Genomic DNA, 68,170 nt, shown 5'->3' with positions numbered 1-68,170 from the left:
AGCCTGAAATAGCAGCTATGTACAGCAGGTGAAACAGAGAGAATAAAATTTGAAGAATTTTCTTGCTTGTCTGTTTTTGTTTATTATTATTATTATGGAAATAATGAAAATGCTCTAGTAACGATTGAAGTGATGAATGCACAACAATGAGATTATACCAAGTACCACTGAAAGTACACTTTGGACGAATTATATGCCTTATAATATGTATCAATAAAATTGATTTGTTTTTAAATATCATAAAAACAACAAAAAGAAGACATAGCATATGAAAACTTGTGGTAGGGAGCAGATGTGGCTCAATCAGTTGAGCATCCTTCTCCCACATGGGAGGTCCTGGGTTCGGTTCCTGATGCCTCCTAAAGAAAACAAGCAACGAGAAAAACAATGAGCAAACAATAAGCAAAAATTCCACTAGTAAAACAGTGAGTGCAAAAACAAGCAGCAAACGGACAAGGGAGCCAACACAGGGGAGCCGATGTGGCCAGTGGTTGAGCGCTGGCCTGCCACATGAGGTCCTGGTTCGATCCCCAATCCTGGTGCCTCAAAAAACAAAACCAAACCTTGTGATGTGTATTGAGGTCATGCTCAGAGAAAAAGTTATAGTTCCAAATCCATATATTAGGAAAAAGAAAAAGAAAAAAGAATGAGGGCAGTGGATGTGGCTCAAGTGATTGGGCTCCTGTCTACCATATAGGAGGCACAGGGTTCGATACCCGGGGCCTCCTGGTGAAGGGGAGCTGGCCCGCATGGCGTGCTGGCCTGAGCAGACAGCTGGCCCGCACAGACAGCTGTCCCATGCGGGAGTGCTGTCCTGCACAGGAGTGCCGGCCCATTTGGAGAGCTGGTGCAGCAAAATGACACAACAAAAGGAGACACAGAGGAGAGACAATAAGAGACACAGCAGACCAGGGAACTGAGGTAGCACAAGAGGATGAGCTCCTCTCCCCAACTCCAGAAGGTCCCAGGCTCAGTTCCCAGACTGGCTAATGAGAATAAAAGCAGACACCAAAGAACACACAGAGAACGGACACAGAGAGCAGACAATGGGATGGGGGTGGAGTAGGGAGAAATAAATTAAAAAAAAGAAAAAAACTAACAACAAAAAAAGAATAAGGCTTTAAATTGATGATCTAAACTTACACATGTAGGGAAACGGACTTTGGCCCAGTGGTTAGGGCGTCCGTCTACCATATGGGAGGTCCGCGGTTCAAACCCTGGGCCTCCCTGACCCATGTGGAGCTGGCCATGTGCAGCGCTGATGCGCGCAAGGAGTGCCGTGCCACACAAGGGTGTCCCCCGCGTGGGGGAGCCCCACGCACAAGGAGTGAGCCCGTGAGGAAAGCCGCCCAGCGTGAAAAGAAAGAGCAGCCTGCCCAGGAATGGCGCCGCCCACACTTCCCGTGCCGCTGACGACAACAGAAGTGGACAAAGAAACAAGATGCAGCAAATAGACACCAAGAACAGACAACGGGGGGGGGGGGGTGTGTGTGTGAATTAAATAAATAAATAAATAAATAAAAAATAAACTTAAACATGTAGAAGAGCAAAACTGCTGGTTGAATCCAAAAAAACAGAAAAAACAAAAAACCAGAGCAGATAGCAGTTAAGTAGAGAAAATCAGGACGTATAAGAGGATTCTTTGAAAGATTAATAAAATTGATTATTAATAAAATCGATAACCCTCTAGCAAGACTGATCAATGAAAAAAGAAAATGCAAATTATCAACATGAAGAACCAAAAAAAGGGACATCAGTACAGAGCCCTCAGTCGTGAAAATGATAATAAGAAGGCATTAGGAATAACTTTCAATGCAGTGACTTTGTTTTTTGTTTTTGTTTTTTTAAATTGATTTTGTAAAAATGTTACATTAAAAAAAATATATATATATATGAGGTCCCATTGAGCCCCACCACCCCCACCCCCACCACTCCCCCCCCCCAGCAACACTCACTCCCCTCATCATGACACATCCATTGCATCCAGCAAGTACATCTATGGGCATCTCTGCACCTCATGGTCAATGGTCCACATCATGGCCCATACTCTCCCACATTCCATCCAGTGAGCCCTGGGAGGATTTACAATATCCGGTGATTGCCCCTGAAGCACCATCCAGGGCAACTCCAAGTCCCAAAGGCGCCTCCACATCTCATCTCTTCCTGCCACTCCCCATATCCATCAGCCACCATGTCCACTTTTCCCACACCAATGCCACCTTTTCTCTGTGGGCCTTGGATTGGTTGTGTCCATTGCACCTCTATGTCAGGAGGAGGCTCAGATTCCACATGGATACTGGAGGCAATCCTCCTGCTTTCAGTTGTAGGCACTCTAGGCTCCATGGTATGGGGGTTGTCCTTCTTGAACTCCATCTTAGCTGAATGAGGTGAGTCCAATAAATCAGATTGTAGGAGCTGGAGTCTGTTGATGCTCAGGGCCTGGCTATCCTATTGTCAGTCCAGAGATTCAAATCCCCTAAATATATCTTAAACCCCAACACCAACTACAATTCCAGTAAAGTAGGATGAAAGTCTTATGAAAAGAGGTCCCATCTGAGTCCAGTTCCATCACGCAGAAACACCAGCTCCAAAGAAGGGCCATCTGACATGGCAGTGAACCCCGTCTGCCATGACCATAGAACCCGTGGGTCTCTTTAGCCCTCAAAGGTACCAATACCTGGGGATTGTATCTGCTTTATCTGTCTCTTAGACTCTGCTCAGTTGTGCATAAGGGCAATCCTTCTGACAGCCTCCAGACTCTTTTTTAGAGACTCGTAGCCATATAAACTCATTTCTGCTTTCCATTTCCCCCTTACATTAGGTCAAACAGCATTTTAAAGTCATGTTATTATATGTAGACAGGGATATTCTGCTGATCCACATTGAACCTTTAATTCAAGGTCATTTTCTAGTTCCATCTTCAGCTGGTATTTGGTAGTGATCCCTTGGTGCCAGGGAGGCTTATCCCCGGGTGTCATGTCCCACGCTGGGGGGAATGCACTAATGCAGTGACTTTGAACAAGTCGAGGACTTAAGTGACATCCGCAAATCCCCTCACGGCGCTTCCCAGATTGGGCTCAATGGACTCACCAGGGACAGGTTTCCAGGGCCCTTAGAAGTTGCCTTCCACGCACTCAGAGCCCTCTTGCTTGGATCTCAGCTTTCCAGTTCCTCTTTTTAAAACAGTGGCATGTTGAGGTGGATTTAATACGAGGATGCTCTCCAACTTCAAAGGCACAATGTGATGGGTTTGGGCAAATGTGCACCGTGGAGCCACTCCACAATCACGACATGAGCGATTTCCATTGCCCCCAACCCCCTCCCCTCTTGGGGGTGGATGGGGGGATCTGACATGAGGAGGGTCCCCCGACAGGGTTCACCCGGCTCCCTCTGCCACACAGACGGCTGGTCCAGGGACCCCGGGCACCTCCGCCCCTGACACACCCTGTGTCCTGGCCATCTGCGCTGACCCTCTTCTCGCTCACTCATGGACACACCTTGGGCTGCAGGGGAGGTGGCCCCTGACTCCTGCCCGTAACGGCTCTTCCCAGCGTGAGTCACGAAGCCCCCACTGCTTCCCACTGCCAGGGTCTCAGTGTTTGAGCCTCCACCCTGAACCCCACCCCCGGGACCCTGGCCCCAACTCTGTCCCAGTCTCCTCGCCTGGAGCCTCTTTAGCCTTGAGCCCGTCTTAGAGCCCCCTCCATGCTCCCCACCAAGGAGCCCCCCCTGGCCCTTGACGGCCCCTAGGGAAGGTTTTTTGGCATAAAGAACCGACCTGACACTCCCCTCCAAGAAGAGATCAAGTCATTCGAATTCTCCCCAGAACTGTCTGCGCTGGCCCAGCCAGTCTTTTATTTTTATTTTTTTAAATTTTTAAATTATTTTTTTAATATTACATTAAAAAAATGTGAGGTTCCCATATACCCCCCACCCCCCTCACCCCACTCCTCCCCCCATAACAACAACCTCCTCCATCATCATGAGACATTCATTGCATTTGGTGAGTACATCTCTGGGCACTGCTGCACCTCATGGTCAATGGTCCACACCATAGCCCACACTCTCCCACAGTCCACCCAGTGGACCATGGGAGGACATACAATGTCTGGTAACTGTCTCTGCAGCACCACCCAGGACAACTCCAACCCCTGAAAATGCCCCCACATCACATCTCTTCCTCCCACTCCCTACCCTCAGCAGCCACCATGGCCACTTTCTCCACACCAATGCCACATTTTCTTCAATTACTAATCACAATAGTTCATGAATAGAATATCAGTAAGTCCACTCTAATCTATACTCTATTCCTCCATCCTGTGGACCTTAGAATGGTTGTGTCCATTCCACATCTATGTCAAGAGGGGGCTTAGATTCCACATGGATGCTGGATGCAATTCTCCTGCTTTCAGTTGCAGGCAGTCTTGGCTCCCTGGTGTGGTGGTTGACCTTCTTTACCTCCATGTTAGATGAGTGGGGTAAATTCAATAAACCAGAATGTAGGAGTTGCAAGTCTGTTGAGGCTCCAGAGATTCAGGTCCCCTGGGTATACATTAAACCCCAGCACCAACTACAGTTCCAGTAAAAGTAAAAGGAGAGACTTATGGACAAAGATCACATCTAAGTCCAGCTCCATCGCACAGAAACACAAACTCCAAAGTAGGGCCAACTGAGATGGCACTGAACTCCATCTGCCATGACCATAGAACTTGTGGGTCTCTGTAGCTCTCAGGAGTACCAATACCTGGGGTTGTATCTACTTTATCTGTCTCTGGGACTCTGCTCAGGTGTGCACAAGGGCAACCCCTCTGATAACCTCCTGGCTCTTTTTGGAGACTCATAGCCATGTAAACTCATTTGTCCTTTCCATTTCCCCCTTTTCTTCAGGTCAAAAAGCATTTTTAACTCCTGGTATTATATGTAGACTGAGATATTCTGCTGGTCCGAGTTGAACCTTTTATTCAAGGTCATTTTCTAGTTACATCATCAGCTGGTACTTGTAGTAATCCCTTGGCACCAGGGAGGCTTATCCCCGGGAGTCACGTCCCATGCTAGGGGGAAGGCAACACATTTACATGCTGAGTTTGGTTTTGAGACTGGCCACATTTGAGCTACATGGACAACCAGTCTTTTAGACTCTCTTTTCTCCTTTCTCTCTCCCTCCCTCCCTCCCCACCTCTCCTGATCTAATCTAGGGTAACAAACTCCAGCTTCCATGTACATTTCCTTGCTCTATAGTGCTCTATAGGATAGGGCACCAGGTGGTAAAAGCAAATTAGAGTTCCACTGAGATGCCATTATCCAGCCAGTGGATTGGCCACACTCTATGCCGGGCACGCACAGAGCAGCAGGGTTTGTTCCATGGGGCTCCCGTGGGCCGCCGGCAGGTGCGATGCTGGAGGAAATGCTCCGGGCAAACCTGGCGATGTGTGTCCAGATGTCCCCACAGCCTACTGGGTGGGGACCTGGGGTCAGGGCGCCCAGGAGACCCTCTGGAATGCTGTGGCCACTGACGGCTGTTAGCGAAAGCAACCCCGGAGTTGCCCCGCAGTCACCCCGATGCGTGGACGTGGAGCCCGAGTAGGCGTCGGGGCTCAAGGGACAAGAATGGGCCACGGCCAGCCCCCTATGTCCCGGGGCCTCACCAGCCTCAGCCCAACCCGTGGAGCAGGTGCCGGAGCCACCTCCGGACGCCCGGGGACGCGCTGGCCGGCGGCAAAGCTGGAGAGAGAAGCAGCAAACGACGGCCGCAAGGGCCGGGCCTGGGGCCGCCTCGCCCTGACTTTATATTTTATTTTCATTTTTATTTGTTTTCTGTGAAAGAGAACTTCGTGAAAATCACCGAGAAAGAGGAGAGACTGCTCTTCCTTCGGCCGAAACGCTGTGCACAGCAGCCAATGACCAGGGCTGGTAGAGAACGACTTCGAGGAGCCGCAGCGCTGGTGCGATCGTTTCTCCAGGTCGCAGCCGCCCTCTGCAGGGACGAGGTCTCTTTGGACCTGCTGCTCAGCGCCTGGCTCTGACACGCGCTCCCTTCAGCCCTCAGGGTCTGCTCAAGGCACCTGTGGATGACGAGGTCCTCAGCCCTTACGTGTTGGCGGAAACAGAGAATGGACTCCCGAGGGAGCATTCCTGGGGTGCTCCAAAATGGGTCTGGATTCCCACAATGATATTTTCAGGGCCTGTTTGTCACCACTTGATGCCGCTCAAGTCACTTTAGGCCCGTCGGCGTCACCCAGAGGTCAGCGTGTCTCCCCTGGAGGAGTTAACCTCCACCTGAGCCCAGTGCCCAGCGCTGCCCTCGGGGCTTTCCTCTAACAGGTCACCCCGACTTTAGGGGGAGCATTCCGGCTTCAGCTGTCCTCCCTCAGGGCTCACGTCCCCCGTGGGGGCCTCGTAGCCCCCTTAGCCTCTGCTGGGCGGTGCGCGCAGGAAGGATCCGGCGACGGCTCTTCGCGTCTTTGAAAGGGCCACGGGATTTCTCGTCCGTGCACATGAGCAGCTGCACGTGTGGCCAGGGGGCGGCAGACGTGGCGCAGAACTTCTTGCAAAACGTGGGGCTCCTCCCTGGGGCTCCCCGCGGTCAGCCACGGCGACCTGTCCTCCTCGCCTTGCCCCTCCACGCAGGGAGCGCGGCGTCTCCAGGTGCCGCCTCTGCCACAGGCAGCCCGCCTGGCTCTGAGTAGAGCTTAAAGAAAGCGGACAGAGCAGGACCGAGTCCTCCAGAGGGGTGGTCAGGGCACTGGGCAGGGAGGGGGACGTGGCCCAGCTGGGCCTCCAGGGGCATCCGTCCCTCCCTCCTGGGGGCCACCTGTGCCACCTGATTTCCGTGGACTCGAGGGAGCTGGTCCAGACTCCCCGTCCTACCCGGGCCCCCGGGTTCTCGGGGTTGGGGCCTCTGACACGTGCAGAGATGGGGGTCCCGGGCAGCCTGCGGCCCCCGCTGGAACCAGCGTCCTGGAGCTGCACGACACCGTCTGGGCGCAGGCGGGTCCCCAAGCAGGGGCAGGGGCGCCCGGACTCCCCTTGGTGGGCGCGTGCCAGGCTCTGTACCCCAAGGTTGGGGACGCCCGGGGCCTGCCCGGGGTCCAGCCCCACCTGCTGCCCTGGTCCCCAGGAGCCCGTCCTGGGCGGAGGCGAGAGGCCTCCACGCGACGCTGAGCGCAGCGCTCGGCTCCCGGGGCGGCCCCACTGCCCCCCTTGTCCTGCTGGTGAGTCTGCCGCCCCCGGGCCGGGGTCTCCCCTCCTCGCTCCCCTTGCAGGGTGGGCTCAGGACCAGCACCCAGGGGCGGCTGGGGTGGAGGGAGCGTTGGACAGCCTGTCCTTGGAGGGCGATGCCCCCTGGCAGCCCTGACTGCAGAGCGGGTCCTGGGGGACCCCTGGCCCCCCCGAAGAGCCCCCTGTTCCAGGACGGCGTCCCCTGGCAGGAGCCCCGTCTGACCAGGGGTGTCTGAGCAGCAGGGCTGGAGGCCCCGCCCCTCCTGGGGTCCACTGCCTCGGGGGCCCCAGGGCCGCCATGTGCCTTGATTTGAGGCCTCGGGAGGAAATGGGGGTCACCCCCTCCCCTGCCCCAGCTGGGGGGGCTGGAGCTCAGGCCCCTCTCCAAGGATGGAGACCCCGAGGCGCATCTACAGCGGCCCCCAGGCTGCCCCGGCGGGTCTGGGCTCCAGGCGCCCCCAGAGGCTCCCGGCAGCCCCCAGTGCCCCTCCCTCCCGCCACACCCCTCCTCCTCCCAGCGCGTCCTGCCCCCTCAGTGTCCCTGCCCAGGTCGGCTCCAGGAGGAACCAGCCCAGGGGCTGCACCCAGGCGCCTCCAGCCCCCCGCTGCTTGGAGCAGGGACAGGAAAGCAGTTCAGGGCAGGGCCCCAGGGATGGGGCTTCCCGGGGCTTCATGTCCAGCCGAGGGCGTGGCTCGAGGACCTGTGGTGACCGTCGTCCTAGGGCCCATGGGGCCACACTGGGGCCACACTGGGGACACTGAGGCACACACGTCCCACGGGCACAGGGTCACTCATAGAAATGCCAAAACCCTTAGCCCCTCCCCATCCCAAAGAGCAGCTGCGCTGCCGCGGTGGCCGTTTGTCCAATTGGTTTTCAGGGAAACCCAGGAGCGCCCCCGCCCCCCAACTCTCAGTGGCGACTCGAGGCCCTACGCGCCCCCGTGCGGTCCCAGACGGAACTGCGGCCGCGGTGGTGCGAGGGGTGGCTCAGCCCGAGCCCGGGGTGGGAAGCGGCGCGCGGGCGGAGGGACACGCGGGGCGCTCTGGGCAGGGGGTTTGGGCCTCGAAGCGCCCAGGCTAGGACTCAGGCGCAGCCGGCGAGGCGGAAGGAGACTCAGCAGCGCCCTTGGGAGACCCGGGGAGGTAAGGACCCTGCCCCTCCCGACCCCCCAGCCGGGGCTCCCTGACCCCCCACCCACCCCCGCCTCCCCTGCAGATGCCGCGGCTGCTCTTCCTGGCCCTGCCCTGCCTGGGGGGCTCCGTCCTCGCCTTCCTGAGTCCCGTCCCCGGCCCTGGCCCTGCCCAGCTGCCCTGTCCCCTCAGCACCAGCCCGGGGAGGGGGACAAGAGTGGCGCCTCCTGGGGGGCTGAGAGGCCAGCTGGGCTGCGGGGGGGCCGCCTGGTCCCTGCTCACTCCTCGCTCTGCTCACCCAGCCCGGGGCCCACGGTTCGAGCTGGTGGGCATCATGGGGGGTCGGGATTCCCCCCCTGGCAAGTGGCCCTGGCAGGTCAGCCTGGGAAATTCAATAAAGACTACGGCCAATGGACGCACCGGTGCGGGGGCTCCCTCATCTACCCCAAATGGGTGCTGACCGCAGCCCACTGTGTTCTGCTGTGAGTGACCCCCCAGCCCTGATGCAATGTAGGAGGTGGAAAGTGGGGGCTCGGGGTCCTGGGATGCGGTGGGCCGGGGTTTGGGGCACCCTCTTTCCAGGGCCTGGGCTGTCCCTGGCTCTGAGCCCCTGGGAGGTCCCTGCTCTGCGCTGAGCCCAGGCCCCTGGCTTCTCCCCAACCCCCCACCCCCACCCCCCACCCAGCTCCCTCTGAGAAAACTCCGTCCCCACCCCCCCCCAGGGAAGATTGGGAAGCTTATGCCCTTAGGATCCAGGTGAGCAGCTGAGGCTCTACAAGCGTGACCGGCTTACGAAGGTGACTCAGATCATGCGGCACCCCAAGTTCAATGCCAGCCTGTTGAGGGGGGCAAGGACTTGTGTTGCTGAGAGTGGGAAAAATTGGAAAACTGAGGCCTTTAGGAAAAGTGAGTCAGCAGCGTGTGCAGGGGCCAGGGGCTGGGGGTTCCAAGCTTGTCCCCATGTTGGGGTGACAGGAGGGACGAGGCCTTGGCCAGGTCCACGGGAAGTGGCGTCTTCCACTGGAAACAAGATCCCAGGATCCGAGGGTCTGAGCCAACTCCAGGAATAGGGAGATGGATAAACTGAGCGACGGAGAGAAAGGAGGAAAGAGGGAAGGGGGATGAGAGGAGAGGGGGTGGGAGGGCGGAGGGAGGGCGAAGGGGAGACCTGAGGGCAGGGGCTGCTGAGTCTGGGGGACCAGCCGCCCCACCCCCACCCCATGGAGGCCAGTGCAGGAGGAGGCAGCGAGGTGCAAACGCCCAGGCTGGCCCCGCCCCCCCGGCCCCCAGAGCCCCCCAGGCCCCCGGTCACAGCCACAGACAAGGACGCGGAGCGCCAGCTGCTTTCCACCGAGTTTAATATGCACATACGGTGGGGGGGCAGTGGTCCTGGGCCATCTCCACCCCCCTATGGGACACAGAGCCTGGGAGCCTGTCCCCTGCCTCTGCTCCCCGCTGTCCGGGAAGGCCAGCACGCTGGAGCCAGGGGCAGAGGGTGGGAGCAGGGGCGGGAGGGGGCAGCGCCGTGGGGAGCAGAAGGCTGAGCCCCGGGGAGAAGCGCAGGGGGCCGCGCCTGGACGCGCCTCGGTCAGGGCTGCAGGGGGACGTGCTGGCGGATCCAGGACACGTAGGACGACACTCGGGTGTAGATCCCGGGGTAGTTGGGAAGTCCACAGCCCTGCCCAAAGCTCACCACACCCACCTGGAGCCAGGTGCTCTTCATATAACAGACCAGGGGGCCCCCCGAGTCGCCCTGTGGGGAGAGGAGCAGGTCAGCCCCAGTGCCCGCGTCCCCCCTGCCCTGAGGCTCTGGCCCCTCCTCAGGGCACCTGGCGGAGGTCGGGGCGCCTCACCTGGCAGGAGTCCCGGAGCGTGGCGCCTGCACACAGCATGTCCTCTGTGATGGTGTAGTTCACCTGCCGGTACTCCTTCCTGCAGCGCTCATTGCTCACGATGGGGACTTCCACCTGCTGCAGTTTCCAGGGGGGAGGCAGGTGATCTGTGGGGAAAGGGCCAGTGAGGCGCCCACCCCTCCCACCACCTGCTCAGACCTCGGCTCCTGGCTGGAGGGGGCAGGGCAGGATGCGCCTCCACGGTGGAGGGGGAACCTGCAACCACTTGCCCTGCGGATCCTGAAAGGGTCCTTTTCGCTCCCGGAGCTGCAGGTTCCCCTCTGTGGCCCATCTTGGGGAGGGGTGACGAGAGGTTCCCAAGTGTGTCTGCAGCTCCCACACACACAGGGTGCAGGTGCCCCAGCCCGGAAGCCACACCCGTGGGAACCCCGAGGGCAGCTGCAGGGACCATCCCCCAGGCCACGTGCTCCCTGGAGCAGGAGAGCCTCAGGGGTGGGGACAGGGATGCGGGAGGACCCAGGGGAGGCGAGCTGAGCACACAGCCCCGGGGTGGGCCACTTCGAGAAAGGGAGCAGCAGCCTCCTCTTGGGGTGTCAGTGGTGAGTGTGGCATCGGGTCCCCCAGAGCCGGCCCAGCAGGGCCCCGGGTCCTGGCAGCTGCGTGAACCTGCCTACCCGCTCCCCGGGTCCAAAAGGCAGGGACCGAGGTCTTCTCAAGAAAGACCCCCTGCCCCTCCCAGTTGCTGGCCCTGGGCAGCCCACCCACGGCCCTCCACGGCGATCCTGGCACTTACCATTGGAGTTGATGTCCCCCCAGCCGGTTACCCAGCAGGACATCTCGGGGACGCTCAGAGAGGCAGGCGGGAGGGTGACGGGTAGGACGTACTTGGAGAGCGCCATGGGGGCCTCCAGTTTCAGCAGGGCGATGTCCGCGCCCCCCTTGGCAGACAGCTGGGCATTGTACTTGGGGTGCCGGATGATCTGAGTCACCTTCGTCAGCTCCTTGTGGTCGTAGAGCCTCACGTGCCCGACTTGAACCCTAACGGCCCAAGCTTCCAATGTTGTCCTGGGGCGGGGGTGCAGGGAGACCAGAAGCTTCTCAGAGGGAGCCTGGGGGGTGGCCCAGGGGCCTGGGCTCAGCCCAGAGCAGGGAGCTCCAAGGGACTTAGAGCCAGGGACAGCCCAGACCCTGGAGAGAGGGTGCCCTGAACCTGATCCACCCGACCCCAGGACCCCGAGCCCCACTTCCCAACCCCTTCATCACATCAGGGCTGGGAGGTCACTCACGGCATAACACAGTGGGCTGCGGTCAGCACCCACTGGGGGTGGATGAGGGAGCCCCCGCACCGGTGCATCCATTGGCCGTAGTTTTCATTGAACTTCCTCAGGCTGACCTGCCAGGGCCACTGTCCGGCGGGGGCATCCTGACCCCCCACGATGCCCACAGGCTCGGCCCCTGGGCCCTGGGCTGGGTGAGCAGAGCAAGGAGTGAGCAGGGACTAGGCGGCCCCCCCGCAGCCCAGCTGGCCTCTCAGCCCCCCAGGAGGCGCCACCCTTGTCCCCCTCCCCGGGCTGGTGCTGACGGGACAGGGCAGCTGGGCAGGGTCAGGGCCGGGGTCAGGACTCACCCGGGAAGGCGAGGACGGAGCCCCCCAGGCAGGGCAGGGCCAGGAGCAGCAGCCGCAGCATCTGCAGGGGAGGCAGGGGTGGGTGGGGAGGCCAGGGCGCCCCAGCTGGGGGGGTGGGAGGGGCAGGGCCCTTACCTTCCCAGGTCTCTGCCGCCTGTGGCTCTGGGGCGCGGGCGCCCCTTTATCCCCCAGCACAGGAAGGGGGGGCTGAGGTTCCTTCTGGGCGGGGCCTGCGGCGTCGGGGCCTCCTGCGGCTGCCCCCGTGGAAATGGGGGGCTCCTCTGGCCACGCGTGTGACTTGTGGCCAGTCGGGGCGGGCAGGGACCCTGTGCTGAGCAACAGGAGAGAAGCAGCCCTGCCCCCGAGGTGGGAGCTGGAGGGTGGTCTGGGACCCCAAACGCAGGGAACAACAGGGCAGGGTCATGGGGACCCTGGGACGGGCCGGGAGCCGCACGCGCCCCTGGAGGGAACCGCCCCCCCCCCCCCCCCCCCGCTGCACATGGGGACCCGACTCTGGCCCCTCGCGGGCTCCCTTGGGCGCTGCTGAGCCTCCTTCCATCTCTACAGTTGCACCTGAGCCCTGGTCCTGGGCACTTGTAGGCCCGGGTCCCCCCTTCCCTGAGCACCCCGCGTGTCCCTCTGCCCGCGTCGCCTCCCACCTCGAGCTGGAGGCTGAGCGGCCCCAAGGGCCTCCGCGGCCGCAGTTCCGCCTGTGACCACACGGGGGCGCGCGGGGGCTCGCCACCCTGACCCGGACCACCAGGAAGTCGGGGTGTGTGGAGAGCCCCGCGTGCCAGTGAGCGTCAGGACTGGGTCTCCCCGGGGTCCCCCAAAGCCAGGTGGACAAATGGCCACTGCTGCAGCGCAGCTTTTCTTGGGAGACACTGAGGGGTTCAGGGTTAAGAGCATTTCTGGGAGTGCCATGTGCATTGTCCATGTGCACTTGCAACGTGTGTGCCTCAGTGTCCCCAGTGTGGCCCCGTGGGCCCTAGGACGAGGGTCACCGCAGGTCCTCGAGCCACGCCCTCGGCTGGACATGAAGCCCCGGGAAGCCCCATCCCTGGGCCCCGCTTTCCTGTCCCTGCTCCAAGCAGCGGGGGGCTGGGGGCGCCTGGGTGCAGCCCCTGGGCCGGTTCCTCCTGGAGCTGACCTGGGCAGGGACCCTGGGGGGGCAGGACGCGCTGGGAGGAGGAGGGGTGTGGCGGGAGGGAGGGGCACTGGGGGGCTGCCGGGAGCCTCTGGGGGCGCCTGGAGCCCAGACCCGCCGGGGCAGCCTGGGGGCCGCTGTAGATGCGCCTCGGGGTCTCCATCCTTGGGGAGGGGCCTGAGCCCAACCCCCGCCAGCTGGGGCAGGGGAGGGGGTGACCCCATTTCCTCCCGAGGCCTCAGATCAAGGCACATGGCGGCCCTGGAGCCCCCGAGGCAGTGCGGACCCCGGGAGGGGCGGGGCCTCCAGCCCTGCTGCTCAGACACCCCCGGTCAGAGGGGGCTCCTGCCAGGGGACGCCGTCCTGGAACAGGGGGCTCTTCAGGGGGGCCAGGGGGGCCCCCAGGACCCGCTCTGCAGTCAGGGCTGCCAGGGGACCTCGCCCTCCAAGGACGGACTGCCCAAAGTTCCCTCCACCCCAGCCGGCCCTGGGTGCTGGTCCTGAGCCCACCCTGCAAGGGGAGCGAGGAGGGGAGACCCCGGCCTGGGAGGGGCAGACTCGCCAGCAGGACACGGGGGTGGGGGGGTGGGGAGGAGGGCAGTGGGGCCGCCCCGGGAGCCGAGCGCTGCGCTCAGCATCGCATGGAGGCCTCTCGCCTCCGCCCAGGACTGGCTCCTGGGGACCAGGGCAGCGGGTGAGGCTGGGCCCCGGGCAGGCCCTGGGCGTCCTTGACCTCGGGGGACAGAGCCCGGCACGCGCCCACCAAGGGGAGCCCGGGCGCCCCTGCCCCTGCTCGGGGACCCGCCTGCACCCAGACAGCTTTGTGCAGCTCTAGGACGCTGGTTCTAGGGGGGGGGGCCGCAGGCTGCCCGGGACCCCCCGTCTCTGCACGTGTCAGAGGCCCCAACGTAGGATGGGGAGTCTGGACCAGGTCCCTCGAATCCATGGAAATCGGGTGGCACATGTGGCCCCCAGGAGGGAGGGACGGATGCCCCTGGAGGCCCAGCTGGGCCACGTCCCCCTCCCCTCCCAGGGGCCCTGACCTGGCAGGGAGGCTTCACCTGCTCTAGACCTGGGGCCTCAGGCCCTGGGGTGGAGGCGGGGCGGGGGACAAGAGGGACTGGAGTGGGTGCCGTGCATGCGACCAGGCTCTGGCTTCCGGCCTCCAGCTTGGGGTGGCTCCTGGCCTGGCCCTGTGGAGACGTGAAATGACCAGTAGACCACAAGTCGCGCCTCGGCTTCCCCTCCACTATTGATGTCTGGGTGGTGACCGTGGCAAGAGCCGAGAAAACGTTTTCCCTGTCAGCTGATGTGAGAGAGACAGAAATGAGAACCTCACTGTTTCCAAGTGAGCTTTGGTTATTATATTATCAGGAGATCGCAACCCTCGGTAAAAGTAGGAGACAATGGAATGGGTTAAAATTAGAGTCCAGGGGGGCAGGGGAAGGAGCAGGAGAAGGTGGGGATTTGCGGATCTGGGGTTAAAACTACGAGGCTGGGAATGTTCATCTGGGAAACATGTCGGGGGAGGTTACACGTGTCGGGTGTTGGGGAGGGGGCGACAGGACAGGGCGCGCCGGGGCGGGCTTCTGTGGAACAGGTCAGCGTTCACCTCGTCAGAGTGTGCTGTGTCAGGGGGCAGCCCCACACCACAAGCAGGAAACGAGGAAACGCCGTCCTGGGGAGTCCTGCTGTGTTCTCAAGTAGAGCCAAGAGTCCTCAAGAACGCAGCAGAGCCTAATAAAGTAAACCAGAGCAGTATGTCAAGCCGTCATAATTATTGCAAGTAACTGTGAATCTTATTCTTCCAAAAGTGAAGCTTAGCTGTTACCGCAGGTCCTGAGGGGAGAGGGAGGCAAGAGTAGACTAGATCTAGGGCATTTTCAGGGCATCAGAATTGTTCTGCCTGATCTCACAGTAATGGATACAGGCCATTTTAAATTTTGTCAATATTTATAACAGAGTTAAGTCTAAAATTGACACCATAAGGTAAATCATTGACCATGGTACTTAGCAATGCTTCAATATTCGTCCATCAATGGTATCAACTGTACCATCCTCATGTAAATGTTATTATGGGGGGAAGGGAAAAGGGGGAGGATGTTGGGTATATGGGAATCCCCTGTAATCTGTAAGTGACTTTTATGTAATCCAAAGCTTCTTTGAAGATAACATGAGAAAAATAAGACACTGGGGAGATACTTAGAAGAAAATGTCACTGTATATACCAGACAGCAGAACTTACAGTGATGAAAGATAGTGTCAAAATTTTTTAAGTATTTCAAATTTTTTCATTTTTTTATTTTTATAAAACTCATTATTATTTCATCTTCTTATTAATTTAATTTAATTTAATTTTTTAAAAGATTTTTTATTTTTCTCCCCTCCCTCCCCCCAGTTGTCTGCTCTCTGTGTCCATTCCCTATATATGTTCTGTGTCTGCTTGTATTCTTGTCATTGGCATCTGGAATCTGTCTCGTTTTTGTGGCGTCATCTTGCTGCATCAACTCTCTGTGTGTGCAGCACCATTCCTGGGCAGGTGCCCGTTTTTCTCGCTGGGGCTCTCCTTATGGGGCGTACTCCTTGAGCGTGGGGCTCCCCTACGCAGTGCCACCCCTGTGTGGCCCCCCTACGCAGTGCCACCCCTGTGTGGCCTGGCACTCCTTGTGTGCATCAGCACTGTGCGTGGGCCAGCTCATCACAGGGGTCAGGAGGCCCTGGGTTTGAACCTTGACCCTCCTATGTGGTAGGCTGATGCCCTATCTGTTGGGGCAAATCCACTTCCCTTCTCATTAATTTTAGTTGGTTATTTTGTTGGTGTCATCTTTGAAGAAGTTTTGGATTACAGGATGGTCACACTGTGGCAGGGGAAGGTCATTGGTGCAGGTGTCAGTGTGGGCGTCCACGGGAAGGGATTTATCTGAGGCACACCTATAAGGCATGTGAGTGTTCAAGTGTTCATGTTGCATGGTCGTGGTGTGTGGAGAGCCACAGGATAAGTGAAAGAAGAGTGAATTCCCATCGTGGGAGCTCTGTCCCTTCTTTAATGGGACAGGAACAGGCCCTCAAGTACAGGGGCAGTGCCTAGTGAAGGAAGACGGACCATTGCAGCAGGCCCTTGATATTGATGATGGCACTTAGGGACCTTTTCTTGTGAAACTGAAACTAAGCTAGTATTATAGGGTGCCTAAGAGTTACCTCCTGAGAGCCTCCTTGTTGCTTAAATATGGTCCCTCTCTAAGCCAAACCCAGCATATAAATGCATTACCTTCCCACCCACCCCCACCCAGAATGGGACATGACTCCAGGGGATGAGCCTCCCTGGCACCAAGGGATTATTACCAAGCACCAACTACCAGTGCACCTGGACCAAAAGGGTGGAAGGTTAAATACAAATGAGTTTTTATGGACGAGAGATATCAAAGTGGATTGGGAGGTCACTCGAGGGGTTATGCTTATGTACATCTCAGCAGGATCTCATTGACTGCCACAGTAACTATTGCCTCAAATAGCAGGGCTCCTGAGGGCTCTAGAGACATCCAGACAGCATATGCAGGGCAGACAGTTCAGGAGTTTGGCACCCTTCCAGTGGGCATTACTTTGGAATATATGCTCCTCAGTGTGACAGAGCTGGACTCAGTTGTGTTTTCCCTAACCATGGCTCTTCTGCCCTTTGTATTTGAAGCTATAGTTAGTACTAGAGTGGAGAGGTGTATGTCCAAGAGTCTTAAATATTTGGGCTGTTCATGAGCTAGTTGGGCCCTGAATCTCAACAGTGTCACAGCACCTACTCTCCAGTTCATTGGCTTCACCCAGGACAAGTAACAAGGAGATGGTGATGGACAACGACCATCCCAAGGAACAGATAGAGCCTGGAGATGCAAGCAAGTTAGTCTCATCCATCAGCCCTCTGGGACCTAGGCCCCCTCTCAATTAGAGTTGGAGTGGGCATCACGACCCCAACATCTTCAGGAATGGGCATGAACAGTGGACTAGAGTACGCTTACAGTTATTCTACTATAGACCTATTGTCATTCCAGCAGTGGAAGAACTTTTAGCATTGATGTGGAGGCAGTGGCCACTGGAGGTTCTGAGGAGAGAGAGAGGGAAAAACAAGTGTAATATTGGGGCATTTTGGGGACATTTAATTGTCTTGAATAATGTTGCAATGATGGATACAACCGTTATATATTTTGTCATTACTTACAAAATTGTGTGGGACAGAGTGTAAAGTATAATGTAAATTATACCCCATGCTTAATGGCAATGCTGAATGTGTTCACCGATCACAGCGAATGTGCCACACTGATGAAGGATGCTGTTACTGTGGGCAAGTGTGGGAGATGGATGAAGTGGGGCATATGGGGATCCCCTCTGTTTTGATGTAATATTTATGTGATCTAAAGTATTTTAAAAAAGTAAAACAACAACAACAACAACAACAACTAGAGTCCAGTAAGGGAATGAGGCAAAGTATAGAATTTAAAAAGTAAAGCCAGAGGAGCTGGGAGAGGGACCAGCCTTGAGCTGAAGTGACATTCTGGGAAATGCAGAAGTATAGAGACAGTAATGCCTCAGTGCTTGCCAGGGGTTTGGGGGTCAGGGGAAGGAGGAATAGGTGAGCGTGGGGGCTTTGCAGGGCAGTGAAGCTGCGCTGACTCCCCAGTGGAGGATACGTGCCACCAGGCATTTGTCAAAGTCCAGAGACCTGCGGGGCACCGAGGGAACCCCAGAGCAAAGTGTGGGCTTTAGTTACTGCTAACACAGTGTTGACTCAGCATTGCGCCATCGTGCCAGGAAAACACAAGCTACTGGGGAGCGAGTGTGCTCAGCGGTTGAGCACCTGCTTGGCATGGAGAGGTCCCGGGTCAATCCCTGGCACCTGCTGAAGGAAATGAGAAATGCAGGACACTGACGACCAGGCCACTCCTGGGGCAGGGGGCGGGGACCCTTTAACCCGACAGCCGCTCTGAAAAATAGTCTGTTAACACAGAGAGAAAAGGGGACTAATGGAAAGAGGGAAATTGGGCAAATCCAGGGGGTCTGTGGATGCCTGGGCCCGGGGCTGGGACCGTGGGGGTCCCCCTCAGGCCCGCAGAACCGCCCCCCACCGCCCCGAGCATGGCTCTTTGCCCCCGCCCGCCCCCCGCGCCCAGGCAGCCATGCCGTGCGGACAGCGGCGCCCTCAGGTCACGACCCTTTTCCTTGAGTGACCCGGGGAAGCTGCGGGGCGACTGTGGTTTCCTCGTCGGGTCACTCAGGGGCCACGAGGCCCCGTCCCCAGCTGGTGGGCAGGACGCCAGGCCCCGGCCGCGCCCTCGCAGCTCCTGCTGCCTGCGCTCTGGTTCCTCTCTCACCTGTCCCTGCCTCCCCCGCTGACCCTGAGCCCCTCCTGCCCCACGGCTTGCACGGGTGTGCGCGTCGCACTCTCCCTGCCCCTGCCGCCACCATCTGACTGCCATGCTCCTCTGCCTCCACCATCTGTCTGGGCTTGCTGTGCCTCCTCCAGGCTGCCACCAGTATCTGCCTGGCTGTGGCTTGGTGCCCCTTTGCAGGCGCTGGGCCGAGTCTGGCCTTAGGAGCTTTTGGGGTTCCCACCTGCACATGGGCTGCCTGTGGGCTGAACCCCCCATCCCCTTGGGTCCCCTCCGTGTGGGCTCCTGTAGGTCAGCCGGGAAGGCGGTGCCGTGGCCGAGCGACCCTCCAACGCTGTCTCGGGCCAGCACTCGGGGGGTTGGCATGTGGGGACCCCAGCGTGCCCTCACCTCCCGATCTGCTCAGAAGGTCCCCTGGTGTGGCAGATGCCACGTGCGATCTAGGCCCTTGGGCCGCCGTGCTGGCTGGGAGGGGGTCGCTCGCTCACTGGAGAGAAGCTGGCACCCCTGCCCGTGCGGCCCTCGGGGCAGACGCTGTCCCGCAGTGCCAGCGCCTCCTGCTTCACTGCAGACGGTGCCAGGCCCCCTGCACCTCAGCCCCAGGCCCCGCTTCCCCAGGCCCCGCCTCCTCAGGCTCCGCCCCGGCCCGGCCCCGCCTCCCAGGCTCCGCCCCCGGCCCCGCCTCCTCGGGTCCGCCCCGCCCCGGCCCCGCCTCCCAGGCTCCGCCCCCGGCCCCGCCTCCTCGGGTCCGCCCCGCCCCGGCCCCGCCTCCTCAGGCTCCGCCCCTGGCCCCGCCTCCTCAGGCTCCGCCCCCGGCCCCGCCTCCCGGCGCTGGCCCGCTCCAGACCCAGCCGCGTGTCCGCAGGGCGGGGGCTCACCTGTCTCCCCACAAGACCGAGGCTGCCCCCGACCTGAGGGTGCGGCGGGTCGAGGGGCTCGCGCTGCCCCCCCAGGGCCTCCGTCCTGCTGGCGCCGCCGCGGGCAGAGGAGCGCGGGCGCCCGGAGGGAGGGGAGGCGCGCGGGCGAGGACGCGGGCAGCGGCCGGGGCTGCGGGCCGCGGGGGCACGAGGAGCCGGAGCCCGCGCAGCCCGCGCCCCGACGGCGGCGACCGACGCGGAGCCTCGGCTGGAGGCCAGCCCCCCCGTGCAGGCCCCGCCCTCTCGGAGCCCCCTCGGCCTCGCGCAGGGGGGCGGCCCCTTCGCGCCCCGGGGCAGGAGGCGGGGCCCGGCCAGCGCCCGGCGGCCACAGGTGTCGGGGCGGCCGGGGGACCCCAGACCACGGCAGGCCCCGGCCCGCCCCCCGGCGCTGCGCCCCCCGCCTGCAGCCCCGGCTCCCCCCGGAAGCTGCGCCTGCAGCGCCCGCGCCCCCGCCCCGGCCCGGCCTGTGCGCGGCGGAGCTGCCCCGGCCCGCGCCCTGCGCCGCCCCTCGCCCCCGCCAGGGCTGCTGGGCTCCCGGCGCCTCGTGTGGCCCCCCTTGCCCGCCCCGGGAGCCCCCAGGAGCCTGCGCCGTCGGGGGGTGGGGGGGTCTCCGGCAGGGCCACACCCACGCCTGGGGGTCCCTCCTCCTCCCGGCTGGGTTAGGCCGCGTGGGGGGCAAGGTCCCCCGGTCTCGAGGTGGCAGAGCCGCGGTTGGGGGCGGGTATTTGTCAGGGATCACCGTCCAGGGAGGGGCAGGTCGTGGTCTGCAGCGGGTGGTCCAGCTGGCCGGGGTCTGCCAAGCCTGGTCACGACCCCGGGGTCCAGGGTCCATTTGAGTCACCCGGATTGGGTAGGCGCCTCTGTACCCGGGATCGGTCTCCAGGCTCTCCCTGGGCCCCACAGGGCGGTAGACCCCCCAGGGCGAACCCCGCCAATCCCCAGGTGCAGGGCCGTGCGCCCCGGGCCGGGAGGCTGGGTGTGACCTGGGGCGCGGCATCACCGCCGTCCCTGCATCCTCTACCTGCGCCCGATGCGGCGTTGCTGCCCTGCGCCCCCTCCACGGGCCCTCCCGCCCCGCACCAGCCCGGGGTGAGCCCAGGGCTTGCCTCGCCCCGCAAGGGGCCCGAGAACTTCTCAGGACTTTTGGGGCCTCCCTGGTGGGGGTTCCCCCCCCAGCTCGTGCCACGGGAGCGGCCAGCACAGGCAGGGACGATCGTAGTTGACAGATGACCCTGGGGCCCCCAAACCTTTGTGGGCCCCCCTTGGGGCTCCAGATGGGGACCCCGGGGGCAGGACACGGGAATGGAGAAGCACAGCGCGAGGCCGCCCGCCCTGCCCCTCCCTGGCTCCAGAGCCACTTGTAAGTGAGCAGCTCCCGGGGTCCCGCGAAGCGGGGCGCGTGGTCCCTAACAGAGGAGGGGGCGCGGAGGAAGGCGTCCTGGAGGCAGCTCGTCTTCAGGGCGGCCAGTAACCCCAGAACCCCTAAAGCACCTGTCCGGGGGCCCAGGAGGCCAGAAGAGCACCTGCGCCTCCTTGAGGCTGAGGAAGGGGAGCCTCTCCCGCAGAGGATCCCCGCGCAGGGGCCTCCACGCGCGGAGGCGTTCGTGGGCAAGCTGCCTCGTGCTCCAGGCTGGAGCTGGAGGCTCATCTCCCGTGAACGGTGGAGGAAGAGACAGCTGTCCACCAGCTCAGCTACTGACCAGTGGGCTCGGCTGGCTAAAGCCTCATCCTCGCAGCAGCCAGGGTCCCAGCCTGTACCCGCGGAAAGGGTCTGCTGGACGCCAGGGAACTCCGCCCCCGCCGGAGGGGAAGCGGGGCTGACTGAGGTCAGTGGCCCTGGGACCCGCTTCCTTCCACAGGATGGCGCAGCCCTCGCCTGGCTCCAGCCCCGCCTCCGGCAGGGGGAAGCGGGGCCTGCGCCAGGTGCTCCAGGCAGCCGCAGGTGCTCTGCACTGGCACTGAGTAGTGGGTCACGGGGGGCTGCATCCCCGCACCCCAGCAGGAGAGGAGAGGAGCTGGGCGTCCTCGGCCTCTCTCGGCCATGGCAGGAGCTTTCAGCCCATGGGAACTGGTTCACCGAGTGCCTTCGAGTCCATCTCCACCTCTGTCCCCCATAGGACAGGAGGGGGCTGGGGCCCCTCGGCCCTCAGGGCAGCTGCAGGTGGATACAACGCACACAGGTCAGGTTGTAGGGCGCTCCCGAGGGTCCACTCCCGCCCCCCGCAGGGAGGGAGGCTGGAGCCTCGTCAGTTTACCTGCAGCACTGTGGTCATTTTGGACCCACACGGCAGGGATTGCTGCCACAGCTGAGCTCAGCCCCGCCCACGGGAGGGGAGGAGGGCTGTGAAGCTTCATTGGTGTCTCTGGGCAACTACAGCCAGTCTGGACCTGCCCGACGTGGATTTTTATACACGGCTGCAGCTCTGTCCCTCCCCTGACAGAGGAGAAAGTGCAAGAAGCTCCATCAATTCCTGGGGCAACGTGGGCAGCTTCAGCCTCCACATCTTACAGCACCAACCATATCCTCCACCCCTACTACACAGCCAGCAAGGGAGAGAAGACAAGAAGCCTCAGCTAAAGGGAGAAGCTAAAGGGAGAAGCTGCACCCAGAATAAATACATGTAGCGAGCAGAAACACCAACAAAAAATTACAATCCATACGAAGATCCAGGGAGGTATGGCCTAATTTAAGGAACAAGATAAGCCTGCAGATGACATAAAGGAGTTGAGACAAATAGTCATAGATGTTCAAACAAATCTAAGTGATGGACTCTAGTTAACGGTGCAATTATAAAAATGTTCTTTCATGAGTTTTAACAAATGTAGCATATTATAACAGGATAGTTATAAGGGAGCTCTGTACTTTAGGCATGATTTTTCTGTAACTTCTCTAATTAAAAAAATCACACGTGGAGTTTTGCTTTCTGGAGTAATGAAATAATTCTAAATTTTTGTGATGATGAATGCACAACATTGTGATTATACTAAAACCCATTGATTATTCACTTCAGATAAATCATCGAGTATGAGAATGTATCTCAGTGAAACTGCTTAATAAATATACAAATAAACGACTGTGCAACAATAGCCAGAGATAGCACCTATGTACAGCAGGGGAAACAGAGAGATTGAGAGGTGCAGAATTTCCCTGTTTGTGTTTTGTTTATTATTATTATTATTATGGAAATAATGAAATGCTCTAATAATGACTGAAGTGATGAATGAACAACTATGTGATTATACCAAGTACTATTGGTTGTACACTTTGAATAACTGGATGCTTTATAATATGATTAAATAAAATTAATTTGTTAAAAATCACAAACACAAAAACAAAAAGACACAACATATCAAAACTTGTGGTAAGGAGCACATGTGGCTCAAGCAGTTGAGCTCCCTCCTCCCATATGGGAGGTCTGGGTTCAATTTCTGATGCCTCCTAAAGAAAACAAACAATGAGCAGAAAAGCAAGAAGTAAAACAACAAGCAAAAAATTCACAATCAAACAGACAAGGGAGTGAACACAGGAGATTCAATGTGGCTCAGTGTTTGAGCGCTGGCCTCCCACACATGAGGTTCCAGGTTCAACCCCCAGTCCTGGTATCTCACAAAACAAAACAAAACCTTGTGGTATGTATTAACGTCATGCTCAGAAAAAAAGTCGTAGGTCCAAATCCATATATTAGAAAAAAGAAAGATTTTAAATTAATGATGTAAACTTCCACATGTAGAAGCAAGAGCAAAACTACTGACTGAATCCAAAGAAACAGGAAAAAAACCCCACCAAAAACCAAGAAACAAACAAAAAAACCAGAGCAGGGAGTAATCAAGTATAGAAAATTGCGAGAGGGAAACGGACTTTGGCCCAGTGGTTAGGGCATCCGTCTACCACATGGGAGGCCCGCGGTTCAAGCCCCGGGCCTCCTTGATCCGTGTGGAGCTGGCCATGCGCAGTGCTGATGCGCGCAAGGAGTGCCGCCCCACGCGCAAGGAGTGCACCCCGTAAGGAGAGCCGCCCAGCGCGAAGGAGGGAGCAGCCTGCCCAGGAATGGTGCCGCCCACACTTCCCGTGCCGCTGACGACAACAGAAGCGGACAAAGAAACAAGAAACAAGACGCAGCAAAAAGACACAGAAAACAGACAACCTGGGGAGGGGAGGGGAATTAAATAAATAAAAATAAATCTTTAAAAAAAAAAAAAAAAAGGAAAATTGCGAGAGACTAGTGGATTCCCCCTGCAGCCCCAGGCCCACCCCCTGCCCCCCATGCATGTATGCACGTGCGTGCACGCGGGCTGTTGCTGACACGTGTCCCGATCCACCTGCTCATTGTCGTTGCTGCACTGTGCTCGGTCTCCATGGCTGGCAGCCAATGGCCACAGGAGAAGGGCTTCAGAGAACAGACACGTGGCAGCCCATGATCGCAAGCCCACTCATCCAGGTGGGCTTGGCCGCCCGCTCCCTCAGTGCCGCAGGGCTGAGCTGCAGGTGTGGGTGGGTGGGGCTCTTACCTGGCCAGGGAAGAATCCTGTGTTGCAGCAAAGCCAGGAGTTCTGAGTGGCAGAAAAACCCAAACGGCGCTTGGAGAGGTGGAGGAACAGATTTATTATGCGCAGGCCCAGAGGAGAGTCGATCTCCAGATTCTGAGCCCCATTTCTCAGTTTTCATAGGTTTATATAGCATTTTATGTGGGACTAGCATGGCTCTCACTCACTGTCTAATGTGTTGCTAGGCAAAATTTTGCAAGTGGGTTTATAGAAGCAGAAGGCAGGTGCAAGGTCAAGTTCTCTCAGACTGATTTACAGAAGTGAGGGGCAGGAATGGTTCATTGGATTATAGAAGTGGGGGGCAGGTGTGGCTCATTAGATAGTCCCTTGCAAGGCCATGCTTTTTACTTCTCAACAGTTCCCCTCCTTTGATGCCCTTATAATTTTTATAGGGCGTCACTGCTGCTAAGTGGGAAAAGCACTTAAGGTAGCAAAGCATTTTATAAGACATAAGTACATTATTTTTTTTTATGATTTATTTCTTTATTTATTTTTCTCCTCTTCCCACCCCCCCCCAACCCCGGTTGTCTGTTCTCTGTGTCTATTTGCTGTGTCTTCTTTGTCTGCTTCTGTTGTTGTCAGCAGCATGGGAATCTGTGTTTCTTTTTGTTGCGTCATCTTGTTGTGTCAGCTCTCCATGTGTGCGGCGCCATTCCTGGGTAGGCTGCACTTTCTTTCACTCCGGGTGGCTCTCCTTACGGGGTGCACTCCTTGCGCGTGGGGCTCCCCTGCGCGGGGGACACCCCTGTGTGGCACGGCACTCCTTGCGCGCATCAGCACTGCACATGGGCCAGCTCCACACGGGTCAAGGAGGCCCAGGATTTGAACCTTGGACCTCCCATGTGGTAGGCGGATGCCCTAACCACCGGGCCAAGTCCACCGCCCGTAAGTACATTATTAAGATTAGTACTTTTAAAGTACACGCCAGTTTCTGGGAGCTGTGGTTGTTAGTTTAGTCTCCAACAGTAAGTTGAGCAGTTTGAAGAGGAGCAGGAAACACAGGGAACAGAAGTCCAACTCGTCATGTGATGGCAATTCCCAGAGGCACTGGGCAATTCCGATTTTCAAGAGACAGTCAGTACAGGGTGAGGTATCCAGGCATCTTGTTTTTCACTGGAGTGTGCCTTTCTAATTCTAGTATGATGAATCCAAGGGGCAATACGTGAAAGTCTGAGAGCAGTGGGGGTTATAAGGATAACAGTATGTGGGCACATCCAGGTGGGCTGGAGAGGTTCCTTTTTCCAGGTCTTTACCCAAACCAGATCTCTGGTTAAGTGTGGGTGTACTGGGTGGCCTAATGGGATGGGATCCCAAGACAGGATAGCTTTGTGTATTTGAGCTAGGGTTTTTTAACTGCTGGAGGGTGGAACTTTGGCCAGTTGCTCCTAGGTGTCCAAGATTTTCCTCGAGGTTGGAATAATTGGGGATGGTCATTCAAAATGAATTTCAAAAGGTGACTCTCCTGAGGGTCTGGGGGTGCATCTGACTTTAAGGCGGGCGAATGGGAGCAGATTTACTCATGGCAGGCCAGTTTTTTTTGTTTTTGTTTTTGTTTTTTACAAAACTTGGCTAGGGTGCTTTTGAGGGTTCGATTCATGTGTTTTCCTTTCCCCGAGCTCTGGGGCCTATATGCTGGGTGGTGTTTCCACTTAATTTCTAACATTTTTCTAGCTTTTGGACGATGGCTGCTATGAAAGCCGGGCCCCTGATCTGTGTGAAGTCGCAGGCTGGTTGAGCGTCCAGTGCCGCCTCTCGGGCCCACTCCTCTGGCTGCAAGACACCTGGGGCGTGTTTCTGTAGCCACTTTCTGGCCTCCGCGGGTCCCGCGTCTCCTCCGTGGTGACCAGGGTTACGAGGAGTGGGGGCATCAGCCCTAGTGGGGCGGGGGGCTTGGAAATGGGCTCCACGAGGCCGCTAAGCGCCTGAGGCTTTTCTGAACGGGGAGGGCTGTGGGGCTTCCTGTGTGAGACCTGCAGGTGTGAAGGGCGGGTAAGCAGGCTTGGCCTCCCGGGGGGACAGCCCCGTCTGCACCCATCTGGGCTGGACCCTGCGATTCGCGGAGGGCACCTGAAGCACAGGCTGTGCTGACCGATGTCTCCTCCCAGGGGGTCAGGACCCCCCCCAGGGGGCTGAGGGGTCCGGGGTGGCTGAAGGTGGAGGGGTCTCTGGGAGATCTGCCTGTGGAGGCTCCAGGCAGGGAGACGCCTGAATGGCCGGGACCCGCGGCAGGACAACGGGGTTTGCTTCGGGGATTGTTGCAGAGCGACAGGCCTTCCAGGTCTGCCATTGAGTCACCAGGGCCCTGTTCCGTCCCTTCCTCCCAACACAGGATCCAACCCAAGGGGGCGGGGTTTGGGCCACTTCTAACTAGACATTTACGTAGGGAAACTGCTCAGGGTGGCCGGGGGTCCCAGTGGCTGCCCGCCAAACTGCACAAACCTTGGCCACCTCCAGGGTTCCCTCTGAGGGCCAGTTAACACCACACTTAGGCCACTCCAATTCGCAGAGTCCGGAGACTTCTGGGGACACATGGACACCACAATCCCCGGAAAAACCTCCCTTGAAGTCTTTTTTTAACATACAATCTAAGACTGTGAGTTCGGACTGTGATGACCCCATCCCTGAGCTGGTGTCGCAGGACAAACCAAGGAGGGAACCTCTCATGGGGCCACTCAGAGGCCCGCCTGTCCACGTCTCTCGTGAGGGCTTGGGCTCGTCTTAGCTGAGGCGTCCGTGTAGACTCGGGATTGGCCGTTATGCCGTATGGCGTAGCCGCGGGGTGCAGGTCGGGGCCCACTCGGACTCCACAGCGCAGGCCGTGGGGCCACAGACTGGATCAGCAGAGGCCTCTGCCGTCCCCAGTCACTCCCTCAGTCACTCAGAGGCTCCACGGTCCCACCCAAGGGACTGCCCTGTCCTGGAACCTCGAATCTCGAGATTTTGGGAGGTGATCAGTCTTTCCTTCTGTCCGGACACGGGCCTGACTGGGGCTCAGGACCCCGGGGCTTTACCTTTCCGACGTCTCCTGATGTTCCATCCACCTCTCACCGAGTCAGGCTGGGGGGACGCGGCCCGCAGGGGTCCTTTCCCCAAAGGAGGCCCCGTCAAGGGGACAGGTGGCGCCGCCTTGCTGGCGTGGAGATCTCCGCCGGCTGCGCCCACCCATCGCACATCAGAAACTCAAAGGGCCTGCTGGGCTGGGTTTCCGGTCAGGGAACGAAATGTTGCAGCAAAGCCAGGAGTGCTGACTGGACGCTTGGCCCTTTAGGTCCAGGTGGGCAGCTCAGGCTCCACGAGCACGATTAGCTGATGGGGGTGACTCAGATCATCCGGCACCCCAAGTTCAATGCCGGCCTGTCTGCCAAGGGGGGCTCAGATATGTCTTGTTGATACCAGGAAAAAATAGAAAACTGAGACCTTGAGAAAAAGTGACTCAGCGGGGGGTGCTGGGGCCAGGGGCTGGGGGTTCCAGGCTTGTGTCCATGTTGGGGTGACGGGGGGACGAGGCCTCGGCCAGGAACACATAAAGTGGCGTCTTTCTTTGCAAACAAGATCCCAGGATCCACGGGTCTGACCCCAACTCCAGGAATAGAAAGATGGAAAAACAGTGATGGAGAGAAAGGAGGAAAGAGGGAAGGGGGATGAGAGAAGAGGGGGTGGGAGGGTGGGGGGACGGCAAAGGGGAGACCTGAGAGCAGGGGCTGCTGAGTCTGGGGGACCAGCCACCCCACCCCCGCATGGCCAGGGCACAACGAGGCCGCGAGGTGCAAACGCCCAGGCTGGCCCCGCCCTTCTGGCCCCCAGGGCCCCCCAGGCCCCTGGTCACAGCCACAGACAAGGACGCCGAGCGCCAGCTCTTTCTGCTGACTTTAATAGGCACAGAGAGTGGGGGAGGTGTTGGTGGTCCTGGGCCATCTTCACCCCCCCTGTGGGACACAGAGCCTGGGAGCCTGTCCCCTGACTCTGCTCCCTGCTGTCCGGGAAGGCCAGCACGCTGGAGCCAGGGGCAGAGGGCGGGGAGCAGGGGCCGGGGGCAGCGCCGTGGGGAGCAGAAGGCTGAGCCCCGGGGAGAAGCGCAGGGGGCCGCGCCCGGACGCGCCTCGGTCAGGGCTGCAGGGGGACGTGCTGGCGGATCCAGGGCACGTAGGACGACACTCGGATGTAGACTGTAGGGAAGTCAGGAAGTGCACAGAGCACAGCAAAGCTCACCACGCCCACCTGGAGCCAGGTGCTCTTCATATAACAGACCAGGGGGCCCCCCGAGTCTTCCTGTGGGGAGAGGAGCGGGTCAGCCCCAGTGCCCGCGTCCCCCCTGCCCTGAGGCTCTGGCCCCTCCTCAGGGGCACCTGGCGGAGGTCGGGGCGCCTCACCTGGCAGGAGTCCCGGAGCCTGGCGCCTGCACACAGCATGTCCTCTGTGATGGGGATGTTCACCTGCTGGTACTGCCTCCTGCAGCGCTCATTGCTCACGATGGGGACTTCCACCTGCTGCAGGTTCCAGGGGGAAGGCAGGGGACCTGTGGGGAGAGGGCGAGTGAGGCGCCCCCCCCTCCCACCACCTGCTCAGACCTCAGCACCTGGCTGGAGGGGGCAGGGCAGGATGCGCCTCCACGGTGGAGGGGGAACCTGCAACCACTTGCCCTGTGGATCCTGAAAGAATCTGTTTGTTTCCGGATCCTCAGTTTCCCCTCCGTTCCCCATCTTGGGGAGGGGTGACGAGAGAATCCCAAGTGTGTCTGCAGCTCCCACACACACAGGGTGCAGGGCAGGTGCCCCAGCCTGGGAGCCACACCCATGGGAACCCCTAGGACAGCTGCAGGGACCTTCCCCCAGGCTACGTGTTCCCTGGAGCAGGGCAGCCTCAGGGGCGGAGGCAGGGACGTGGAGGACCCAGGCAGCTGCGTGAACCTGCCCACCTGCTCCCCCACATCCAAAAAGCAGGCACCGAGGTCTTCTCAAGAAAGACCCCCTGCCCCTCCCATCTGCTGGCCCTGGGCAGCCCACCCACGGTCTTTCCCCAGCAATGCTGACACTTACATTTTGACTCGATGTCCCCCCGGCTGGTCACCAAGCAGGACATCTCAGGGACATTCAGACAGGCGGGCGGGAGGGTGACAGGTCTGATGTACTTTGAGATTGTAACGGGGGCCTCCAGTTTCAGCAGGGCGATGTCCGCGCCCCCCATGGCAGACAGGCTGACGTTGTACTTGGGGTGCCGGACGATCTGAGTCACCTTCGTCAGCTGGTCATGGTCGTAGAGCCTCACGTGCCCGACTTGGACCCTAACGGCCCAAGCTTCCAATGTTGTCCTGGGGCGGGGGTGCAGGGAGACCAGAAGCTTCTCAGAGGGAGCCTGGGGGGTGGCCCAGGGATCTGGGCTCAGCGCAGAGCAGGGACCTCTCAGGGGCTCAGAGCCAGGGACAGCCCAGACCCTGGAGAGAGGGTGCCCGAACCCTGACCCACCCCACCCCAGGACCCTGAGCCTCCACTTCCCCCCCCATTACTGCAAGGGGTTGGGGGTCACTCACGGCTCAACACAATGGGCCGCAGTCAGCACCCACTGGGGGTAGATGAGGGAGCCCCCGCAAACATGCATCCACCGCTTGTGAACTACCATAAAGATCCTCAGGCTGACCTGCCAGGGCCACTGTCCAGCGGGGGCATCCCGACCCCCCACGATGCCCACCAGCTCAGACCCTGGGCCCTGGGCTGGGTGAGCAGAGCGAGCAGTGAGCAGGGACCAGGCGGACCCCCACAGCCCAGCTGGCCTCTCAGCCCCCCAGGAGGCGCCACCCTTGTCCCCCTCCCCCGGCTGGTGCTGACGGGACAGGGCAGCTGGGCAGGGGCAGGGCCGGGGTCGGGACTCACCCGGGGAAGGCGAGGACGGAACCCCCCAGGCAGGGCAGGGCCAGGAGCAGCAGCCGCAGCATCTGCAGGGGAGGCGGGGGTGGGTGGGGAGGCCAGGGGCCCAGGCTGGGGGGCGGGAGGGGCAAGGCCCTTACCTTCCCAGGTCTGTGCCTCCTGAGGATCTGGGGCGCGGGCTCCCCTTTATCCCCCAGGCCGGGAAGTGGTGGAGGGGAGTGACCGAAGTTCCTGCAGGGCGGAGCCTCCTGCGGCTGCCTCCGTGGAGATGGGGGGCTCCTCGGACCAAGCGTGTGACCCGCGCCCTCGGGGTGGCAGGGACCCTGCACTGGGCCTTAGGTAAGAAGCAGCCCTGCCCCCCAGGACTGAGGCGGACGGTGGCCTGCGGACCCCAAACGCAGGGAACGACAGGGCAGGGTCATGGGGACCCCGGGGCGGGCCTGGAGCCGCACGCGCCCCTGGAGGGAGGCGCCGCCGGGGGCTGGAGGCTGAGCGGCTCCAAGGGCCACTGGGGTCGCAGTTCCGCCTGTGACCACACGGGGGCGCGCGGGGACTCGCCACCCGGACCCCAACCACCAGGAAGTCGGGTTCGTGGAGAGCCCCGCGTGCCAGTGAGCGTCAGGGCGGGACTCCTGGGGGTCCCCCAAAGCCAGCTGGACAAACGGCTGCTCCTCAGAGATGGGGAGGGGCTCAGGGTAAAGGGCATTTCTGGGAGTGACCATGTGCATTGTCCGTGTGCCCGTGGGACGTGTGTGCCTCAGTGTCCCCAGTGTGGCCCCCGTGGGCCCTAGGACGAGAGTCACCGCAGGTCCTCGAGCCACGCCCTCAGCTGGACATGAAGCCCCGGGAAGCCCCATCCCTGGGCCCCGCCCTGAACTGCTTTCCTGTCCCTGCTCCAAGCAGCTGGGGGCTGGGGGCGCCTGGGTGCAGCCCCTGGGCTGGTTCCTCCTGGAGCTGACCTGGGCAGGGACCCTGAGGGGGCAGGACGTGCTGGGAGGAGGAGGGGTGTGGCGGGAGGGAGGGGCACTGGGGGCTGCCGGGAGCCTCTGGGGGCGCCTGGAGCCCAGACCTGCCGGGGCAGCCTGGGGGCCGATGTAGATGCGCCTCGGGGTCTCCATCCTCGGGGAGGGGCCTGAGCTCCAGCCCCCGCCAGCTGGGGCAGGGGAGGGGGTGACCCCCATTTCCTGCCTGGGCCTCAGATCAAGGCACACGGCGGCCCTGGAGCCCCCGAGGCAGTGCGGACCCCGGGAGGGGCGGGGCCTCCAGCCGTGCTGCTCAGACACCCCCGGTCAGAGGGGGCTCCTGCTAGGGGACGCCGTCCTGGAACAGGGGGCTCTTCGGGGGGGGCCAGGGGGACCCCAGGACCCGCTCTGCAGTCAGGGCTGCCAGGGGGCCTCGCCCTCCAAGGCTCCCTCCACCTGCCCAAAGCTCCCTCCACCCCAGCCGCCCCTGGGTGCTGGTCCTGAGCCCACCCTGCAAGGGGAGCGAGGAGGGGAGACCCTGGCCCGGGGGCGGCAGACTCGCCAGCAGGACACGAGGGGGCAGTGGGGCCGCCCCGGGAGCCGAGCGCTGCGCTCAGCGTTGGGTGGAGGCCTCTCACCTCCGCCCAGGACGGGCTCCTGGGGACCAGGGCAGCAGGTGGGGCTGGACCCCGGGCAGGCCCCGGGCGTCCCCAACCTTGGGGTACAGAGCCTGGCACGCGCCCACCAAGGGAGCCCGGGCGCCCCTGCCCCTGCTCGGGGACCCGCCTGTGCCCAGACGGCGCCGTGCAGCTCCAGGACGCTGGTTCCAGCGGGGGCCGCAGGCTGCCCGGGACCCCCATCTCTGTACGTGTCAGAGGCCCCAACCCCGAGAGCCTGGGGGCCCGGGTAGGACGGGGAGTCTGGACCAGCTCCCTCGAGTCCACGGAAATCAGGTGGCACAGGTGGCCTCCAGGAGGTAGGGACGGATGCCCCTGGAGGCCCAGCTGGGCCACGTCCCCCTCCCCGCCCTGACCTGGCAGGGAGGCTTGACCTGCTCTGGACCTGGGGCATCGGGAATCGGGGGCTGGGGGGTCTAGGGTACCAGGGCCAGGGGAGCAGAGGGACCAGAGAGGGTGGACGTGCCGTGCGTGCAACCAGGCTGTGGTGTCCGGCCTCCAGCTCAGGGCGGCTCCTGGCCTGGCCCCGTGGAGGTGTGCAGTGACCAGGAGACCACAGTCGCGCCTCGGCTTCCGCTGCTCTTTCAGTGTCTCCTTGGTCACTGGGAAGAGATGAAAAAGCATTTTTCATGTCAGCTGATCGCAGAAAGACAGAAACTAGAACCTCACTGTGTACAAGTGAACTTTGGTTATTATGTATCATGAGTTCATGGCCGCCTGGTAAAAGTAGGAGACAATGAAATGGGTTAAAATTAGAGTCCAGGAGGGCGGGCGAAGAAGCAGGTGAACGGGGTGTGATTTGCGTGTCTCGGGTTCAAACTACGAGGCTGGGAATGTTCTTTTGGGACACATGGCGGGGGAGGTTACTCGTGTCGGGTGTTGGGGAGGGGGCGACAGGACAGGCGCGCCGGGGCGGGCTTCTGTGGAACAGGTCAGCGTTCACCTCGTCAGAGTGTGCTGTGTCAGGGGGCAGCCCCACACCACAAGCAGGAAACGAGGAAACGCCATCCTGGGGAGTCCTGCTGTGTTCTCAAGTAGAGCCAAGAGTCCTCGAGAACGCAGCAGAGCCTAATAAAGTAAACCAGAGCAATATGTCAAGCCGTCACAATTATTGCAAGTAACTGTGAAACTTAGCGGTTACCGCAGGTCCTGAGGGGAGGGGGAGGAAAAGTAGACTAGATACAGGGCATTTTTAGGGCATCAGAATTGTTCTGCATGATCTCACAATAATGGATACAGGCCATTTTAAATTTTGTCAAAATTTGTAACAGTCTAAAATATGAACCATAAGGTAAATCATTGACCATGGTAAGTAGCAATGCTTCAATATTCATATATTAATTGTACCAAATGTACGATCTGCATGTACAATGTTATTATAGGGGAGAGGGGTAAGGGGGGAGGATGTTGGGTATATGGGAATCCCATGTATTTTGTACTTGACTTTTCTGTAACTTAGAACTTCTTTGAAGAGAAAATGAAAAAAATAAGACTCTGGGGGAATATTTAGAAGAAAATATCACTGTACATACCAGACAGCAGATCTCATAGTGATGAAAGACACAATGTCAAAAATTTTAAAAAAATATTTCAAATTTTTAAATTTTTTGTATTTTTTAAAAACTGTCATTATTTCATCTTCCCATTTATTTTATTTTAATTTTGTTTTTTGTTTTTCTGACATTCCCCGGCTGCCCCATTCACCTCCCAGTTGTCTGCTCTGTGTGTCCATTCTCTGTGTATTCTTCTGCGTCCGATTGTATTCTTGTCAGCAGTGCCCAGAATCTATGTCTCATTTTTGTTGCGTCATCTTGCTGCATCAGCTCCCCATGTGTGTGGCACCACTCCTGAGCGGGCTACACATTTTTCATACAGGGGGGCTCTCCTTGCAGGGTGCACTCCTTTTCATGGGGCTCACCTATGTGGGTGACACCCCTGTGTGGCAAGGCACTCGAGCACATCAGCACTGCGCATGGGCCAGCTCATTACATGGGTCAGGAGGCCCTGGCTTTGAACCTTGGACCTCCCATGTGGTAGGCAGACGCCCTATCTGTTGGGGCAAATCCACTCCCCTTCTCATTAATTTTAGTTGGTTATTTTGTTGGTGTCATCTTTGAAGAAGTTTTGGATCACAGAAGGGTCACAGCTGTGGCAGGGGAGGGTCACTGGTGCAGGTGTCAGTGTGGGGGTCCATGGGAGGGGGCTCACCTGAGGCACACCTATAAGGCTTGTGAGTGTTCAAGTGTTCATGGCGCATGGTCATGGCGTGTGGAGAGCCACACGATAACTGAAAGAATAGTGAATTCCCATCCTGGGAGCTCTGCTCTGTTGTCTAATGGGACAGCCACAGGCCCTCGAGTACAGGGGCAGTGCCTAGTGAAGGAGGATGGACCATTGCAGCAGGCCCTTGATATTGATGATTGTACTTATGGACCTTTTTTGTGAAATTGAAAATTAGCCTAGTATTATAGGGTGCCTAAGAATTACCTCCTGTGAGCCTCCTTTTTGCTCAAATATGGTCCCTCTCTAAGCCAAACCCAGCGCATAAATGCATTACCTTCCCACCCACACCCACCTGGCATGGGACATGACTCCAGGGGATGAGCCTCCCTGGCACTCAGGGATTATTACCAAGCACCAACTACCAGTGCACCTGGTAAAAGACCTGGACCAAAAGGGTGGGTGGAAGGTTAAATACGAATGAGATTTTATGGCTAAGAGATTTCAAAGTGGGTTGGGAGGTCACTCAAAAGGTTATGCTCATGCACATCTCATCAAGATCTCATTAACTGCCACAGTAACTATTGCCTCAAATAGTAGGGCTCCTGAGGGCTCTAGAGACATCCAGACAGCATAGGTAGTGCAGACAGTTCAGGAGTTTGGCACTCTGCCAGTGGGCCCTACTTTTGAATATATGCTCCTCAGTGTGACAGAGCTGGACTCAATTATGTTTTCCCTACACATGGCTCTTCTGCCCTTTGTGTTTGAAGCTATAGTTAGTACTAGAGTTGAGAGGCGTATGTCCAACAGACTTAAATCTTTGGGTTGTTCATGAGCTGTTGGGCCCTGAATCTCAACAGTGTCACAACACGTACCCTGCAGTTCATTAGCATCACCCAGGACAACTAATAAGGAGATGGTGATGGACAACGACCATCCCAAGGAACAGATAGAGCCTGAGATGCAAGCAAGTTAGTCTCATCCATCAGCCCTATGGACCTAAGCCCCCTCTCAATTAGAGTTGGAGTGGGCATCACCATCCCAACATCTTCAGGAATGTGGATGAACGGTGGACTAGAGTAGACTTACAGTTATTCTACTATAGACCTATTGTCATTCCAGCAGTGGAAGAACTTCTATCATTGATGTGGAGGCAGTGGCCACGGGAGGTTCTGACGGGAGAGAGAGAGGGAAAAACAAGTGTAATATGAGGGCATTTTGGGGACATTTAATTGTCCTGAATAATGTTGCAATGATGGATACACCATTATATATTTTGTCTTTACTTACAAAATTGTGCGGGACAGAGTGTAAACTATAAAGTAAATTATATCCCATGCTTAATGGCAATGCTGAATGTGTTCACCAATCATAACGAATGTGCCACACTGATGAAGGATGTTGTTAATGTGGGCAAGTGTGGGAGATGGATGGAGTGGGGCATATGGGGATCCCCTCTGTTTTGATGTAATATTTATGTAATCTAAAGTATTTTAAAAAAGTAAAATAATAAAAAAAAGAAAAACTAGAGTCCAGTAAGGGAATGAGGCAAAGTATAGAATTTAAAAAGTAAAGCCAGAGGAGCTGGGAGAGGGACCAGCCTTGAGCTGAAGTGACATTCTGGGAAATGCAAAAGTATAGAGACAGTAATGCCTCAGTGCTTGCCAGGGATTTGGGGGTCAGGGGAAGGAGGAATAGGTGAGCGTGGGGGCTTTGCAGGGCAGTGAAGCTGCTCTGACTCCCCAGTGGAGGATACGTGCCACCAGGCATTTGTCAAAGTCCAGAGACCTGCGCGGCACCGAGGGAACCCCAGAGCAAAGTGTGGGCTTTAGTTACTGCTGACACAGTGTCGATTCAGCATTGCACCATCGTGCCAGGAAAACGCAAGCTACTGGGGAGCGGGTGTGCTCAGCGGTTGAGCACCTGCTTGGCATGGAGAGGTCCCGGGTCAATCCCTGGCACCTGCTGAAGAAAATGAAAAATGCAGGACACTGACGACCAGGCCACTCCTGGGGCAGGGGGCGGGGACCCTTTAACCCGACAGCCGCCCTGACAAGAAAGTCTTAACACAGAGAGAAAACGGGACTAACGGAAAGGGGGAAATGGCGCAACCAGGGGGTCTGCAGACGCCTGGGCCCGGGGCTGGGGCCGTGCGGGTCCCCCTCAGGCCAGCGGAACCGCCCCCCACCGCCCTGCGCATGGCTCTCTACCGCCCCCAGGCGGCCACGCCGTGCGGGCAGCGGCGCCCTCAGGCCGCGGCGTTTTCCCGGAGTGACCCGGGGAAGCTGCGGGGCGACTGTGGTTTCCTCGTCGCGTCACGCAGGAGGCCACGAGGCCCCGTCCCCAGCTGGTGGGCAGGACGCCAGGCCCCGGCCGCGCCCTCGCAGCTCCTGCTGCCTGCGCTCTGGTTCCTCTCTCACCTGTCCCTGCCTCCCCCGCTGACCCTGAGCCCCTCCTGCCCCACGGCTTGCACGGGTGTGCGCGTCGCACTCTCCCTGCCCCTGCCGCCACCATCTGACTGCCGTGCTCCTCTGCCTCCACCGTCTGTCTGGGCTTGCTGTGCCTCCTCCATGGCTGCCACCGCCATCTGCCTGGCCGTGGCTCGGTGTCCCTTTGCAGGCACTGGGCCGAGTGTAGCCTCAGGAGCTTTTGGGGTTCACACCTGCGGCCGGCAGGGAGCACGTGGGCTGCCTGAGGGCTGAACCCCATCCCCCTGGGTCCCCTCCGTGTGAGCTCCTGCAGGCCAGCCAGGAAGGCGGTCCCGTGGCCGAGCGACCCTCCAACGCTGTCTCGGTTGGCATGTGTGTACCCCGGTACCCCGGCGTGCCCGCACCTCCCGATCTGCTCAGAGGTCACTGGTCTAGCTGATGCCACGTGCGATCTGGGCCCTTGGGCCGCGGTGCTGGCTGGGAGGGGGTCGCTCCATCCCCAGAGAGCAGAGGCTGGACCCCTGCCCAAGCAGCTCTCGTGGGCAGAGGCTGTCCCGCAGTGCCACCCCTACTGCTTCCCGGCCCCTCCTGTGCCTCTTCCGCACATCTGGGCCCCAGACTCCGCCTCCCCAGCCCTGCCCCCAGGCCTTTTCCCCAGCCGGGCCCCCAGGCCGCGCCTCCCGGTTCTGCCTTCCCCCACCACCTTCTCCGCCTCAAGCCCCGCCTCCCCGCATTACCGCAGGGCGGGGGGCTCACCTGTCTCCCGCACAAGACCGAGGCTGCCCCCCGACCTGAGGGTGCGGCGGGTCGAGGGTCTCGCGCTGCCCCTCAGGGCCTCCGTCCTGCTGGCGCCGCCGCGGGCAGAGGAGCGCGGGCGCCCAGAGGGAGGCGAAGCGCGCGGGCGAGGACGCGGGCAGCGGCCGGGGCTGCGGGCCGCGGGGGCACGAGGAGCCGGAGCCCGCGCAGCCCGCGCCCCGACGGCGGCGACCGACGCCGAGCCTCGGCTGGAGGCCAGCCCCCCCGTGCAGGCCCCGCCCTCTCGGAGCCCCCTCGGCCTCGCGCAGGGGGGCGGCCCCTTCGCGCCCCAGGCAGGAGGCGGGGCCCGGCCAGCGCCCGGCGGCCACAGGTCTCGAGGCGGCCGGGGGACCCCAGACCACGGCAGGCCCCGGCCCGCCCCCCGGCGCCGCGCCCCCCCGCCTGCAGCCCCGGCTCCCCCCGGACGCTGCGCCTGCAGCGCCCGCGCCCCCGCCCCGGCCCGGCCCGTGCGCGGCGGAGCTGCCCCGGCCCGCGCCCTGCGCCGCCCCTCGCCCCCGCCAGGGCTGCTGGGCTCCCGGCGCCTCGTGTGGCCCCCCTTGCCCGCCCCGGGAGCCCCCAGGAGCCTGCGCCGTCGGGGGGTGGGGGTGGGGTCTCCAGCAGGGCCACGCCCACGCCTGGGGTCCCTCCTCCTCCCGGCTGGGTTAGGCCGCGTGCGCGCCAAGGTCCCTGGTCCCGAGGTGGGCGGAGCCGGGGCTTGGGGGCGGGTAGTTGTCAGGGATCACGGTCCAGGGGGGGGCAGGTCGGGGGGAGCCGCAGGGGGGCTCCCAAGCCTGGGTCACGACCCCGGGGTCAAGGGTCCATTTGAGTCTCCCCAATTGGGTGGGCACCTCAGTACCCCGGGGTGGGCCTCCAGGTGCTCCCTGGGCCCCGAAAGGATTCAGACCCCGCAGGACGCACCCGCCAACCCCCGGGGGCAGGGCCGCGCGCCCCTGGCCGAGAGGCTGGATGTGGCCTGGGGCGTGGCTGCCCTGCGCCCAAATCCACAAGCACTCTCGCCCCTCCCCCCGTCCCCCCCATCAGCGGGGCGTGCCACACTGCTGAGCCCAGGGCTTGCCTCGCTTTTTGGGGCCTCCTTGGTGGGGGTTCTGCCTCCCCAGCTCGTGCCACGGGAGCGGCCCGCACAGGCCCGGACGGTCGTAGTTGACAGACGACTGATCCCCCCCGTATCCCCCAAACTTTTGTGGGCCCCCCTTGGGGCTCCAGATGGGGACCCCGGGGGCAGGACACGGGAATGGAGAAGCACAGCGCGAGGCCGCCCGCCCTGCCCCTCCCTGGCTTCGGAGCCCCTTGTAAGTGAGCAGCTCCCGGGGTCCCGCGAAGCGGGGCGCGTGGTCCCTAACAGAGGAGGGGGCGCGGAGGAAAGCGTCCTGGAGGCAGCGCGTCTTCAGGGCGGCCAGTAACCCCAGAACCCCTAAAGCACCTGTCCGGGGGCCCAGGAGGCCAGAAGAGCACCTGCGCCCCCTTGAGGCTGAGGAAGGGGGAGCCTCTCCCGCAGAGGATCCCCGCGCAGGGGCTCCACGCGCGGAGGCGGGCGTGGGCAAGCCGCCTCGTGCTCCAGGCTGGAGCTGGAGGCTCATTTCCCGTGAACGGTGGAGGAAGAGACAGCTGTCCACCAGCTCAGCTACTGACCAGTGGGCTCGGCTGGCTAAAGCCTCATCCTCGCAGCAGCCAGGGTCCCAGCCTGTCCCCGCGGGAAAGGGTCTGCTGGACGCCAGGGAACTCCGCCCCCGCCGGAGGGGAAGCGGGGCTGACTGAGGTCAGTGGCCCTGGGACCCGCTTCCTTCCACAGGATGGCGCAGCCCTCGCCTGGCTCCAGCCCCGCCTCCGGCAGGGGGAAGCGGGGCCTGCGCCAGGTGCTCCAGGCAGCCGCAGGTGCTCTGCACCGGCACTGAGTAGTGGGTCACGAGGGGCTGCATCCCCGCACCCCAGCAGGAGAGGAGAGGAGCTGGGCGTCCTGGGCCTCTCTCGTCCATGGCAGGAGCTTTCAGCCCATGGGAACTGGTTCACCGAGTGCCTTCGAGTCCATCTCCACCTCTGTCCCCCATAGGACAGGAGGGGGCTGGGGCCCCTCGGCCCTCAGGGCAGCTGCAGGTGGATTCAGCCAGCACAGCTCAGGTTGTAGGGCGCTCCCGAGAGTCCACTCCCGCCCCCGGCAGGGAGGGAGGCTGGAGCTTCGTCAGTTTACCTGCAGCACTGTGGTCATTTTGGACCCACACGGCATGGATTGCTGCCACAGCTGAGCTCAGCCCTGCCCAGGGGAGGGGAGGAGGGCTGTGAAGCTTCATTGGTGTCTCTGGGCAACTACAGCCGGTCTGGACCTGCCCCACGTGGATTTTTATACACGGCTGCAGCTCTGTCCCTCCCCTGACAGAGGAGAAAGTGCAAGAAGCTCCATCAATTCCTGGGGCAACGTGGGCAGCTTCAGCCTCCACATCTTACAGCACCAACCACCCCTACTACACAGCCAGCAAGGGGGAGAAGACAAGAAAGCCTCAGCTAAAGGGAGAAGCTGCACCCAGAATAAACACATGCAGCGAGCCAGATGCAGAAACACCAACAAAAAATTACAATTCATGCCAAGAAATAGGAAAAAATGGGCCAGTTAAAGGAAGAAGATAAACCTGCAGATGACATAAAGGAGTTGAGACAAACTAATCATAGATGTTCAAACAAATGTAAAAGATGGACTCTAGTTAATAGTGTAATTATAAAAATGTTCTCTCATGAGTTTTAACAAACGTAGCACATTATTGCAAGGTGTTAACGATAGGGTAGTATAAGGGAGCGCTGAACTTTACGCATGTTTTTTTGTAACTTCTCTAATTTAAAAAAATCACACATGGAGTTTTATTTTCTGGAGTAATGAGATAAATTTAAATTTTTTTTGACGATGAATGCACAACATTGTGATTATGAATCACAGGGAATGTGACTATATCTCAGTAAAACTGCTTAATAAAGAAACAAATAATTTTGCAACAATAGCCAGAAATAGCAACTATGTACAGCAGGGGAAACAGAGACTGAGAGGTGAGGAATTTTCTTGTTTGTCTGGTTTTTTTTTTTTCTTATTATTTTTATAGAAATAATGAACATGTTCTAATAATGATTGAAATGATGAATACAGAACTATGTGATTATACCAAATACCACTGATTGCACACTTTGGATGAATTGTATGTTTTATTATTATGTATCAATGAAATTGTTTTGATAAAAAAATCACAAAAACAAAAAGAAAACACAACATATCAAAGCTTATGGTAGGGAGTGGTTGTGGCTCAAGTAGCTGAGTGCCCATTCCCACACGGGAGGTCCTGGGTTTGGTTCTTGGTGCCTCCTAAAAAAAACAAACAATAAGCCAAACAATGAGCAAACAATGAGCAAAAAAACAGGTGAGGGAGCCAATCAGGGGAGCCGCTGTGGCTCAGTGGTTGAGCGCCGGCCTCCTGCATATGAGGTTCCAGGTTCAATCGCTGGTCCTACTACTGTAAAAAAACAAAAGAAAACAAAAAACCTTGTGGTGTGTATTGAGGTCATGTTCACAGAAAAAGTTATAGTTCCAAATCCATATGTTAGAAGAAAGAATGAAGTTTTTACTGGATGATCTAAACTTCCACACGTAGAAGCAAGAGCAAAACTGCCGACTGACTTCAAAGAAGCAGAAAAAACAAACAACAAGAGCAGATAGAAATCAAGTAGGGAAAATCAGGAAAGACAGGTGGATACTTTGAAAGATTAATAAAATTGATTATTAATAAAATCGATAGCTCTCTAGCAAGACTGACCAATAGGAAAAGAGAGAAAATGAAAATTATCAACATCAAGGACAAAGGACATCAGTACAGAGCCCTCAGTCATGAAAATAATGATAATATGGTATTAAGAATAATTTAAAATCCAATGAATTTGAACAGCTTGAGGAAACAGGTAAATTCCTTGGAACAGGCAAAAGCTGGCAATAGATGAATTAGAAAATTGGAATAACTCATTACCTGCTAAAGCAATGGAATTCAACTTTTAAAACTTGAGAAAAGTGACTTCACTGGTGATTTCTTCCAAATATTAAGGAAGAAATAATAGCAGAATTATGCAAACTCCTCTTGAAATTAAAAAAGAAGTAAGGCTATCCCACTCATTTTATAAGGAGAGCAAAATTTCGGTTACAAAATCTGACCACAACTTTACAGGACAGGAAAATTACACTTCAATATGTCTTGTGAACTTATCTGTGTTTAAAAATTTCATTCTAGGAGCACTAGTGAGGTTGACAATTCTTTCCCATGCAGTTAGCTATTTGTGGTCAACTTCTATGAAGCTATTGTACATTTCTGCCCCTTTCTGATTTTGCTTACTGAGTTGCATAAGTCCATTGCACATTTCAGATACTCAGCCTCTGCTGGTTTTAGACTTGAATATTCTTCTGTCTGTGCCCTTCATTGTACAAGAACCCTTAATTTCGATGGAGAGAAACCCATCAGTTTTCTCTACTGTTTTGGGGTCTTTTAAAGTAAGTCTTTCTCCACTCTTCATGCTAAAAATGGGCAATCAAGGGTTTACTGTGTACCAGAACTTGTGGTAAGCACTTGCCAAATACTGATTTTTTAAAAAGACATATACATATTTATTTTTTAAAAGATACTTAGCTTACAAACTTTTATTTTGAATCATACAATATGGTTAAACAATATACTTGGTTCACAGTAAAGCAATCATATGGTATCTGTCCTTCTGCGTCTGGCTTGCTTTGCTCAACATAACGTCCTCCAGGTTCATCCATGTTGTCACGTGCTTTACGACTTCAGTTCTGCTTACAGCTGCGTAGTATTCCACCGTGTGAATACACCACAGTCTGTTCATCCAGTTAGCCACTGGTGGACACCTGGGTTGTTTCCGTCCTTTGGCAATTGTGAATAATGCTGCTATGAACATCGGTGTGCAGATGTCTGTTCGTGTCCCTGCTCTCAGTTCTTCTGGGTATGTACCTCGTAGTGGTGAAGGCGGCCAGTAGGACAGGGAATCAACAGATGGATCTGGAAGCTGGCAGAGTCCACGTGGACATCAGTAGCCCCGAGAAGGCTGCTGGAGAACCCTCCCCAAGATCCTGCCACTCAGAAGAAGACTTCCTCCAGAAGCCAGGAGAAGCCCCGGATGTTCCCCGAGGACTGTATCATTGGGCGCTCACAGGGGATTGATGGGTGGAGTGAGCAATCAAAGCAGCCAACAGCTGGAGCCCCGCCCCTGCCATTAGCAAGGGGGTGGGATAATCAACAGTTCAAAGGCAGGCGCCAGCCCAGGCTCTCTATTCAAGTCTATTGCCCATTTTTTTCTCTTTTTTATTGTCTTTTAAAAAATACATAGATCACACAAATGTTACATTAAAAAATAGAGGAGATTCATCTTTTGCCCATTTTAAAAACTGGGTTGTTTGTCTTTTTGATTTCTGAGCTGTAACTTCCCTTTATATATCCTGGCTATTACACCCTTATTGGATATGTTATTTCCAAATATTTTTCCCATTGACTCGGCTGCCTTTTCACCCTTTTGACAGAGACCAATGAGTTGCAAAAGTGTTTAATTCTGAGAAGGTCCCATTTATCCATTTTTTCTTTTGTTGCACATGTTTTGGGTGTAAGATCCAAGAACCCACCACCTACTACAAGGTCTTTTTTTTTTAAGATTTATTTTTTATTTATTTTTCTCCCCTTCCCCTCCAGTTGTCTCCTCTCTGTGTCCATTCTTTGTGTGTTCTTCTGTGACCACCTCTATCCTTATCAGCAGCACCAGGAATCTGTGTCTCTTTTTGTTGCACCATCTTGCTGTGTCAGCTCTCCATGTGGGCAGCGCCATTCCTGGGCAGGCTGCACTTTCTTTCGTGCTGGGCGGCTCTCCTTACGGGGCTCACTCCTTGCGTGTGGGCATAGGCCAGCTCCACACGGGTCAAGGAGGCCCGGGCTTTGCACCGCGGACCTCCCATGTGGTAGACGGATGCCCTAACCACTGGGCCAAGTCTGCTTCCCTGGTTAAATTAATTCCTAACAATTTTAGTCTTTTTCTTGCTATTGAAAATGGAATTTCTCCCCTGGTTTTCTCCTCAAGATTGTTCAGTGCTGGTGTACAAAACGTTGCTTATTTTTGCTTGTTGATCTTGTATCCTACCGCTTTGCCGAACTCATTTATTAGCTCAAGAAGCTTTGTTGTGGATACTTCAGACTTCTCTAAGTACAGGATCACCAAATATTCATTTTATAATCTTCCCCCAAGCCTTGGGCGTTTGGTACAGATGCTATCCCTGTTTTCTTTCTTTTTTAAAAAATATATTTTTAAATTTATTTTTAAAAGGCACATAGATCACACAAAATGTTACATTAAAAAACAGAGTTGGTTCCCATATACCCCCCTCTCCCCACTCCTCCTGCATCCACGACTTCTTGCATTAGTGTGGGACATTCACTGCAATTCATGCACGCCTCTGGAGCCCGGCTGCACAGCGTGGATTATAGTCGCTCCTGCCCTGTGCTCGGTGTGCAGGCTGGCAGCCGATGGCCTCAGGTGGAGGGCTTCAGACCACAGCCACGGGCAGCCCACGATCGCCAGCCCGCGTCCCGTGGGCTCGCCAGTGGCGCCCTCACGCTGCAGGGCTGAGCTGCAGGCGAGGGCGGGCTCTTACCTGGACGGGCTCTTACCTGGGCAGGGCTCTTACCTGGACGGGCTCTTACCTGGACGGGCTCTTACCTGGGTGGGGCAGAATCCCGTCCTTGCTCCCTGAGGCTCTGGGCAGAGTCCAGCTCCTTGGGGGCTCAGGGCTGAAGGTCCCTGCCCTGCTGTCCCCACCCAGGGACCGCTCTCGGCTGCGAGGGCGGCTCTGGGGTCCTTCTGTGGGGCCTCCTCCCAGTGCTGGAGACGCCCCGTCCCCCCCCAGCCCCCTCCTGCTTCAGCCCCTCTGGCTTCAGCGTCTGGGCCCAGCTGGAGAAAACGCCCTGCTGCAAAGGCTCACCTGTGGGGCCAGGCCCACCTGGCCGGACGGGCCTTCCAGGGCCCTTAGACGTGGCCTCCCCACGCTCAGAGCCCACGTGCTTGGATCGCAGCCCTCACGTTCCTCTTTAAAACAGCGGCACGTGGGGGTGGGTTTAATACGCAGACCCTCACCCATTTCAAGGGCGCAGTGTGACAGGTTTTGGCAAATGTGCACCGTCGAGCCACCTCCACGATCGTGACATGAGCGGCTTCCATCGCCCCAACCCCCTGCCCTCTGGGGGGTGGGTGGGGGATCTGACACGAGGAGGGTCCCCCGACAGGGTTCGCCCGGCTCCCTGCGCCACGCAGACGGCTAGTCCAGGGCCCCGGGCTCCTCTTCCCCGACACGCCCTGCATCCCAGCCATCTGCGCTGACCCTCTTCTCGCTCACTCGTGGATACGCCTTGGGCTGTGGGGTGGTGGCCCCTGCCCCCGCCCGTGACGGCTCTTCCCAGTGTGAGTCACGAAGCCCCCGCGGCTTCTCAGTGCTGGGGTCTCAGCGTTGAGCCTCCGCCCTGCACTCCACTCACGTGACCTGGCCCCAACTCTGCCCCGGCCCCTCCTCGCCTGGCGCCTCTTTTGCCTTGATCCTGTCTTAGAGCCCCCTCCATGCTCCCCACCAAGGAGCCTCCCCGGCCCCTGGCGGCCCCCAGGGAAGGTTTTCTGGCATAAAGACCCACCTGATACTTCCTCCAAGAAGAGACCAAGTCATCCGAATTCTCCCCAGAACCGTCTACACTGGCCCAGCCAGTCTTAGACTCTCTTTCTTCCTCTCTCTCTCTCCCTCCCTCCCCACCTCTCCTGATCTAATCTATGGTAACAAACTCCAGCTTCCAGTGTACGTTTCACTGGGTGGTAAAAGCAAATTAGAGCCCCTCTGAGATGCCCTTATCCAGCCAGTGTATCAGCCACACTCCACGCCGGGCACGCACGGAGCAGTGGGCTCCGTGGGGCTCCTGTGGGCCGTGGGGCTCAGGGGACGAGCCGGGCCACGGCCACCCCCCGCGTCCCGGGGCCTCACCAGCCTCAGCCCGACCCGAGGAGCAGGTGCGGGAGCCACCTCCGGACGCCCGGGGACGCGCTGGCCAGCGGCAAAGCTGGAGGGAGAAGCAGCAAAGGACGGCCGCGAGGCCTGGGGCCGCCTCGCCCCTGACTTTATATTTTATTTTCATTTTTATTTGTTTTCGGTGAAAGAGCACTTTGTGAGAATCACCGAGAAAGAGGAGAGACTGCTCTTGCCTTGGCTGAAACGCCGTGCACAGCAGCCAATGACCAGGGCTGGTAGAGAACGACTTCGAGGAGCCGCGGCGCTGGTGCGATCGTTTCTCCAGGTCGCAGCCGCCCTCTGCAGGGACGAGGTCTCTTTGGACCCGCTGCTCAGCGCCTGGCTCTGACACGCGCTCCCTTCAGCCCTCAGGGTCTGCTCAAGGCACCTGTGGATGACGAGGTCCTCAGCCCTTACGTGTGCGTGGAAACAGAGAATGGACTCCCGAGGGAGCATTCCTGGGGTGCTCCCGAATGGGTCTGGATTCCCACAATGATATTTTCAGGGCCTGTTTGTCACCACTTGATGCCGCTCAAGTCACTTTAGGCCCGTCAGTGTCACCCAGAGGTCAGCGTGTCTCCCCTGGAGGAGTTAACCTCCACCTGAGCCCAGTGCCCAGCGCTGCCCTCGGGGCTTTCCTCTAACAGGTCACCCCGACTTTAGGGGGAGCATTCAGGGTTTCAGCTGTCCTCCCTCAGGGCTCACGTCCCCCGTGGGGGCCTCGTAGCCCCCTTGGCCTCTGCTGGGCGGTGCGCGCAGGAAGGATCCGGCGACGGCTCTTCGCGTCTTTGAAAGGGCCACGGGATTTCTCGTCCGTGCACATGAGCAGCTGCACGTGTGGCCAGGGGGCGGCAGACGTGGCGCAGAACTTCTTGCAAAACGTGGGGCTCCTCCTGGGGCTCCCCGCGGTCAGCCACGGCGACCTGTCCTCCTCGCCTTCCCCTCCACTCAGGGAGCGCGGCGTCTCCAGGTGCCGCCTCTGCCACGTGCAGCCCGCCTGGCTCTGAGCAGAGCAGAGCATGTCCTGGGGGCCCCCCTGCCCCGCCCTGCAGAGCCCCCTGTTCCAGGACGGCGTCCCCTGCAGGAGCCCCCTCTGACCGGGGTTGTCTGAGCAGCAGGGCTGGAGGCCCCGCCCCTCCCGGGGTCCGCACTGCCTCGGGGGCTCCAGGGCCACCGTGTGCCTTGATCTGAGGCCTCGGGAGGAAATGGGGTCACCCCGTCTCCTGCCCCAGCTGGGTGGGCTGGAGCTCAGGCCCCTCCCCGAGGATGGAGACCCCGAGGCACATCTACAGCGGCCCCCAGGCTGCCCCGGCGGGTCTGGGCTCCAGGCGCCCCCAGAGGCCCCCGGCAGCCCCCAGTGCCCCTCCCTCCCGCCACACCCCTCCTCCTCCCAGCGCGTCCTGCCCCCTCAGGGTCCCTGCCCAGGTCAGCTCCAGGAGGAACCGGCCCAGGGGCTGCACCCAGGCGCCCCCAGCCCCCCGCTGCTTGGAGCAGGGACAGGAAAGCAGTTCAGGGCGGGGCCCAGGGATGGGGCTTCCCGGGCTTCATGTCCAGCCGAGGGTGTGGCTCGAGGACCTGCGGTGACCCTCGTCCTAGGGCCCACGGGGGCCACACTGGGGACACTGAGGCACACACGTCCCACAGGTGCTCGGACAATGCACACCATCACGTCTAGAAATGGTCTTAACCCTGAACCCCTCCGTATCTCCGAAGAAAAGCCGCGCTGCCGCAGGGGCCGTTTGTCCATCTGGCTTTGGGGGACCCCCAGGAGTCCCGCCCTGACGCTCACTGGCACGCGGGGCTCTCCACGAACCCGACTTCCTGGTGGTCCGGGTCCGGGTGGCGAGCCCCCGCGCGCCCCCGTGTGGTCACAGGCGGAACTGCGGCCCAGTGGCCCTTGGGGTCGCCCAGCCTCCAGCCGGGGGTGGGGGGATATGCGGGTCGAGGGACACGCGGGGCGCTCTGGGCAGGGGGGACCGGGGCCTCCAAACGCCCAGTCCCAGGGCTCAGGCCCAGCTGGCGAAGCGGAAGGAGGCTCAGCAGCGCCCACGGGAGCCCGCGAGGGGCCGGGGTCGGGTCCCTGCGAGCAGCGCGCGGGTGCCTCCCTCCAGGGGCGCGTGCGGCTCCAGGCCCGCCCCGGGGTCCCCGTGACCCTGCCCTGTTGTTCCCTGCGTTTGGGGTCCGCAGGCCACCGTCCGGCTCCCTCCTGGGGGGCAGGGCTGCTTCTCTCCTGCCGCCCAGCGCAGGGTCCCTGCCACCCCGAGGTCGCGGGTCACACGCGTGGCTAGAGGAGCCCCCCATCTCCACGGGAGCAGCCACAGGAAGCCCCGATGCCGCAGGCCCCGCCCCGCAGGAACTTTGGCCTCCGCCCCCCCCTCGCATCCTGTGCTGGGGGATAAAGGGGCGCCCGCGCCCCAGAGCAGCAGGTGGCACAGACCTGGGAAGGTAAGGGCCCCGCCCCCACCCCAGCCGGGGCGCCCTGGCGCCCCCCCCCCCCCACCCCGCCTCCTCTGCAGATGCTGCGGCTGCTGCTCCTGGCCCTGCCCTGCCTGGGGGGCTCCGTCCTCGCCTTTCTGGGTGAGTCCCGACCCCGGCCCTGACCCTGCCCAGCTGCCCTGTCCCCTCAGCACCAGCCCGGGGAGGGGGACAAGGGTGGCACCTCCTGGGGGGCTGAGAGGCCAGCTAGGCTGCTGGGGGGGCGGTCCCTGGTCCCTGCTCACTCCTCGCTCTGTTCACCCAGCCCGGGGCCCAGGGGCCGAGCCTGTGGGCATCGTGGGGGTTGGGATGCCCCCACTGGCAAGTGGCCCTGGCAGCCTTAGGATCTTTATGGTAGTTCACGAGTGGTGGATGCACGTATGCGGGGGCTCCCTCATCCACCCCCAGTGGGTGCTGACTGCTGCCCACTGTGTTGAACCATGAGTGACCCCCGACCCCTTGCAGTATGGGGGGGGAAGTGGGGGCTCAGGTTCCTGGGGTGGGGTGGGTCAGGTTCGGGGCACCCTCTCTCCAGGGTCTGGGCTGTCCCTGGCTCTGAGACACTGGGAGGTCCCTGCTCTGGGCTGAGCCCAGGCCCCTGAGACCCCCCCACAAGGCTCCCTCTGAGAAGCTTCTGGTCTCCCCTGCACCCCCGCCCCAGGACAACATTGGAAGCTTGGGTAGTTAGGGTTCAAGTTGGGCAGCTGAGGCTCTACGAGCATGACCAGCTGATGAGGGTAACTCAGATCATCTGGCATCCCAAGTTCAACGCCAGTCTGTCAGCCGCGGGGGCTGCAGACATCGCCCTGCTGAAACTGGAGGCCCTCGTTACAGTCTCGAAGTACGTCAGACCCGTCACCCTCCCGCCCGCCGCTCTGAGCATCCCTGAGATGTCCTACTTGGTCACCAGCTGGGGTACATTGAGTCAAAACGTAAGTGCCAGGATCGCCGCGGAGAGGCCGTGGGTGGGCTGCCCAGGGCCAGCGGCTGGGAGGGGCAGGGGGTCTTTCTTGAGAAGACCTCGGTGCCTGCCTTTTGGACCCCGGGGAGTGGGTGGGCAGGTTCACGCAGCTGCCCAGGACCCGGGGCCCTGCTGGGCCAGTTCTGGGGGACCCGAGGCCACACTCAGCCCCCGACACCCCAAGAGGAGGCTGCTGCTCCCCTTCTGAGGTGGCCCACCCCAGGGCTGCATGCTCGGCTCACCGCCCCTGGGTCCTCCCGTGTCCCTGTCCCGGCCCCTGAGGCTCTCCTGCTCCAGGGAACACGTGGCCTGGGGGAAGGTCCCCTCAGCTGTCCTCGGGCTTCCCATGGGTGTGGCTCCTGGGCTGGGGCACCTGCCCTGCACCCTCTATGTGTGGGAGCTGCAGGCACACTTGGGATTCTTTCATCATGCCTACCTAAGATGGGGCACGGAGGGGAAACGAGGCTCTGGAAACAAAAAGGATTCTTTCAGGATACGTGGTTGTAGGCAAGTGGTTGCAGGTTCCCCCCTCTGCCATGGAGCACCTCCTGCCCTGCCCCCTCCAGCCAGGTGCCGAGGTCTGAGCAGGTGAGGGGAGGGGTGGGCGCCTCACTCGCCCTCTCCCCACAGGTCCCCTGCCTCCCCCCTGGAACCTGCAGCAGGTGGAAGTCCCCATCGTGAGCAATGAGCGCTGCAGGAGGCAGTACCAGCAGGTGGACATCCCCATCACAGAGGACATGCTGTGTGCAGGCGCCAGGCTCCGGGACTCCTGCCAGGTGAGGCGCCCCGACCTCTGCCAGGTGCACCTGAGGAGGGGCCAGAGCCTCAGGGCAGGGGGGACGTGGGCACTGGGGCTGACCTGCTCCCCTCCCCACAGGAAGACTCAGGGGGCCCCCTGGTCTGTTATATGAAGAGCACCTGGCTCCAGGTGGGTGTGGTGAGCTTTGGGCATGGCTGTGGACTTCCCAACTACCCCGGGATCTACACCCGAGTGTCGTCCTACGTGCCCTGGATCCACCAGCACTTCCCCCTGCAGCCCTGACCGAGGCGCGTCCGGGCGCGGCCCTTGCGCTTCTCCCCGGGGCTCAGCCTTCTGCTCCCCACGGCGCTGCCCCCGGCCCCTGCTCCCCGCCCTCTGCCCCTGGCTCCAGCGTGCTGGCCTTCCCGGACAGCGGGGAGCAGAGGCAGGGGACAGGCTCCCAGGCTCTGTGTCCCACAGGGGGGTGGAGATGGCCCAGGACCACCAATATACCCACCCGTCTGTGCCTATTAAACTCGGTGGAAGTAGCTGGCACTTGGTGTCCTTGTCTGTGGGTGTAGCCGGGGACTCTGGGGGGCTCTGGGGGCCAGGAAGGCGGGGCCAGCCTGGGTGTTTGCACCTCGTGTCCTCCTCCTGTGCTGGCCATGCGGGGGTGGGGTGGCTGGTCCCCCAGACTCAGCAGCCCCTGCACTCAGGTCTCCCCTTTGCCATCCCCCCTCCCTCCCACCCCCTCTTCTCTCATTCCCCTTCCCTCTTTCCTCCTTTCTCTCCATCACTCAGTTTTTCCATCTCTCTATTCCTGGAGTTGGGGTCAGACCCGTGGATCCTGGGATCTTGTTTGCAACGAAAGACGCCACTTTATGTGTTCCTGGCCGAGGCCTCGTCCCCCCCTGTCACCCCAAAATGGACACAAGCCTGGAACCCCCAGCCCCTGGCCCCAGCACCCCCTGCTGAGTCACTTTTTCTCAAGGTCTCAGTTTTCTATTTTTTCCTGGTATCAACAAGACATCTCCAAGCCCCCCTCAGCAGACAGGCCGGCATTGAACTTGGGGTGCCGGATGGCCTGAGACACCCCCGTCAGCTGGTCATGCTCGTGGAGCCTGAGCTGCCCACCTGGACCTAAAGGGCCAAGCGTCCAGTCAGCACTCCTGGCTTTGCTGCAACATTTCCTTCCCTGACCAGAAACCCAGCCCAGCAGGCCCTTTCAGTTTCTGATGTGCGATGGGTGGGCGCGGCTGGCGGAGATCTCCACGCCAGCAAGGTGGCGCCACCTGTCCCCTTGCGGGGCCTCCTTTGGGGAAAGGACCCCTGTGGGCCGCGTCCCCCCAGCCTGACTCGGTGAGAGGTGGATGGAACATCAGGAGACGTCGGAAAGGTAAAGCCCCGGGGTCCTGAGCCCCAGTCAGGCCCGTCTCCGGACAGAAGGAAAGACTGATCACCTCCCAAAATCTCGAGATTCGAGGTTCCAGGACAGGGCAGTCCCTTGGGTGGGACCGTGGAGCCTCTGAGTGACTGAGGGAGTGACTGGGGACGGCAGAGGCCTCTGCTGATCCAGTCTGTGGCCCCACGGCCTGTGCTGTGGAGTCCGAGTGGGCCCCAACCTGCGCCCCACGGCTACGCCATACGGCATAACGGCCAATCCCGAGTCTACACGGACGCCTCAGCTAAGACGAGCCCAAGTTCTCACGAGAGACGTGGACAGGCGGGCCTCTGAGTGGCCCCATGAGAGGTTCCCTCCTTGGTTTGTCCTGCGACACCAGCTCAGGGATGGGGTCATCACAATCCAAACTCATAGTCTTGGACTGTATGTTAAAAAAATGCTTCACAGAAGGTTTTTTTCCGGGGATTATGGTGTCCGTGTGTCCCCAGAACTCTCCGCACTCTGTGAGTTGGCGTGGCCTAAGTGTGGTGTTAACTGGCCCTCAGAGGGAACCCTGGAGGTGGCCAAGGTTTGTGCAGTTTGGCGGGCAGCCACTGGGACCCCCGGCCACCCTGAGCAGTTTCCCTACGTAAATGTCTAGTTAGAAGTGGCCCAAACCCCGCCCCCTTGGGTTGGATCCTGTGTTGGGAGGAAGGGACGGAACAGGGCCCTGGTGACTCAATGGCAGACCTGGAAGGCCTGTCGCTCTGCAACAATCCCCGAAGCAAACCCCGTTGTCCTGCCGCGGGTCCCGGCCATTCAGGCGTCTCCCTGCCTGGAGCCTCCACAGGCAGATCTCCCAGAGACCCCTCCACCTTCAGCCACCCCGGACCCCTCAGCTCCCGGAGGGGGGTCCTGACCCCCTGGGAGGAGACATCGGTCAGCACAGCCTGCGCTTCAGGTGCCCTCCGCGAATCGCAGGGTCCAGCCCAGATGGGTGCAGACGGGGCTGTCCCCCCGGGAGGCCAAGCCTGCTTACCCGCCCTTCACACCTGCAGGTCTCACACAGGAAGCCCCACAGCCCTCCCCGTTCAGAAAAGCCTCAGGCGCTTAGCGGCCTCGTGGAGCCCATTTCCAAGCCCCCGCCCCACTAGGGCTGATGCTCCCACTTCTCGTAACCCTGGTCACCACGGAGGAGACGCGGGACCCGCGGAGGCCAGAAAGTGGCTACAGAAACACGCCCCAGGTGTCTTGCAGCCAGAGGAGTGGGCCCGAGAGGCGGCACTGGACGCTCAACCAGCCTGCGACTTCACACAGGTCAGGGGCGGGCTGCCCTTCAGCGGTATCGAGAAGCCCTCCTGGGGGGTACGGGAAGGGGCGAGGTGGCCACAAACACCAAAATGACACCCGTCACTCAAAAGCCTGAAGAACCTCGGGGAGATTTTTATGAGCAACTCTGCAAAGCCTTCAGGATCTGCGTCCCCTTCAACCCAGAAGCTGGAAAACCAGAGGGTGTCAGTGCGGCTTTCATCGCCCAGGCAGTGCCAGACATCAGACGGAAACTCAAGAGCTAAATGGGTTGCAGAGATGAACACCTCCCAGCTCCTTGAAGTCCCAAACAAAGTATTCATCAAGTGGGCAAAACTGTTGAAAGGGAAGCAAAAAAGCGGATGAAACAGCAGGTCTCCCTGTTAGCAGCAGCCTTCAGGAATCCAGACCCCGCCGATCAAGGAGCGCCACCCCAAAAAGCAGGGAGCACCTTTCCCTGGAACACTCCATTGCTGCCAGTAAAAAGCTCGATGGGGGATGGACCAGTCCCCGCCTTGTGGGCCGTCAGCAGCATGCCGTCAGCCTGCGCCTGTGCCTGACCCCTACGCCTCAATGGGGCAGTTCCCCCCCGGGGCTGCCTGGTTTCCTTGTCTGAACTGAAAGGATGCTTTTCTCTGCCTGTGAGCGGCTCCCCAGAGCCAATCCCTATTTGCTTTTGAATGGGAGAATCCCAAACTCAACAAAAGACTCAGTGAACTTGGACTCGGCTCCCACAGGGCTTCAACCCCCACCACTCCCTTTGGAGAAGCCCTAGCAGCAGATCTCAACTGCTACCCATGGAAGGACTTAAAATGTGCTCTCCTTCAGCATGTAGATGACCTCCTGCTGGCTAGCAAAATGGAAGAAAATTGCTGGGAGGAAACTCGGGCCCTTTTGCAACTTCTAGTGCCAACTGGCTATAAAGTATCCTGGAAAAAGCCTCAGATTTGCCAGCAACAAGTTAGGTATACAAAGTTCATCACCTCAAAAGCACACCAGACCCCGGAGGGAAGCTGCCTACTCCCAGATGGCCGAATCGTCCTCCCAAAGGGGGCACCTACCCCCTGGTTCAACGATACCACCAGCTCACCACCTGGGAAAGACTGCTGTAGGAGCCCTGCTCGGGAAATGTTACTGTATTGCCCGGATGGCCTCGCTCTGCACCACCGTTAACAGCTGATGCCAAACCTGAGCTAGAAGCAGCCCCTCCCAAGCTCCCCAGACCCCGGCCGGCGTCCAGCACGCAGGAACTGCCCCTTTTAAAGACTTAACAATGGACTTCACAGAGGTAAGCCCAAGCTGAGGAGGTAGGTGCTTAGGAGTACTAGTGTGCACCTTCTCAGGCTGGGTCAAAGCCTTTCCCACCCCCAATGAAAAAGCAAAAAAGTAACTAAACCTTTGCTCCGAGAAACAGTTCCCCGGCATGGGATGCCCTTATCCATAGGCAGTGACAATGGCCCGGCTTTCATAGCAGCCATCGTCCAAAGCTAGAAAAATGTTAGAAATTAAGTGGAAACTCCACACAGCTTATAGGCCCCAGAGCTCAGGGAAAGGAAAACACATGAATCGAACCCTCAAAACCACCCTAGCCAAGTTCTGTAAAAAACAAAAACAAACACGAAACTGGCCTGCCATGAGTAAAGCTGCTCCCATTCGCCCTCCTTAAAGTCAGATGCACCCCCAGACCCTCAGGAGAGTCACCTTTTGAAATTCTGTTTGAATGACCATCCCCAATTATTCAAACCTTCCAGGGAAATCTCAGATACCTAGGAGCAACTGGCCAAAGTTCCACCCTCCAGCAGTTAAAAAACCCTAGCTCAAATACACAAAACTATCCTGTCTTGGGATCCCATCCCATTAGGCCACCCAGTGCACCCACACTTAACCAGAGATCTAGTTTGGGTAAAGACCTGGAAAAAGGAACCTCTCCAGCCCACCTGGATGTGCCCACATACTCTTATCCTTATAACCCCCACTGCTCTCAAAGTTTCATGTATTGCCCCTTGGATTCTTCATACTAGAATGAGAAAGGCACACTCCAATGAAAAACAAGATGCCTGGATACCTCACCCTGTACTGGCTGTCTCTTGAAAATCTGAATTGCCCAGTGCCTCTGGGAATTGCCATCACATGACGAGCTGGCCTCCTGTTCCCCGTGGTTCCTGCCTCTCTTCAAACTGCTCAACTTACTGTTGGAGACTAAACTAACAACCACAGCTCCCAGAAACCGGAGTGTAGTTTTAAAATACTGATCTTAATAACGTACTTATGTCTTATAAAATGCTTCGCTACCTTAAGTTCTTTTTCCACTTAGCACAAGTGATGCCCTATAAAAATTATAAGGGCATCAAAGGGGGAGAAATGTTGAGAAATAAAAAGCATGGCCTTGCAAGAGACTAACGAGCCACAGCTGCCCCCCACTTCTATAATCCAATGAACCATTCCTGCCCCCCACTTCTGTAATCAGTCTAAGAGAACTTGACCTTGCCCCTGCCTTCTGCTTCTGTAAACCTGCTTGCAAAATTTTGCCTAGCAACGCATTAGACAGTGAGTGAGAGCCATGCTAGTCCCACATAAAATGCTATATAAACCTATGAAAACTGAGAAACGGGGCTCAGAATCTGGAGATCGACTCTCCTCTGGGCCTGCACATAATAAATCTGTTCCTCCACCTCTCCAAGCGCCGTTTGGGTTTTTCTGCCACTGAGAACTCCTGGCTTTGCTGCAACACAGGATTCTTCCCTGTCCAGGTAAGAGCCCCACCCACCCACACCTGCGGCTCAGCCCTGCGGCACTGAGGGAGCGGGCGGCCAAGCCCACCTGGATGAGTGGGCTTGCGATCATGGGCTGCCACGTGTCTGTTCTCTGAAGCCCTTCTCCTGTGGCCATTGGCTGCCAGCCATGGAGACCGAGCACAGTGCAGGAACGACAACGAGCAGGTGGATCGGGACACGTGTCAGCAACAGCCCGCGTGCACGCACGTGCATACATGCATGGGGGCAGGGGGTGGGCCTGGGGCTGCAGGGGGAATCCACTAGTCTCTCGCAATTTTCCCTCCTTGTTTACTCCCTGCTCTGGTTTTGTTGTTTGTTTCTTCGTTTTTGGTGTTTTTTTCCCCCTGATTCTTTGGATTCAATCAGCAGTTTTGCTCTTCCTTCTACATGTGGACGTTTACATCATTAATTTAAAACCTCATTCTTTTTTCTAATATATGGATTTGGAACTATAACTTTTTTTCTGAGCACGATGTCAATACATTCCACAAAGTTTTGTTTTGTTTTTTTGAGATACCAGGACTGGGGGTTGAACCTGGAACCTCATATGTGGGAGGCCAGCGCTCAAGCACTGAGCCACATTGGCTCTCCTGTTGGCTCCCTTGTCTGTTTGCTTGTGGATTTTTTGCTCTTTGTTTCACTTCTTGGTTTTCTGCTCATTGTTTGTTTTCTTTAGGAGGCATCAGAAATTGAACACAGGACCTCCCGTATGGGAGGAGGGAGCTCAAATGCTTGAGCCACATGTGCTCCTTACCACAAGTTTTGATATGTTGTGTCTTTCTGTTTTTGTGAATTTTAACAAATTAATTTTATTGAATCATATTATAAAGCATACAATTATCCAAAGTGTACAACCAATAGTACTTGGTATAATCACATAGTTGTGCATTCATCACTTCAATCATTATTAGAGCATTTTCATTATTTCCATAATAATAATAATAATAAACAAAACACAGACAAACAGGAAAATTCTTCACCTCTCAATCTCTCTCTGTCTCCCCTGCTGTACATAGGTGCTATCCCTGGCTATTGTTGCACAGTTGTTTATTTGTTTATTTATTAAGCAGTTTTATTGAGATATATTCACATACTCGATGATTTATATAAAGTGAATAATCAATGGCTTTTAGTATAATCACAATGTTGTGCATTCATCATCATAAAAATTTAGAATTATTTCATTATTCCAGAAAGCAAAACTCCACGTGTGATTTTTTTAATTAGAAAAGTTACAGAAAAATCATGCCTAAAGTACAGAGCTCCCTTGTAACTATCCTGTTGTTAACACCTTGCAATAATGTGCTACATTTGTTAAAACTCATGAAAGAACATTTTTATAATTGCACCATTAACTAGAGTCCATCATTTACATTTGTTTGAACATCTATGACTATTTGTCTCAACTCCTTTATGTCATCTCAGGCTTATCTTGTTCCTTGAACTGGGCCATACCTTCCTGTTTCTTCGTCTGGATTGTAATTTTTTGTTGGTGTTTCTGCATCTGGCTCGCTAGATGTATTTATTCTGGGTGCAGTTTCTCCCTTTACTTGAGGGCTTTCTTGTCTTTTCTCGCTGGCCTCTTGTGTAGTAGGAGTCGAGGATGTAGGTGGTGCTGAAAGATGTGGAGGCTGAGGTTCCCACGTTGCCCCAGGAATTGATGAACCTTCTTGCACAGAGGGGAGGGACAGAGCTGCAGCTGTGTATTAAAATCCAAGTTGGGGGCGGCGGACTTGGCCCAGTAGTTAGGGCGTCCACCTACCACATGGCAGGTCCATGGTTCAAACTCCGGGCCTCCTTGACCCGTGTGGAGCTGGCCCATGTGCATTGCTGATGCACACAAGAAGTGCCCTGCCACGCAGGGGTGTCCCCTGCATAGGGGAGCCCCACATGCAAAGAGTGCGCCCCGTAAGGAGAGCTGCTCAGTGCCAAAGAAAGTGCAGCCTGCCCAGGAATGGCACCACACACACGGAGAGCTGACACAACAAGATGACGCAACAAAAAGAGACGCAGATTCCCGTGCCACTGACAACAACAGAAGCGGACCTAGAAGACGCAGCAAATAGAGGCAGAGAACAGACTACTGGGGTGGGGGGGGAGGGGAGAGAAATAAATAAATAAATAAATCTTTTAAAAAAAGCGAAGTCCGCAGACACAGATGAAGCTTCACAGCCCTCCTCCCTCCTGTGGGCGGGGCTGGAGCTGAGTTGTGGCAGCAATCCATGCCGTGTGGGTCCAACATGACCACAGTGCTGCAGGTAAACTGACGAAGCTCCAGTCTCCCTCCCTGCCGGGGGCGGGAGTGGACCCTCGGGAGCGCCCTACAACCTAAGCTGTGCTGGCTGAATCCACCTGCAGCTGCCCTGAGGGCCGAGGGGCCCCAGCCCCCTCCTGTCCTATGGGGGGACAGAGGTGGAGATGGACTCGAAGGCACTCGGTGAACCAGTTCCCATGGGCTGAAAGCTCCTGCCATGGACGAGAGAGGCCCAGGACGCCCAGCTCCTCTTCTCTCCTGCTGGGGTGCGGGGATGCAGCCCCCTGTGACCCACTACTCAGTGCCAGTGCAGAGCACCTGCGGCTGCCTGGAGCACCTGGCGCAGGCCCCGCTTCCCCCTGCTGGAGGCGGGGCTGGAGCCAGGCGAGGGCTGCGCCATCCTGTGGAAGGAAGCGGGTCCCCAGGGCCACTGACCTCAGTCAGCCCCGCTTCCCCTCCGGCGGGGGTGGAGTTCCCTGGCGAGCAGCAGACCCTTTCCCGCGGGGACAGGCTGGGACCCTGGCTGCTGCGAGGACGAGGCTTTAGCCAGCCGAGCCCACTGGTCAGTAGCTGAGCTGGTGGACAGCTGTCTCTTCCTCCACCGTTCACGGGAAATGAGCCTCCAGCTCCAGCCTGGAGCAGCTCGGAGGCGGCTTGCCCACGCCCGCCTCCGCGCGTGGAGGCCCCTGCGCGGGGATCCTCTGCGGGAGAGGCACCCCTTCCTCAGCCTCAAGGAGCAGGTGCTCTTCTGGCCTCCTGGGCCCCCGGACAGGTGCTTTAGGGGTTCTGGGGTTACTGGCCGCCCTGAAGACGAGCTGCCTCCAGGACGCCTTCCTCCGCGCCCCCTCCTCTGTTAGGGACCACGCGCCCCGCTTCCTGGGACCCCGGGAGCTGCTCACTTACAAGGGGCTCCGGAGCCAGGGAGGGGCAGGGCGGGCGGCCTCGACGCTGTGCTTCTCCATTCCCGTGTCCTGGCCCCAGGGGTCCCCATCTGGAGCCCCACGGGGGACCTCAAAGGTTTGGGGGGCCCGGGGTCATCTGTCAACTATGATCGTCCCTGCCTGTGCTGGCCGCTCCCGTGGCACGAGCTGGGGAGGCAGAAGCCCCACAGGGAGGCCCCAAAAGGCCAGAGAAGGCCTCGGTTCCCTTGCCGGGCGAGGCAAGCCCTGGACTCAACAGTTCAGCGCGCCTGGCTGGTGTGGGACCTGAGGGGAGGGGCGGGAGGGCCCGTGGAGGGGGCGCAGGGCAGCAACGCCGATTCGGGCGCAGCGCTCCAGGCCACACCCAACCTCCGGGCCAGGGGTGCGCGGCCCTGCCCCTGGGGCTTGGCGGGGTGCGCCCTGCGGGGTCTGCGGCCCTGTGGGGCCCAGGGAGCGCCTGGAGGCCGACCCCGGGTACAGAGGCGCCCACCCAATCGGGGAGACTCAAATGGACCCTGGACCCCGGGATCGTGACCAGGCTTGGCAGCCCCCGGCCCGCTGGACCGCCCCCTGCAGACCCCAACTTGCCCCTCCCTGGACCGTGATCCCTGACAACTACCTGCCCCCAAGCCCCGGCTCTGCCACCTCGGGACCAGGGACCTTGGCGCGCTCGCGGCCTAACTCAGCTGGAAGGAGGGAGGCGCCCCCAGCGTGGGCGTGGCCCTGCCGGAGACCCCCCCCCCCGACCGCGCAGGCTCCTGGGGGCTCCCGGGGCGGGCAAGCGGGGGCACAGGCCGGGCCGGGGCGGGGGCGCGGCGCTGCAGGCGCAGCTTCCGGGGGGAGCCGGGGCTGCAGGCGGGGGACGCAGCGCCGGGGGGCGGGCCGGGGCCTGCAGTGGTTTGGGGTCCCCCGGCCTCCTGCCCCCGGGGCGCGAAGGGGCCGCCCCCCTGCGCGAGGCCGAGGGGGCTCCGAGAGGGCGGGGCCTGCACGGGGGGGCTGGCCTCCAGCCGAGGCTCCGCGTCGGTCGCCGCCGTCGGGGCGCGGGCTGCGCGGGCTCCGGCTCCTCGTGCCCCCGCGGCCCGCAGCCCCGGCCGCTGCCCGCGTCCTCGCCCGCGCGCCTCCCCTCTCTCCGGGCGCCCGCGCTCCTCTGCCCGCGGCGGCGCCAGCAGGACGGAGGCCCTGGGGGGGCAGCGCGAGCCCCTCGACCCGCCGCACCCTCAGGTCGGGGGCAGCCTCGGTCTTGCGGGGGAGACAGGTGAGCCCCCGCCCTGCGGACACGCGGCTGGGTCTGGAGCGGGCCAGCGCCGGGAGGCGGGGCCGGGGGCGGAGCCTGAGGAGGCGGGGCCAGGGGCGGAGCCTGAGGAGGCGGGGCCAGGGGCGGAGCCTGAGGAGGCGGGGCCTGGGCGGGGCCCGGGGAGGCGGAGCCTGGGGCTGAGGTGCAGGGGGCCTGGCTGGATGAGCAGTGGAGCAGGAGGGCTGGCACTGCGGGACAGCGTCTGCCCACGAGGGCTGCACGGGCAGGGGTGCCAGCTTCTTCTCTCTGGTGAGCGAGCGACCCCCTCCCAGCCAGCACCACGGCCTAAGGGCCCAGGATCGCACGTGGCATAAGTCAGACCAGGGGACCCTCTGAGCAGATCCGGAGGTGCGGGCACGCCGGGGTCCCCACACGCCAACCCCCGAGGTGCTGGCCCGAGACAGCGTTGGAGGGTCGCTTGGCCTCGGCACCGCCTTCCTGGCTGACCTGCCGGAGCCCACACCGAGGGGACCCTGGGTGATGGGGGGCTCAACCCGCAGGCATCCCCAGTGCTCCCTGCCGGCCGCAGGTGTGAACCCCAAAAGCTCCTAAGGCCAGACTCGGCCCAGCGCCTGCAAAGGGACACCGAGCCACGGCCAGGCAGATGGCGGTGGCAGCCTGGAGGAGGCACAGCAAGCCCAGACAGACGGTGGAGGCAGAGGAGCACGGCAGTCAGATGGTGGCGGCAGGGGCAGGGAGAGTGCGACGCGCACACCCGTGCAGGCCGTGGGGCAGGAGGGGCTCAGGGTCAGCGGGGGAGGCAGGGACAGGTGACGAGAGAACCAGAGCGCAGGCAGCAGGAGCTCCGAGGGCGCGGCCGGGGCCTGGCGTCCTGCCCACCGGCTGGGGACGGGGCCTCGTGGCCCCTGCGTGATGCGACGAGGAAACCACAGTCGCGCCACGGCTTCCGCGGGTCACTCAGGGAAAACGGCAGCGAATAGAGGGCGCCGCTGCCCGCAATGAATGGCCGACTAGAGGGGGGGCAAAGAGCCATGCCCAGGGCGGTGGGGGGCAGTTCCACGGGTCTGGGGGGCACCCCACGTCCCCAGCCCCGGGCCCAGGCGTGCGCAGACCCCCTGGATTTGCACCATTTCCCCCTTTCCATTAGTCCCGTTTTCTCTCTGTGTTAAGACTTTCTTTTCAGGGCGGCTGTCGGGTTAAAGGGACCCCGTCCCCTGCCCCAGGAGTGGCCTGGTCATCAGTGTCCTGCATTTTTCATTTTCTTCAGCAGGTGCCAGGGATTGACCCGGGACCTCTCCATGCCAAGCAGGTGCTCAACCGCTGAGCACACCTGCTCCCCAGTATCTTGCATTTTTCTGGCACGATGGTACAATGCTGAATCGACACTGTGTTAGCAGTAACTAAAGCCCACACTTTGCTCTGGGGTTCCCTCGGTGCCGCGCAGGTCTCTGGACTTTGACAAATGCCTGCTGGCACGTATCCTCCACTGGGGAGTCAGAGCAGCTTCACTGCCCTGCAAAGCCCCCACACTCACCTATTCGTCCTTCCCCTGACCCCCAAATCCCTGGCAAGCACTGAGGCATTACTGTCTCTATACTTCTGCATTTCCCAGAATGTCACTTCAGCTCAAGGCTGATCCCTCTCCCAGCTCCTCTGGCTTTACTTTTAAATTCTATACTTTCCTTCACCCCCTTACTGGACTCTAGTTACTTTTACTTTAAAAAAAAATCCTTTTTAAAAATACTTTAAAGATTACATAAATATTACATTAAAATAGAGGGGATCCCCATATGTCCCACTCCATCCCCCTCCCACACTTTCCCACATTAACATCCTTCATCAGTGTGGTACATTCGTTATGATCGGTGAACACACATTGAGCATTGCCATTAAGCATGGGTTATAATTGACATTATAGTTTATACTCTGTCCCTCACAACTCTCTAAGTTATGACAAATTATATAATGGTTATACCCATCATTGCAACATCATTCAGGACAATTAAATGTCCCCAAAATGCCTCCATATTATACTTGTGTTTCCCTCTCCCTCCCCTCAGAACTTCCAGGGGCCACTGCCTTCACATCAATGCTAAAAGTTCTTCCATTGCTAGAATCACTATAAGTCTATAGTAGAATAACTGTAAGTCTACTCTAGTCCATCATTCGTACCCATTCCTGAAGATGTTGGGATGGTGATGCCCACTCTGCCTCAAATTGAGAGGGGGCTTAGGACCCATAGGGCTGATGGAGAGACTAACTTGCTTGCATTTCCAGGCTCTGTCTGTTCCTTGGGATGGTCGTTGTCCATCACCATCTCCTTGTTAGTTGTCCTGGGTGAGGCCAGTGAACTGCAAAGTGGGTGTTGTGATGCTGTTGAGATTTAGGGCCCAACTGCACATGGACAGCCTAAAGATTTAAGTCTCTTGGATATACACCCCTCAAATCTACTACCAACTATAGGTTCAAATAGAAGAGGTGGAAGAGCCATGTGTAGGGAAATCACATATGAGCTGAGTCCAGCTCTGTCACACTGAGGAGCATAAATTCCAAAGTAGGGCCCACTCGAAGGGTGCCAAACTCCTGAACTGTCTGCCCTACCTATGCTGTCTGGATGTCTCTAGAGCCCTCAGGAGCCCTGCTATTTGAGGCAATAGTTACTGTAGTAGTCAATGAGATCCTGCTGAGATGTACATAAGCATAATGTGTCAAGTGACCTCCCAACCCACTTTGAAATCTCTTAGCCATAAAATCTCATTTGTATTTAAACTTCCACCCTTTTGGTCCAGGTCTTTTACCAGGTGCACTGGTAGTTGGTGCTTGGTAATAATCCCTCGGTGCCAGGGAGGCTCATCCCCTGGAGTCATGTCCCATGCTGTGTGGGGGTGGGTGGGAAGGTAATGCATTTATATGCTGGGTTTGGCTTAGAAAGGGACCTATTTGAGCAACAAGGAGGCTCTCAGGAGGTAACTCTTAGGCACCCTGTAGTACTAGCTAAGTTTCAATTTCACAAGAAAAGGTCCATAAGTGCCATCATCACTATCAAGGGCCTGCTGCAATGGTCTATACTCCTTCGCTAGGCATGCCCCTGTACTCAAGGGTCTGTTGCTATCCCATCAGAGAACGGGGCAGAGCTCTCCAAGATGGGAATTCGCTATTCTTTCAGTTATCGTCTGGCTCTCCACATGCCATGACCATGTGCCATGAACACTTGAACACTCACATGCATTATAGGTGTGCCTCAGGTAAACCCCCTCGCATGGACCCCCACACTGACACCTGCACCAGTGACCCTCCCCTGCCACAGCTGGGGCCCTTCTGTGATCCAAAACTGCTTCAAAGATGACACCAACAAAATAACCAACTAAAATTAATGAGAAGATGAAATAATAATAAGTTTTTTTAAAATACAAAAAATTTAAAAATTTGAAATATTTAAGAAAATTTTGACATTGTATCTTTCATCACTGTGAGACATGCTGTCTGGTATGTACAGTGACATTTTCTTCTAAATATTTTTATTTTTCATGTTATCTTCGAAGAAGCTTTAGGTTACAGAAAAGTCACGTAGAGAATACAGGGGTTTGCAAGATACCCAACATCCTCCCCTCTTTCCCCTCTCCCCTGTAATAACATTTTACATGAGGATGGTACGGTTGTTGCTGCAATTGATGTACAAATAGTGAAGGATTGTTACTAACCATGGTCAGTGGTTTACATTATGGTTTCTATTTTAGACCGAACACTGGTATAAATCTTGACAAAATTTAAAATGGCCTGTATGCATTATTGTGAGATCAGGCAGAACAATTGCAATGCCCTGGAAATGCCCTGTGCTCCATCTCTTCTTCCCTCCCCCTCGGGACCTGCGATAGACACTAAGTTTCACTTTTTGAAGAATGAGATTCACAGTCACTTGCAATAATTGTGACGGCTTGACATATTGCTCTGGTTTACTTTATTAGGCTCTGCTGCGTTCTGGAGGACTCTTGGCTCTACTTGAGAACACAGCAGGACTCCCCGGGACGGCGTTTCCTCGTTTCCTGCTTGAGGTGTGGGGCTGCCCCCTGACACAGCACACTCTGACGAGGTGAACGCTGACCTGTTCCACAGAAGCCCGCCCCGGCGCGCCCTGTCCTGTCGCCCCCTCCCCAACACCCGACACGTGTAACCTCCCCCGCCATGTGTCCCAAAAGAACATTCCCAGCCTCGTAGTTTTAACCCCAGACCGCAAATCACACCCCGTTCACCTGCTCCTTCCCCTGCCCTCCTGGACTCTAATTTTCACCCATTTCATTGTCTCCTACTTTTCCCAGGAGGCCACGATCTCCTGATACATAATAACCAAAGTTCACTGGTAGACAGGGAGGTTCTCATTTCTGTGTCTCCCAGATCAGCTGACAGGGAAAACGTTTTCTCCCCTCTCCCCACAGTGACCACCGAGACAGCAAAAGACCAACGGAAGCCGTGGCGCGACTGTGGTTTCCTCGTCGCGTCTCACCTCCACGGGGCCAGGCCAGGAGCCGCCTCGAGCTGGTGGCCGGACGCCAGAGCCTGGCCGCACGCACGGCACGTCCACCCTCTCTGGTTCCCTCTGCTCCCCTGGCCCTGGTACCTGGACCCCCACCCCCGATTCCCGAGGCCCCAGGTCCAGAGCAGGTCAAGCCTCCCTGCCAGGTCAGGGCCCCTGGGAGGGGAGGGGGACGTGGCCCAGCTGGGCCTCCAGGGGCATCCGTCCCTCCCTCCTGGGGGCCACCTGTGCCACCTGATTTCCGTGGACTCGAGGGAGCTGGTCCAGACTCCCCGTCCTACCCGGGCCCCCGGGCTCTCGGGGTTGGGGCATCTGACACGTGCAGAGACGGGGGTCCCGGGCAGCCTGCGGCCCCCGCTGGAACCAGCGTCCTGGAGCTGCACGGCGCCGTCTGGGTGCAGGCGGGTCCCCGAGCAGGGGCAGGGGCGCCTGGGCTCCCTTGGTGGGCGCGTTCCGGGCTCCGTCCCCCAAGGTCGGGGACGCCCGGGGCCTGCCTGGGGTCCAGCCCCACCCGCTGCCCTGGTCCCCAGGAGCCCGTCCTGGGCGGAGGCGAGAGGCCTCCACGCGATGCTGAGCGCAGCGCTCGGCTCCTCGGGGCGGCCCCACTGCCCCCCCCCCCGTGTCCTGCTGGCGAGTCTGCCGCCCCCGGCCAGGGTCTCCCCTCCTCACTCCCCTTGCAGGGTGGGCTCAGGACCAGCACCCAGGGCCGGCCGGGGTGGAGGGAGCTCTGGGCAGCCCGTCCTTGGAGGGCGAGGTCCCCTGGCAGCGCTGACTGCAGAGCGGGTCCTGGGGGACCTCTGGCCCCCCCGAAGAGCCCCCTGTTCCAGGACGGCGTCCCCTGCAGGAGCCCCCTCTGACCGGGGGTGTCTGAGCAGCAGGGCTGGAGGCCCCGCCCCTCCGGGGTCCACTGCCTCGGGGGCTCCAGGGCCACCGTGTGCCTTGATCTGAGGCCTCGGGAGGAAATGGGGGTCACCCCCTCCCCTGCCCCAGCTGGGGGGGCTGGAGCTCAGGCCCCTCCCCGAGGATGGAGACCCCGAGGTGCATCGACAGCGGCCCCCAGGCTGCCCTGGCGGGTCTGGGCTCCAGGCGCCCCCAGAGGCTCCCGGCAGCCCCCAGTGCCCCTCCCTCCTGCCACACCCCTCCTCCTCCCCGCGCGTCCTGCCCCCTCAGGGTCCCTGCCCAGGTCAGCTCCAGGAGGAACCGGCCCAGGGGCTGCACCCAGGCGCCCCCAGCCCCCCGCTGCTTGGAGCAGGGACAGGAAAGCAGTTCAGGGCGGGGCCCCAGGGATGGGGCTTCCCGGGCTTCATGTCCAGCCGAGGGCGTGGCTCGAGGACCTGCGGTGACCCTCGTCCTAGGGCCCACGGCGGCCACACTGGGGACACTGAGGCCACACGTCCCACGGGCACACGGACAATGCACTCGGTCACTCCCAGAAATGCCCTTTACCCTTAGCCCAGCCCCATGCCGGGGAGCCGCTGCGCTGCCGCAGTGGTCCTTTGCCCAACTGTTTTTCAGGGAACCCCAGGAGCCCCCTCCCTGACGCTCAGAGGCAACGAGGGGCCCTGGGCGCACCGGGACTTCTGGGCGCTCTTGGTCTGGCGGGCGAGTCCTTGCGCGCCCCATGTGGTCACAGGCGGAACTACGGCCGCGGTGGCCCTTGCGGCCGCTCAGCCTCCAGGCAGCGGTGAGAGGCGGAGCGGGCGGAGGGACATGCGGGGCGCTCTGGGCAGGGGGTCCCGGTCTCTAAGCGCCCAGGCCCCGGGCTCAGGAGCAGCCGGCGAGGCGGAAGGAGGCTCAGCAGCGCCCACCGGAGCCCGCGAGGGGCCGGGGTCGGGTCCCCACGCGCAGCGCGGGCGGCGCCTCCCCCCAGGGGCGCGTGCGGCTCCCGGCCCGCCCCGGGGTCCCCGTGACCCTGCCCTGTTGTTCCATTCGTTTGGGATTCTCAGACCACTGTCCACCTCCCTCCTGGGGGTCAGTGCCGCTTCTGTCCTGCCGCCCAGGGCAGGGAGGGGTTCCTGCGACCCCGAGAGGGGGCGGGCCACACACCCGGCCGGAAGAGCCCCCCATCTCCAAGAGGGCAGCCGCAGGATCCTCAGCCCCTCCCCCGCCCCTCACCCCCACCCGCTTCCTGTGCTGGGGGATAAAGGGGCGCCCGCGCCCCAGAGCCGCAGGCGGCACAGACCTGGGAAGGTAAGGGCCCTGCCCCTCCCCCTCAGCCGGGGCGCCCTGGCCCCCCACCCACCCCCGCCTCCCCTGCAGATGCTGCGGCTGCTGCTCCTGGCCCTGCCCTGCCTGGGGGGCTCTGTCCTCGCCTTCCTGGGTGAGTCCCGACTCCGGCCCTGCCCCTGCCCAGCTGCCCTGTCCCGTCAGCACCAGCCCGGGGAGGGGGACAAGGGTGGTGTCTCCTGGGGGGCTGAGAGGCCAGCTGGGCTGCAGGGGTCCGCCTGGTCCCTGCTCACTGCTCGTTCTGCTCACCCAGCCCGGGATCCAGGGTCCGAGCTGGTGGGCATCGTGGGGGGTCGGGATGCCCCCGCCGGGCAGTGGCCCTGGCAGGTCAGCCTGAGGATCTTCGTGCTAGAGCACAAGTGGTGGAGGCACCGGTGCGGGGGCTCCCTCATCCACCCCCAGTGGGTGCTGACCGCCGCCCACTGTGTTGTGCCGTGAGTGACCCCCAGCCCGGATGCGATGTACCGGGTCGGAAGTGGGGGCTCAGGGTCCTGGCGTGGGGTAGGTCAGGGTTTGGGACACCCTGTCTTCAAGGTCTGGGCTGTCCCTGGCTCTGAGCGCCTGGGAGGTCCCTGCTCTATGCTGAGCCCAGGCCCCTGGGCCCCCCCAAGGCTCCCTCTGAGAAGCTTCTGGTCTCCCCCAGGGAAGATTTGGGAGCTTGTGCCTTTAGGGTCCAGGTGGGGCACGTGAAGCTCTATGAGAACAATCAGCTGATCAGGGTGGCTCAGATCATCCGGCACCCCAAGTACAATGCCCACCTGGCTGCCATGGGGGGCGCGGACATCGCCCTGCTGAAACTGGAGGCCCCCGTGGCGCTCTCCAAGTACGTCAGACCCATCACCCTCCCGCCTGCCTCTCTGAACGTCCCTGAGATGTCCTGCTGGGTGACCGGCTGGGGGGACATCGAGTCCAATCGTAAGTGCCAGGATCGCCACAGAGGGCTGTGGGTGGGCTGCCCAGGGCCAGTGGCTGGGAGGGGCAGGGGGTCTTTCTTGAGAAGACCTCAGTCCCTGCCTTTTGGACCTGGGGGAGTGGGTGGGCAGGTTCACGCAGCTGCCAGGACCCAGGGCCTTGCTGGCCCGGCTCTGGGGGATCCCAGGCCACACTCAGCCCCCGACACCCCAAGAGGAGGCTGCTGCTCCCCTTCTCGAGGTGGCCCACCCTGAGGCTGCATGCTCAGCTCACCACCCCTGGGTCCTCCTGCGTCCCTGTCCCTGCCCCTGAGGCTCTCCTGCTCCAGGGAACACGTGCCCAGGGGGAAGGTTCCCGCAGCTGTCCTCGGGGTGCCCATGGGTGTGGCTCCCGGGCTGGGGCACCTGCCCTGCACCCTGTGTGTGTGGGAGCTGCAGACACACTTGGGAATCTCTCATCACCCCTCCCCTCCCCAAGACGGGCACTGAGGTGAAACTGAGGCTCCGGGAGCAAAAAGGACCCTTTCAGGATCCACAGGGCAAGTGGTTGCAGGTTCCCCCTGCACCGTGGAGGCGCATCCTGCCCTGCCCCCTCCAGCCAGGTGCCGTGGCCTGAGCAGGTGGTGGGAGGGGTGGGCGCCTCACTCGCCCTCTCCCCGCAGATCCCCTGCCTCCCCCCCTGGAACCTGCAGCAGGTGGAAGTCCCCATCGTGAGCAATGAGCGCTGCAGGAGGCAGTACCAGCAGGTGGACACGCCCATCACAGAGGACATGCTGTGTGCAGGCGCCAGGCTCCAGGACTCCTGCCAGGTGAGGCGCCCCGACCTCCACCAGGTGCCCCTGAGGAGGGGCCAGAGCCTCAGGGCAGGGGGACGCGGGCACTGGGGCTGACCCGTTCCTCTCCCCACAGGGCGACTCGGGGGGCCCCCTGGTCTGTTATATGAAGAGCACCTGGCTCCAGGTGGGCGTGGTGAGCTTTGGGCATGGCTGTGGACTTCCCAACTACCCCGGGATCTACGCCCGAGTGTCGTCCTACGTGCCCTGGATCCGCCAGCACGTCCCCCTGCAGCCCTGACCGAGGCGCGTCCGGGCGCGGCCCCCTGCGCTTCTCCCCCGGGGCTCAGCCTTCTGCTCCCCACGGCGCTGCCCCCCGGCCCCTGCTCCCCGCCCTCTGTCCCTGGCTCCAGCGTGCTGGCCTTCCTGGACAGCGGGGAGCAGAGGCAGGGGACAGGCTCCCAGGCTCTGGGTCCCATAGGGGGGTGGAGATGGCCCAGGAGCACCAACACCCCCCCTCCCCCCTGCCTGTGCCTATTAAACTCGGTGGAAAGAGCTGGCTCTCGTTGTCCTTGTCTGTGCCTGTGACCGGGGGACCTGGGGGGCTCTGGGGACAGAAGGGGCGGGGACAGCCTGGGCATTGGCACCTCGCGGCCTCCTCCTGCCCTGACCATGCAGGGGTGGGGTGGCTGGTCCCCCAGACTCAGCAGCCCCTGCCCTCAGGTCTTCCCCTTCACCCTCCCCCTGCCCTCCCAGCCCCTTCTCTCATCCCCTTCCCTCTTTCCTCCTTTCTCTCCAATGCTCAGTTTTTCCATTTCTCT

At 59.4% G+C, this 68,170-nt stretch overlaps 3 protein-coding genes and 1 pseudogene across 3 annotated transcripts; 2 read left to right on the top strand and 2 right to left on the bottom strand.

Annotated features, from left to right (window-relative positions):
* The first annotated feature begins 7,608 nt into the window (after window positions 1-7,608).
* Window positions 7,609-49,319, top strand: LOC101435190 (mastin-like; annotated as a pseudogene).
* On the bottom strand, window positions 9,701-11,972 carry LOC101434360 (mastin-like). Its single transcript, XM_012528233.2, has 6 exons — window positions 11,966-11,972; window positions 11,831-11,891; window positions 11,490-11,670; window positions 10,997-11,268; window positions 10,204-10,349; window positions 9,701-10,103 (listed from the first exon to the last, which is right to left on the bottom strand). The coding sequence occupies exons 2-6, from the start codon at window positions 11,889-11,891 to the stop codon at window positions 9,939-9,941; spliced, it is 825 nt and encodes a 274-aa protein (XP_012383687.2). The 5' UTR covers window positions 11,966-11,972; the 3' UTR covers window positions 9,701-9,938.
* LOC101430707 (mastin-like) lies at window positions 27,683-30,909 on the bottom strand. Its single transcript, XM_023591112.3, has 5 exons — window positions 29,816-30,909; window positions 29,682-29,743; window positions 28,851-29,122; window positions 28,185-28,330; window positions 27,683-28,083 (listed from the first exon to the last, which is right to left on the bottom strand). The coding sequence occupies exons 2-5, from the start codon at window positions 29,741-29,743 to the stop codon at window positions 27,919-27,921; spliced, it is 645 nt and encodes a 214-aa protein (XP_023446880.2). The 5' UTR covers window positions 29,816-30,909; the 3' UTR covers window positions 27,683-27,918.
* Window positions 49,320-57,347: 8,028 nt separating the features above from the next.
* LOC101433612 (mastin-like) lies at window positions 57,348-67,905 on the top strand. The gene is made up of 9 exons (XM_071211495.1): window positions 57,348-57,505; window positions 63,342-63,585; window positions 63,694-63,840; window positions 64,955-65,032; window positions 65,699-65,759; window positions 65,919-66,099; window positions 66,309-66,612; window positions 67,239-67,385; window positions 67,486-67,905. Exons 1-9 carry the CDS (start codon window positions 57,348-57,350, stop codon window positions 67,648-67,650), a joined length of 1,485 nt encoding a protein of 494 aa, XP_071067596.1. The 3' UTR covers window positions 67,651-67,905.
* Window positions 67,906-68,170: the final 265 nt, after the last annotated feature.

The sequence above is a fragment of the Dasypus novemcinctus genome, chromosome 23 (assembly GCF_030445035.2).
Source record: "Dasypus novemcinctus isolate mDasNov1 chromosome 23, mDasNov1.1.hap2, whole genome shotgun sequence".
Taxonomy (NCBI): domain Eukaryota; kingdom Metazoa; phylum Chordata; class Mammalia; order Cingulata; family Dasypodidae; genus Dasypus; species Dasypus novemcinctus.
The sequence above is the reverse complement of the archived record's forward strand: the minus strand, read 5'-3'. Positions and strand labels throughout refer to the sequence as shown.

What these genes read in the sequence shown, in the direction of transcription:
- LOC101433612 (XM_071211495.1), top strand. Translation starts at nt 57,348, where the DNA reads ATGAGCCTCCAGCTCCAGCCTGGAGCAGCTCGGAGGCGGCTTGCCCAC. An exon ending in CTCTGTCCTCGCCTTCCTGG is followed by an intron (nt 65,760 to 65,918) that starts GTGAGTCCCGAC and finishes CTGCTCACCCAG; the next exon opens with CCCGGGATCCAGGGTCCGAG. An exon ending in ATCGCCACAGAGGGCTGTGG is followed by an intron (nt 66,613 to 67,238) that starts GTGGGCTGCCCA and finishes CTCTCCCCGCAG; the next exon opens with ATCCCCTGCCTCCCCCCCTG.
- LOC101434360 (XM_012528233.2), bottom strand. Translation starts at nt 11,891, where the DNA reads ATGCTGCGGCTGCTGCTCCTGGCCCTGCCCTGCCTGGGGGGCTCCGTC. An exon ending in CTCCGTCCTCGCCTTCCCGG is followed by an intron (nt 11,671 to 11,830) that starts GTGAGTCCTGAC and finishes CTGCTCACCCAG; the next exon opens with CCCAGGGCCCAGGGGCCGAG. An exon ending in GGGGGACATCAACTCCAATG is followed by an intron (nt 10,350 to 10,996) that starts GTAAGTGCCAGG and finishes CTTTCCCCACAG; the next exon opens with ATCACCTGCCTCCCCCCTGG.
- LOC101430707 (XM_023591112.3), bottom strand. Translation starts at nt 29,743, where the DNA reads ATGCTGCGGCTGCTGCTCCTGGCCCTGCCCTGCCTGGGGGGTTCCGTC. An exon ending in TCCGTCCTCGCCTTCCCCGG is followed by an intron (nt 29,123 to 29,681) that starts GTGAGTCCCGAC and finishes CCCCCGCCCCAG; the next exon opens with GACAACATTGGAAGCTTGGG. An exon ending in GGGGGACATCGAGTCAAAAT is followed by an intron (nt 28,331 to 28,850) that starts GTAAGTGTCAGC and finishes CTCTCCCCACAG; the next exon opens with GTCCCCTGCCTTCCCCCTGG.